General features: G+C 41.1%; 1 protein-coding gene across 3 annotated transcripts; it reads right to left on the reverse strand.

The window, feature by feature from the left end:
- Nucleotides 1–12,581: 12,581 nt before the first annotated feature.
- On the reverse strand, nucleotides 12,582–40,220 carry LOC124144925. Of its 3 annotated transcripts, none has more exons than XM_046514551.2 (15): nucleotides 40,059–40,220; nucleotides 38,469–38,591; nucleotides 35,745–35,847; nucleotides 34,656–34,787; nucleotides 33,696–33,836; nucleotides 32,967–33,051; nucleotides 30,500–30,588; nucleotides 29,075–29,129; nucleotides 26,327–26,454; nucleotides 25,748–25,789; nucleotides 24,391–24,450; nucleotides 23,898–23,951; nucleotides 20,318–20,476; nucleotides 14,023–14,163; nucleotides 12,582–13,017 (listed from the first exon to the last, which is right to left on the reverse strand). In XM_046514551.2, exons 2-15 carry the CDS (start codon nucleotides 38,556–38,558, stop codon nucleotides 12,923–12,925), a joined length of 1,374 nt encoding a protein of 457 aa, XP_046370507.2. In that variant the 5' UTR covers nucleotides 38,559–38,591; nucleotides 40,059–40,220; the 3' UTR covers nucleotides 12,582–12,922. The 3 variants fall into 3 exon arrangements, with proteins under 3 accessions (XP_046370507.2, XP_046370508.2, XP_046370509.2); XM_046514552.2 differs by lacking the exon at nucleotides 40,059–40,220 and adding an exon at nucleotides 39,925–40,052; XM_046514553.2 differs by lacking the exon at nucleotides 34,656–34,787.
- Between the last annotated feature and the right edge of the window lie 31,869 nt (nucleotides 40,221–72,089).

A 72,089-nucleotide genomic window follows, 5' to 3' on the forward strand; every position in this document is an offset into this window, starting at 1 on the left:
ACCGTGTCGCTAGCTCTCCGTTGGGCTTCGATGACAGCACGTGGAGCCGTACAACCAATGTAAACATAGGATAACTACGCAAAAACAAGTAGATTTTTACGTATTTGCATACTTTCTCAATGAAAGTTAACCATTCTTTGACATTTGTTTATGAAAATGTGTAGACTTAGCAAACGTGAAACGGATGAAAAGCATATGCAATATCTTGAATGGACTGTGAAAGATGTGACGAATCGTCACACAGTGTGCGAGCTTAGCCTCAATTTTGTAATTGATATCTTTTCCCGTAAAAACCAAGCCTCGTTCTCAAGTGCGACCTACAAACAGTAAATACAATTTGCTAGCAGATGACATATTCACTCTATAGTCTCTGTCAACTGGAGTTTTTAAACAGAGGCTTCTACTGAAACAACTTTTTTGTACTTTTATTAGCTTTCCATGTTACAAAATATATTCACTTGATATTAATGCTTTTCACCTGGATAATAAGGTTTATTCATTTCATGATGAGGATCATCTTTTTTTAAATTGTCCCAACTGTATGCATACCTGACAAGGACGACATTGGCTACCATTATGTAACGATGTCTTACATTTTTCTCAGGTGGAATGCCATTATTTTTTCTTTTGTTTCTATTTTTTCTGACTTGTTGGATGGCATAAAAGCACATATATTCACAAGATGCAAAATTCTACTAGCGTTTAAACTTCTATATAATATTAATGCATACACAAGCCTTATTGGTATAAATGTACTCTTGATATTTTCCACTTGAAAATTCATTAGTTATAGAGGTGCCAGAATTCCAATATGTTCATACCTTTCTTGACAAATCTCCAGTGGTGTCACTTGGAAGTCGCATCATGATAAATAGTTAGTAAGAGACTGGTATTCCAAGTGAGTTCCAAGAAAATAACAGTTGAAACACACAATTTAGCCATGACCGAGCATAAAAATGCAATAGCCAAGGTATAATCCAAAAGTAATCGTCCACCACAACAGTAAAAGAAGTATACTGCTACAGCAGACGATAGGTTTGAGCCAATCATTTTACTGATAGAGGTCACGTGACTAAAATCTTGACAACTTCCGGTGGTGTGAAGGGTTACTTTCCCTAATTAAAACTAACAAACCAATACATATTTGAGATTTAAGTTCTGATTTATTTAAGCGCAAATGTCTGTTCAGTGTGATAACACTGACAAACTATGTCCAGACAGCTTAAGACAGAAAGAACCAAATGTCAAACACCACAACCTGTAAACAGAGACCATATAATTATAATTATGTAAACCATCAGTTTAGACCCCTGACACACAAATTAGTCCCTCAATGACATATCAGTCAACTCAAATTTAAACAAACGGTGTTAAACTGCCCTAAAGTAACATATCTGTCACTAGAATGTGATGCTATCAGTAAGATGCCAGATTTATTTATGTTTCTGGCCGCTCTGTGTGGGACTTCTTGGTCACTTCGAGGGAGAAACTGGGGACTGTCTTTTATCCAATTAAAAACATGTTTACATTTGTAGCTCCTCCTGTTTTAAGTTGGATATAGTAAGCTTAGTGATCAGTGATTGCAGGAAACATAGGAATTGGCCCCTCCTCCCTTTAAAATAGATGGAACCCATATTTTTGTGAATGACTTCTACCCTGTGAGAGAATATTTTGAGGTCACGTGACTTCAATAAACATGTTCTCACAGCCTCTACAGTGCATGGATGGGTTATATTTAGGTATTATTTTGGTAAATTGACATATGTGGAAATGGGAAATATATGAAAACATTACATGTACATATAGGATTTGTAATAAAAGGTTTATATGAGGTAGGTGTAGAGCCCAGGATTTTTCACTTCCTGTGACAGGGGCTGTGACGTCACTATGGGGCCTTTAGCATTGAATCTATTTATAACCTGTGTGAAAGCGAGGCTTGGTTTTCATCTATAAGCGGTAACATAGCCTGAGCTCGCACACTGACATGGCGCTGGCCTGTGGCAGAGGTACCATGCTAGCTGGCTGCCGGCCGCATTGAACTCTGGGTAGGAGAGTGAGCGATGGCCCGTTCGCGGAGCTCTCTATACTATCTCATGTTACCGAGAGTGTAACGAAGGTGTCACGCGCTGGGAAGGAGCTTGAGGCATACCATGGTCAAGGGACGTATACTGACGCGACCCTCTTTCGCGCACTCTGTCGACTGGGTCCCAGACTCCGCACCGCGCCAGGCGGTCACAACCATGCATGGAGTTGAACTCGCAAAAGCCTGATCGTTTTTCTTTACAATATTTTCCCTATGCTAGGGCGTTTACTGACTATAAAAGTCCAGTTTCAAACAAATGGTGATTGTGATGACGCCGAATATGCGTCCCACAGCTAATTCTTATCTTTGTTTGTAAATTTGATCTTTTATTTCATTTCAACAATCATATCATTGGTACAACCACGGACCCTATATAACCGTTATACAAGTCCGTGGTACAAAAAGAATGCAATGGGGAAATTTTGTTGGCCAAACGAATGCATTGGAATCACTTTTATCTATCCTTCCAATGTATTTATCATTCTATATTCCGGTGAGTCTAGCAATTATGGCGATGTTGACACATGCTTACTTCAACTTGGGTTAATAAATGTATTTACTTTGGCATAATAATCATAACCTCTGTTAATGTCATAAAACATACTTTGCAGCAAAGTATTCCATGATATCAATTAAGGCAAAATATGTGAAAAACATAAACGATCCACATCGAATGCCATTACCACAACATGTCTGGTAATATATGAATTACTTCACCACAATCATGCATTCAGTCACGTTTAATCCTGGCACTCTAGATGGATTATTTATCTACTTCATCACAATCATGCATTCAGTCACGTTTAATCCTGGCACTCTAGATGGATTATTTATCTACTTCATCACAATCATGCATTCAGTCACGTTTAATCCTGGCACTCTAGATGGATTATTTATCTACTTCATCACAATCATGCATTCATTCACGTTTAATCCTGGCACTCTAGATGGATTATTTATCTACTTCATCACAATCATGCATTCAGTCACGTTTAATCCTGGCACTCTAGATGGATTATTTATCTACTTCATCACAATCAAGCATTCGGCCACATTTAATTCTGGCACTCAAGATAGATTATATATCTACTACATCACAATCATTCTTTCAGTCACGTTTAATCCTGGCACTCCAAATGGATTATTTATCTAATTCATCACAATCATTCATTCATACATGCAAGCGTACACTACTCTCAAGGCGCCTGTTCTTAGAGGCGGACACCAAGGATACATGCAAGCGTACACTACTCCCAAGGCGCCTTGTCTTAGAGGCGGACATCAAGGATACATGCAAGCGTACACTACTCTCAAGGCGCCTGGTCTTAGAGGCGGACATCAAGGATACATGCAAACGTACACTACTCCCCAGGCGCCTGTTCTTAGAGGCGGACATCAAGGATACATGCAAGCGTACACTACTCTCCAGGCGCCTGGTCTCAGAGGCGGACATCAAGGATACATGCAAACGTACACTACTCCCCAGGCGCCTGGTCTCAGAGGCGGACATCAAGGATACATGCAAGCGTACACTACTCCCCAGGCGCCTGTTCTCAGAGAGGGACACCAAGGATACATGCAAGTGTACACTACTCTCGAGGCACCTGATCTTAGAGGCGGACATCAAGGATACATGTAAGCGTACAGTACACTCGAGGCGCCTGATCTTAGAGGCGGACATCAAGGATACATGTAAGCATACACTACTCTCCAGGCGCCTGGTCTTAGAGGCGGACATCATTGATACATGTAAGCGTACACTACTCTCAAGGCGACTGGTCTTAGAGGCGGACACCAAGGATACATGCAAGCGTACACTACTCTCTAGGCGCCTGGTCTTAGAGGCGGACATCAAGGATACATGCAAGCGTACACTACTCTCTAGGCGCCTGGTCTTAGAGGCGGACATCAAGGATACATGCAAGCATACACTACTCTCGAGGCGCCTGTTCTTAGAGGCGGACATCAAGGATACATGCAAGCGTACACTACTCTCGAGGCACCTGGTCTTAGAGGCGGACATCAAGGATACATGCAAGCGTACACTACTCTCCAGGCGCCTGGTCTCAGAGGCGGACATCAAGGATACATGCAAGCGTACACTACTCCCCAGGCGCCTGTTCTTAGAGGCGGACACCAAGGACACATGCAAGCGTACACTACTCTCGAGGCGCCTGGTCTCAGAGGCGGACATCAAGGATACATGCAAGCGTACACTACTCTCGAGGCGCCTGGTCTTAGAGACGGACATCAAGGATACATGCAAGTGTACACTACTCTCGAGGCGCCTGGTCTCAGAGGCGGACATCAAGGATACATGCAAGCGTACACTACTCTCGAGGCGCCTGGTCTTAGAGGCGGACATCAAGGATACATGCAAGTGTACACTACTCTCGAGGCGCCTGGTCTTAGAGGCGGACATCAAGGATACATGCAAGCGTACACTACTCTCGAGGCGCCTGGTCTTAGAGGCGGACATCAAGGATACATGCAAGCGTACACTACTCCCCAGGCGCCTGGTCTCAGAGGCGGACATCAAGGATACATGCAAGCGTACACTACTCCCCAGGCGCCTGGTCTCAGAGGCGGGCATCAAGGATACATGCAAGCATACACTACTCTCGAGGCGCCTGGTCTCAGAGGCGGACATCAAGGATACATGCAAGCATACACTACTCTCGAGGCGCCTGGTCTCAGAGGCGGACATCAAGGATACATGCAAGCGTACACTACTCTCGAGGCGCCTGATCTTAGAGGTGAACATCAAGGATACATGCAAGCGTACACTACTCTCCAGGCGCCTGTTCTCAGAGGCGGACACCAAGGATACATGCAAGCGTAAACTACTCCCCAGGCGCCTGTTCTTAGAGGCGGACATCAAGGATACATGCAAGCGTACACTACTCTCCAGGCGCCTGGTCTCAGAGGCGGACATCAAGGATACATGTAAGCGTACAGTACACTCGAGGCGACTGGTCTTAGAGGCGAACATCAAGTATACATGCAAGCATACACTACTCTCGAGGCGCCTGTTCTTAGAGGCGGACACCAAGGATACATGCAAGCATACACTACTCTCGAGGCGCCTGGTCTTAGAGGTGAACATCAAGGATACATGCAAGCATACACTACTCTCGAGGCGCCTGGTCTTGGAAGCAGACATTTTTTAATCATTTTGAGACGGCAAACAGCAAAGTTGAAACTTCACATGTGCATTGTTGGATGCCTGCACTTTAGCATGAAATAGCTTGACTCAACTGAATGCACAGTACATTATGTCCCCGTACTGAGATTCAGGCAAAGTTGGTTCCCAGTGGACATTGCTTGTCATAAGAGGTGACCAACGGGATCGGGTGGTCATGCTTGCGGATTTGGTTGAGGCATGTCATCGTATCTCAGTTGATTGGATTAATGCTCATATCAATCAGTGTATTGTCTGGTCCAGACAACACTATTTACGGACCGCCATTATATGGCTGGAATATTGCTTAGTGCGGCGTTAAACGGCAAACAAACAAACACACAAAAAGGAGATCAGGTGGTCGGAAAATCGGCACAGACCACACAGGGATTATTGCTCACACAATCAACGTTCCAATCCGGTTCGCCCCGATTATGTTTCTTGTTTTGTCAGCACCCGGTTGGTTTCACAAATGCAGCGAAAGTCCATGCTGTGATATAACTGGAATATTTTCCAAAGTGGTGTTAAACCCAACTCACTCACTCATTGACACACTTTAAACAATGGTTTGCCTGGTTCCGACTAGTTTGGTAAATAAGCCGACTACAGTACTAAACAGTAATCACTCACTCACGGCAAATATGTAAATTCAGTATGTGTGATCATATGGAGTAGTGATGACATTAAGCTGTGATGTCAGTGAGCAGTGATGACAATAAGCAGTGATGCCATTGAGCAGTGATGACATTAAGCTGTGATGTCATTGTGCAGTGATCAGTACAATAAGCAGTGATGTCATAGATCAGTGATGACATAAGGCAGTGATGTCATTGAGCAGCGATGCCATTGAGCAGTGATGACATTAAGCAGTGATGTCATAGATCAGTGATGCCATTGAGCAGTGATGACATTAAGCAGTGATGACATTAAGCAGTGATGTCATAGATCAGTGATGACAGTAAGCAGTGATGCCATTGAGCAGTGATGTCATTGATCAGTGATGACATTGAGCAGTGATGACATTGAGCAGTGATGTAATTAAGCAGTGATGTAATTAAGCAGTTGTGACATTAAGCAGTGATGACATTAAGCAGTGAAGACATATAGCAGTGATGACATTGAACAATGATGCCATTGAGCAGTGATGACATTAAGCAGTGATGTCATAGATCAGTGATGCCATTGAGCAGTGATGATATTAAGCAGTGATGACATTAAGCAGTGATTACAATAAGCAGTGATGGCATAGATCAGTGATGTCATTGAGCAGTGATGAAATTAGGCAGTGATGACATTAAGCAGTGATGTCATTGAGCAGTGATTACAATAAGCAGTGATGTCATAGATCAGTGATGTCATTGAGCAGTGATGACATTAAGCATTGATGACATTAAGCATTGATGTCATTGAACAGTGATTACAATAAGCTGTGATGTCATAGATCAGTGATGACATTAAGCAGTGATTCCATTGAGCAGTGATGTCATAGATCAGTGATGACATTAATCAGTGATACCATTGACATTAAGCAATGATGTCATAGATCAGTGATGACATTAAGCAGTGATGCCATTGAGAAGTGATGTCATAGATCAGTGATGACATTAATCAGTGATACCATTGACATTAAGCAATGATGTCATAGATCAGTGATGACATTAAGCATTGATGCTATTGAGCAGTGATGACATTAAGCAGTGATGAAATGTAGCAGTGATGACATTGAACAATGATGCCATTGAGCAGTGATGACATTAAGCAGTGATGTCATAGATCAGTGATGCCATTGAGCAGTGATGACATTAAGCAGTGATGACATTAAGCAGTGATGTCATTAAGCAGTGATTACAATAAGCAGTGATGTCATAGATCAGTGATGTCATTTAGCAGTGATGACATTAAGCAGTGATGACTTTAAGCAGTGATGTCATTGAGCAGTGATTACAATAAGCAGTGATGTCATAGATCAGTGATGTCATTGAGCAGTGATGACTATAAGTAGTGATGTCATTGAGCAGTGATTACAATAAGCTGTGATGTCATAGATCAGTGATGACATTAAGCAGTGATGCCAATGAGCAGTGATGTCATAGATCAGTGATGACATTAAGCAGTGATACCATTGACATTAAGCAATGATTTCATAGATCAGTGATGACATTAAGCAGTGATGCCATTGAGCAGTGATGTCATAGATCAGTGATGACATTAAGCAGTGATGACATTAGGCAGTGATGACATTAAGCAGTGATCTCATTGAGCAGTCATTACAATAAGCAGTGATGTCATTGAGCAGTGATGACATGTAGCAGTGATGACATTAAACAGTGATGCCATTGAGCAGTGCTGACATTAAGCAGTGATGTCATAGACCAGTGATGACATTAAGCAGTGATGCCATTGAGCAGTGATGCCATTGAGCAGTGATGTCATAGATCAGTGATGACATAGATCAGTGATGCCATTGAGCAGTGATGACATTAAGCAGTGATGCCATTGAGCAGTGATGACAATAAGCAGTGATGTCATTGAGCAGTGATGACATAAAACACATGTCATTAAGGTCTCTTAATTGTTATGTTCAGGGCTCAGGTGATTCAGTTCTGTTTGGGAGGTCTGAAAGTGTTTGGTTTGAATGACAAAATTTATCAACAGCTTGACCTTTGGTCTTTCAGCAGCACTCCAACGTTTGTGGGTTTCATCAAGTCTAAAACACCTGGAACAAAACTCACTCACTCACAATCTGGGTAAATCTGTGTTTCAAACAACTAGGCAAGGCATGCCACTGAAAAACTGAAACTGGTACCGATAGTCACTGTACATATATATAAGATACAAAAGACCCTATATTATATGCAAACTATAACAGATATTACAAATACCTTAAAGGCAGACTAGGCTCAGGCTGATTGGCAGCAAATTTGATTCAAGTCCCTCAAATACCACTTTGCCAGCTATTTAAAAAGTTTCTGTATCCTGCATAAGTTCATATAATCATTTTTTAAATGTTTTCTTCATTACCAGCCATCCTATATTATTTTGGCTAGCCACAGGCCATAGAATCAGCAGATTACACTAGATTTGACCCTCCCTTAATGACATCCTCAATTACGTGATGGTTCGATTCCCCACGTGGGTTCAATGTGTGAAGCCCATTTTTGGTGTGCCCCACCATGATATTGCCGGAATATTGCTTAAAGCGGCATAAAGGCATATATTCATTAGCATCAAGTTGATTTTAACTGAAAATATTTGAAGTTGCTGATAAAAAATGTATCCTCTATTCCTGTATTGTGTTTTGTCGCACTGAAATAACACAGAAAGCTAGGGAGACTTCATCACATGCAAGGGGCGGTCGGGTAGCCTAGTGGTTAAAGAGTTCGCTCGTCACGCCGAAGACCCGGGTTCGATTCCCGACATGGGTACAATGTGTGAAGCCGATTTCTGGTGACCCCCGCCGTGATATTGCTGGAATATTGCTAAAAGCGGCGTAAAACCACACTCACTCACTCACTCACTCATCACATGCAAAACAAACCTTCATCCTTTATCTTGCATCTTTATGATGAGTGAGCTAACCTTAAGTTATACTATTCCAGCCGCATTGTGAGTGAGTGAGTGAGTATGGTTTTACGCCGCTTTTTGCAATATTCCAGCAATATCACGGCGGGGCACAACAGAAATGGGCTTCACACATTGTACCCATATCAGTTACATGTCCATGTCCATGTAACCATGTCGGGAATCGAACCCTGTCATACATCAAAATATGTTGACAAAGGGCAGTATCACCAGCAATATATCACAGATTTTCTGTAAACAAACTTGTTGAAGAATTAAAATGTCTTAACCATCAAGATGGCACATTTTAAGATTCAGACTTCGGACAGTCAGGAACCAAAGTTATGCCTCCATCCTCGTCGGAGGGTCGGGTAGCCTAGTGGTCATAGTGAAGACTAAGGTTAGCAATACGCAAAGTCCATTTCTGGTGTCCCCTTCATGATATGACTGGAATATTGCCCCAAATGGCGTAAAATCATACTCATTCACTCACTCCTATATAGGGACCATGTGGACTTCAGAACCTCTGCCACCTGCATAATACCCCAGAGGATTTACACCATCCGTTTCGTCACTGGAGATTGTTGACAAATTTACCCATAGATAATCAATCTGTATGCCCATTTCCTTAATACCGTATTCGACGTAATAAGCGCCCCGCTCTATAAAGCACCCACAAAGATAATTGCTCATATATTTGCTGGTGAAGGATCCCAATTAGCACCCCTTCCGATTGATCAATGTTTACAAGACTTATCTATTCATGTATAATACGCACTTGTGTGTTATATGCACCCTAAATTATGGGCAATTAAATTCTGGAAAAATATATCTGTCGTATATAACATTTCAGGCTGTCAGCATAAACCACGAAATTTATCTTTCAACTGTTTTTTCCAGCAAAATAATATTCTAATCAGAGCCCCCTATTTTGAGAGCGCTCTAGGCACTTATTACGTCGTATACGGTATTATTTTTTTTCAACCATGGGGTTCCGGCCTAGAATCGGTCTCCAGCAACATATGCTTGTCATATGAAGGCGATCAGACTCAGTGACTTGGATGATGTACAGTAAACTATGTTTATAACGAACACGCTTATAACGAACTGACCGATATAACAAACTTATTTTTTGGTCCCAGTCATTTGTTGTATATATGCTATATATATGCTTATAATGAACTTCGGTTATAACAACCTAAATTTGGTGGTCACTTTGAGTTCGTTATAAACATAGTTTACTTTATGTCATTGTACTCGAATGGCGTGGGATGTTGTTCAGGATGCAGAACACCTTCAGGTGCTATGTAAACACAAATAACACAAGGAAAAGATGTTTTGAAAAGTTAAGAATATATTATACAAACTGTTTCATTGTGTTTTGATGTCAACCATATATATATAACTTACAAACTATGTTTGGATAAAACTGGAGTATTTATTGGCAGCATGTTATCAAATATATATTAAATTCAAACAATTTCCCAAATATTCTACTATCATGCACTGCTCACACAACTCGCTCATACTGTTTCCAAATTTCTCAACTCCTTCTTCCCCATTGATGATCTATTACACCATACAAATACATAATAATCATAATGTAGCGACCATAAAATTTCCTAGTCCCGTGATGGTATTCTGATCAGAGGCCGGATACCTTGTCCACATGACCAAAGAGGTTAACCCCGTCAGCAAGCTGACAAGGTAAGGATGTCATCTGTGGGATGACTCCACGCCCTGCTACATACTCCCCCGTCAACAGAAGGCACGTCCCGGGCCGCATAGTAGGGTACTGAGGCTTATTTTGCTTAAATTTAATATGAACGTGCTCAGCCCCACGTTGGGCGCCAATGCAGCGGCCATAAAATTTCCAAGTCCCGTGATGGTATTCGAACCACGGACCTTCTGATCAGAGGCTGGACGCCTTGTCCACATGACCAAAGAGGTTAACCCCGTCAGCAATCTGACATGGTAAGGATGTCATCTGTGGTATGGCTCCACATCCTGCTACAATAACATGACAACATTCAAGCACAATGCAAATATATCAATGCAATTATATTCATCTGCTCATGATTTTGCTACGGAAGTGAATAAGTTCACATGTAGCTGTAGCAAATACCTCAACACATGTACAGTTCATGTATACACAAAGGTTCACTTGTCCCGAACCACAGTTCACCTCCAGACGTTACATATTACACGTGTCTCACTTGACACTGTCACACAGTGAGTGAGTGAGTGAGTCTGGTTCAATGCCGCTTTAAACAGTATTCCAGTTATATCACGGCGTGTCAGCTTAATGTGGGAGGGAAGCCCGAAGTGATGCAGGTCTCAGACGTTTACCACTTCAGTGAAACCCACGAGCACGGGTATGCTGCTGACAAACCTAGAACCGGGATTCGAACCCACAATCATAGGTTTCTGGCGTGCCCAAGGGACGCAGCTCTGCACAGAGAATCACGGCGCCTTAGACAACTGGGCCACCCTTGTCCCCCACTGTCACACAGACAACTTTCTCTGATGGTAAGCATCTTGTACGCCTTGACCCCGAGCTACGTCCTCACGTCTTGCTACGAGTTCCATGCCGGTCCCAGTTCCTGGACACTACACAACCAAAGACACATTACTTACAGTGTCTGATACCATCCATGTACCAAACAAGAATGGGTTTACATACATAATGGAGTAACTTTTAAAAAAAAAAGCAGAATTTCCAAGGCTGCAGTACAAGTCACTAATGGAATGTATATACATGTATTTCAAGCAGATGAGTAAGATCTGCTAGGACTGATGGAGTCAGGAAATGGCATACAAGATGAAGAAACACACAAGACAAAATACTGATGGTGAATCTGTGAGTGGTTCACAGAAAAGAGACATCCACATTTATGAAGGAGAGACAGAAGCAGCAGTGCAGAAAAAGAGGGGGTGAAATTGGGTTTAACGTCGCGTCCAAGATTATTGCACTTATATAGCGATGTGCATGCACGTGTGTGTGTGTGGCTGCTTGTATTAGTCCGGACTGATGCCGATTGATAGTGCTAGCCCACTGAGATACCATGCCGCAGTTTAACATGTATACCCCACTCAGACACAGTATACTGACTCCGAGCCGACCAGTCCTTATTTTAGCCCCTTTATGCCGAGCGCCAGACAACAAGTTCCATATTTTAACGTCTTTTGGTATGACGCGGCCGGGGATCGAACCCCGGACCTTCCGCTCTCCGGGTGGACTCTCTACCTCTAGACCACGGAGGCGGTCTGCAGAAAAAGAGGCACCAAGGAGAGAGTATGACAGTCAAGTTCATCAGGTTAAGTAAGAAGATAAGTAAGAAGATAAAAAAGTAAGTTTTGATGAGCAGTGAAATTTTGAAAAGTACTGTTCCCCAATTGATAATTTAAGAATTAATTTGTAACAATGAGATGAATAAAAATTCATACTATAAAAATATATATATTTTAATAAACACTGTAGATAAAGAATTGCACTACAATCAATAATTTGTAAAACCAATATGAGTATAAATGTCAAACAAATATATTTATATATATATCACAGAATGATGTTGCAAATGTGGTATCATATGAGTGAGTGAGTGAGTGAGTGAGAGGACGAGTGTGTGGCTGAGTTACAGAGCGTGAGTGAGTGAGTGAGACAGAGCGTGAGTGAGTGAGTGAGACAGAGCTTGAGTGAGTGAGTGAGACAGCTTGAGTGAGTGAGTGAGTGAGTGAGTGCAATACAGAATGTGAATCACATATAAATGTTTATTGTATTCAAGTTGTAACCGAAGTTAACACAAGCGACAGTTCTCTTTCATCAAGGGAGTTCAGTATCGATACGGAAGTTTTCCAAGAGCTCTCTGGCAGCAAACACTTATTCAATGTCCACAGAACTGTTCCAACATCCATGTCTTGACGTCTTTGAATCTATTCTTTGGTCACTGAATAGAATTCACAAAATGTTATGTTTCTCGAGCCACAAACAATTTGTGGACCTGCTTGTTCACAAGCACATTCTTGCTATAGACAAAAACATTTTCCTGTAAAACCAGGGTCTTCTTCCTCAAGGTAAGTCTTGTCTATTTCTCATGCTATGACTTGAAACTGTCTAATTTCAGAGATGGGGCTGATTCCAGCAAAGGAAGAGACTCCACGTTTTCTGCCTTTTCGTTTTCACTAGAGACCTCTGTAAAATGAAACAAGAAAACAGCGTCATCACTATACCCCGCCATGGACAACATTAGAATTTTGTTTGTTCATATTGTCGTGAATATAAACGACAGAAAGTGTCCTATAAAGCCTTAAGAAGGGCTAAGCACTGGGGTTGCTTTATGTCATCAGAAAAAAATAATTAAATGTGAAATTAATAAACACAAAAGGCCTGGAAAAAAGTATTTATGGCACCAATTCTCAACTCAGTCTTTATAAGTACATCTTAGATAAGCTAACTTCAGTACTTTCTGAGAAAACTTGTCCCCACTGCAGACACTACGCAATCAGTAAAATAACATGGATCAAAGGCCTTAACTGTGTTTGCTCAAAATCTAAAAACATAGCAAGGGAAGTAACTCTGGAAAAATACAATTACAGGACCAATTTTATAGGTATCTCATAGGTAAGCATGCAAAGTTTCATTCATCTAATGTCGGTAGTTTCTGAGAAAACTTGTCCCTATTGCAGACACTATGCACTCATTTGAAAACACGGAGCAAGGGCCATAACTCTGTAAAAGAAATAATTTACGGCTGCACTATTCGAACTCAGTCTTGACAAGTTTCTCATAGCTAAGCATGCAAACTTTCATTCATGTAACTTCAGTAGTTTCTGAGAAAACCTGTCCCCATTTCACGCAGTATGCACTAAGTGGAAAAGCACAGAGCAAGGGCCATAACTCTGTAAAAAAAGAATTGAAGACCACAATTCTCCCACTCGTTTCAGATCATGACCAGTAAGATCTGTACGAAAAATTTCATTCTCAAACTTATATGATCTTTTAGAAAGTTTGTCTTCTTTGAGAAGCGGATGAGTGGATGGACGAACTCCGTTCCACTTCGTAGTGGGGGATAAAAATGTTTTAATGGGTTAGATACTGAATCACTTTTTATTCATTAATTGACCATGTTGAGAAAAAAGGACATTTCAGATTTCAGACAAAATGCATTAAAGTCACAGAAATGTTGGACGGCTTTACCTTCCATGTTTGACGAGTACCTCTTCTTCACGGATGTGTGATCGGCATCCTTGCTGTGTTCAGACGCTACTGGGTCGGCCTGCTCTGCGGACTCTAGTGTTGGGAAAGATACATCAGGTGTCTCCGGTGGTAAAGGTGAGGCTGTGAATAGAAGAAATGCTTCCAACGTTAGGCTCAGTGTTGTCATTACTGATAACCATGGTTCAGGGTGGCCCAGTGGAAAGTGTTCCCATCATGCCTGGGGTTCTATTCTCCACGTGGGTACAATGTGTGGAGCCCATTTCTGTGGTCCCTGTGGTGATATTGCTGGAATACTGTAACAGCATATGTTTGTTTGTCTGTTTGTTGTTTAACGCTGCACTCAGCAATATTCAAATTATACGACGGCGGTCTGTAAATAATCGAGTCTGGACCAGACAATCCAGTGATTGACATCATGAGCATTGATCCACGGAATTGAGATCAATGACTTGCCTCAACCAAGTCAGCGAGTCTGACCACCTGATCCCGTTAGTCACCTCTTTAGACAAGCACAGTCGCCTGTTAGGGAAAGCATGGATTGCTAACAGCATTATGACACCATACAAAACTCATTATTGGGTCCAGTTTTCAAAAAGGGGGAGCGGGGAGAAGATTCTTCACAGGTTATATCCCCCAAAAATCTTCTTTGAGGAAATGCTGGATATCCTTAAAAAATAGAGCCACAAGACTTTGAAGATCAACTAAATAATGAAGAAATCATTTTGACACATCAACCTTATTTTGGTGCAAACATCTACAGTAACTTACAGAGAAATCTGTGCCAAAGATAAAATTCCAGGAGAAACAAGAAAGGGTTTATTTGGAACAGTGACGCCAACTGAAATCAGAAGTTACTATTTTCCGTTTCTAACCCTTTCCCTATGACACATTAACCAGATCCCAGACAGCTCCTCCAACTAGGGCAAGTTCAGCACTCAAAAACCTAATCTGGATTCAACAGTTACATCGAATATCGACATTTTGTCTTTTTCCTTAGTTAAAATCTCTGACACTCTACCATGTTTCTTCCATGTCTGCAACAGGAATGTTCAAGAAGTGAGCGTGAGTTATCTCCCCTGATCAGGTACTTCCCCAAGCTCCTCACAGCGATTATAAGCCCATTCTCCGAACTCTCAACACCATCACTACCACCAGTCGCAGCTCCACATTGTGCTAGGGGGCCACAGCCAAAATGGAGTTGAACTCACATGAATATTCTACCCAACAGTTTAATTCTTTTGTTTGTTTGTGACCGCCTCCGTGGTCCAGTGGTAGAGCGTCTGCCTGGAGAGCGGAAGGTCCGGGGTTCGATCCCCGACCACGTCATACCAAAAGACGTTTAAAGATGGTACTTGTTGTTACCCTGTCTGGCGCTAAGCATTAAGGGGCTAAAACAAGGACTGGTCGGCTCGGAGTCAGTATACTGTGTCTGAGTGGGGTGTTCATGTTAACTGCGGCATGGTATCTCAGTGAGCTAGCACTATAAATCGGCATCAGTCCGGACTAGTACAAGCAGTCACACAAACACACACACGTGCATGCACATCGCTATATAAGTGCAATAGTCTTGGAGGCGACATTAAACCCCATTTCACCTCACTTTGTTTGTTTGTCCATTTGAATTTCTATTTCATTTGAACTATCATGTAATTAGTTTTAGTTGGAATATATGCTTTTTCCATTAGTTTGTAATCTCGGAACCATTCTGATGAAACAAACAAACAAAATCTGGGAAATAGAGTAACCTACCCTTTCCCAATGAAACAATTATAACATTCCGCAGACATATACAAAAATATACACTTGGGGTTAGAGGTAAAATGTTCAAAATACTTGTAATGGCCGTTGACACATTGGTGGCAGCGATGATACCGGGAGAGTAACGAAGATGTCACACGCTGGTAGGGATTGTGGTTACTCCTTGACCACGACTCGGTCCAGTGAGTGAGTGAGTGAGTGAGTGAGTGAGTGAGTGAGTGAGTGAGTGAGTGAGTGAGTGAGTGAGTGAGTGAGTGAGTGAGTGAGTGAGGGAGGGAGGGAGTGAGTGAGGGAGGGAGTGAGGGAGCGAGGGAGTGAGGGAGCGAGCGAGCGAGCGAGCTGGGTTTAACGCCGATTTAAAAGTTATATCACGGCATGTCAGCTTAATGTGGGAGGAAAGCCCGAAGTGATGCAGATCTCTGACGTTTGCTACTTCGGTGAAACCCATGAGCACGGGTATGGTGCTGACAAACCTAGAAACATAATCGGGGCAACCATCATTGGTTTCAGGTGTGACCAAGGGACGCAACACTGCAAAGCGAATCGTGGCGTCTTAAGACTACTGGGCCACCCTTACCCCCCTTCGGGTCCAATGAACGGAACCCTAAGCCTCCTGGAGTACTCAGGTACCTGTCAGGGCCCTGGTTGCATCCCTTCATGGAAACACATGTGCATACTTGATCAAGAATCAAGAATCAAGAATATTTATTGTACAGAACACCCTTGCAGGGCAGGGTACAAACTATCTACATATGGGAATAAATATAACTATAAACATGAAAGGTAGATATATATAATGAACATAATATATATAAATATTACATATTATTTTCATTCATAGTGTATAAACATTTATATATACCGGTATATATCATGAGGTGGCTGGCAGCGTGTACTTTAATCATGCAGATACTGTATTGATAAGACATAATAATCATGAGGTCATATCTAGATGTTGTCTATAAGAGAGGTTCTTATAATAAACATGTCGGAGGTAATTTGTGAAACATATTTTTCTTTTTCAGGACAGGGGTTCAGGATGTTTGCTAAGATTTTATTATCATTTTGGCAGTTTTGTAAGTCTAGTGTTCGAAGAAGTATCTGACTTTCATTCTGATTATTTGGACAGTACGAAAGGAAGTGTTTTTCATCTTCTATCTTATTTAGGTTACATAATTTACATATTCTCTGGTCGACAGGCATGTTAGTGTATCGGCCTCTTTCAATCTCCAGATTATGGCAACTGAGTCTTAATTTGGTTAAAGCAGAGACTATATAATAGAGGGACGTCCCTCTAGCCTATGCGCGAAACCATCAGTGCTACGGCTTGTACTGCGCAGCCTGTTCGGAAGCGAGCAGAAACGCGTTCACTGCAGTCATCGTTGTCGCCTTTTTTTCCCATGCAAAAGATATATTTCACAATACATATTTACATTCATGTATTTCGGAACATTGTTAACATTACAACTGAGATTTGTTGGTGCCCTAAAGCATGTCAGTGTCACTGTATTTGATGACTGTGATCACGCTTTGTCTTTGTCCGAGAGAACAAAATGGCGCACATGTAAAATCGGCAAAAGTGCAGATTTTGATTTTCAATAATGGCCTCTAATTCGCAATGAAAGTCCTTGGTGTATAAAAAGGAGATATCTTAAAAATTGGCTTGGTGCCATTAACAAATTTAGGGCGGATGCGAAATTTTAGATTTTGACTCCAGAAATGGGACTAAATCTGAATTTTCCCGAAATAATTACACCCCAACTCTTAATTTTCGCATGCTTTCAGACGAATGTGTTCCTATTATTGGTCCTGAATTAAAACGTTTTACATTCATCACGATTTCCCCTTTGGCTTGGTACCAAAGTTACTAAGGTACGATCAGTAGGTTTTTTTGTATGATTTTTGGCGCAAGGCCATATTTTACGTCACATATTTTAAGTTAAATTACCATATAGCAGACGACATATTATGCATTTTGTCTGTGATTATCAACCACATATATCGTTTGAAACATTCTACAAAGTGACTTATATTGTATGATATTAGAATTGTTTTTGTAAGATGCGTATTTTTTTTACTTTTGACTTCGCCATTTCTTCGTAAGTTTAACTTTGTTTCAGTTAGGCTTCTATCACATATCGCGCATATACTACATACTACAATACTACATATTTGTTATCTTCTGTAGATTTTGTCTGTATTAATCATAACTACATTTGATCAATTATTTATTTTATGCCGTGTAAATATTGATTATGAGCTACATGATATGGGGCTAAACCCAATCATAATAATGTAAATATGATGAAGGTACTACTTACTTTGTGTATTTACACAACAATGAAAACATCATACAAAAATAAAAATCCGTTACATGAAATATTTGTATCATAAAATTATCATTTGCTTTGTAAATGCCAAGAAAGAAAAAGGATTATATCGGCAGTAAAAATAAATACCGTATTCGACGTAATAAGCGCCCAGGGCACTCTCAAAATTAGAAATAGGGGGCTGTTATTAGAATATTATTTTGGTGAAATAAAACAGAGTTAAAGGATAAATTTCGTGGTTTATGCTGACAGCCTGAAATGTTTATATACGACAGATATATTTTTCCAGAATTTAATTGCCCATAATTAAGGGTGCATGTAAGGCACGAGTGCGTATTATACGCGAATAAATAAGTTTTGTGTACATTGATCAATCGGAAGGGGTGCTAATTGGGATTGTTCACTAGGCAATATGTTAGCAAATATCGCCGTGGGCGCTTATTACGTCGAATACGGTAGTCTATTGTCCTTTTCAATTAAAAATACATTTACATATGTCCGAGTTTGTGATGTCCTGTTTTGTTTTAATAGTAAAGTTGCATGCCTCGTTCAAGGTTAGAGTTTAAAGTTTGTTTTTCATTGATTAGATATAAATAGAAAACTATTATGAAACAATTTTGAAAACTACAAACGTTACTACAGTTTACGATATACTAGTATATATCTGGTACCATGCTCGTTGAAGCTATATTGTTAGCTGAAATAACTTTTATTTTTTGTATGCTGAAATATCAAAATAATCGGTTAATATTAAATAACGATTGTAAAATTACAATCGTCCTCTTTGCTTTGGAATTTAACAGTAGCCTCCCTTTGAAAAAACACTTATCTCGCTCCGGCAAACCCCAATATCACTGCTAGCCCCAAACTGGCATTAACCAATAACGTTTGATTCCTTCGAAGCACAGTGTCGGACACATCAAAAATTCATTGAACAACGCTCGTAGTTTAATGTGTATTTTTAATTCATTGGAACTATTAGCATTACAAAATAGTAGCGAATTTACATGAAATAAAAACATTAATATGGCGTCATTTGTTTCTGGCTAATAGTAAAGCATTTACACCAGTCGGTGACCATGCATTTTTGCAAGTAAATCTAGTCTGGACTTATTATAAGATATAAAGTTAATCTGGAGATATATTTTGTGAACATCGGGAATATGGTGATATGTTACAAGTGTCTTCCTTGCTTCTGGATGAGTTTTATTTACACTTCCTGAGTTCCTGTGCAATTTACCGGACAGAGTTTTCTGTGGCGTTCGTAGTAGATTTGGTATATTTGTTTATTTATAATAGTTAGCAATTGCAGCATAAAATGAGATATATTACCTGATTTTTAAAACAAATAGAATACATTATAAAATACTTTTGATTTCGGAACGGCTTTTCCTTCACACGCCCCCGAAAACTTACGCTTGTGGACAGACGTCATATTTTCATTTCCTATCTTTTTCTTTGAGTGAAACCTTTTGGGAGGTATTTACCAACGGCTTGGTAGCGGTAACATCACTGTCATTCTATTTGGACCAAGAGTCATCCGAAACCAACCCCTGGTCGAAAAGAGGGAATTCTTCAAGTGGCATATCTAGGTCCAAGACGAAATCGTCCCAGTGAATGAAGTCGTCCATGGCTGTGGCGAATGTAAATTGAAATAAATGTCCCGGAAGACACACATGTTCAGCAACCAATTTGCAGCCAACTGACATGTGCTGATGAGAGATATCATAAAAAATCTTTGTAATCCGCTAAGAGACGTCCTTTTATTGGATTGTCGCTGGTCGTAGTCGGAGAAATCTCGGCTAAGGGAATTAACTCTTACCCCGGATATTATGTAATATTGTTTACGTGGTTACCAGAATGGTCAGTCGTGAATGTCTGCGCATCTATTGCGCATCTGCAGCGGTACAGAGAGGTTAACAGCAGGGTGTCAGGGTGTATCAGTTACATGCCAGACCGTAGCGCTGATGGTTTATGATAAACTGTTGGGGAGGGCCTTCCCTCTATTATATGGTCTCTGGTTAAAGCTAATCTATGATCTTTACATTTTACAGCTGAAACATACTTCTTAAGTTCAAAATAATCTTTAATAAGTCCTAGATGCCTTAGTTGATTGAAGCCTGAATAAAGTACTATCACAAATGAACCATAAACACACTGTTCGGAATCAATGTTGTTTGACATACTTTCATACTCCTTTCTGACAGTCTCATGACTATCCTGTCTGTGGGAAGAGACCACTGCAGGGGTCGTGGCCACCCCTTCTGGTTCCGGTGGAGAGACGCTGCTGGCCTTGTTGCCACCACTGGCCTGGTCTGTGGAAAAGTCCCCTGTAAAAGGTCGGGCTGGAACACAGATTTTGAATAATTTATAAAAAGTATTCGTGATCATAGGATGGTGAGCGAAATTAAAGAAAAATCTAGAAAAGAAACAATCATAAAATACTCATATCCCCTACCAACATAATAATGTCACGGTAACTATGTCACTGGAACTTTTTGTAAATGGCCTAACTGCAAGCACTAAAAATATATGAAACCCACTGCATGGAAGTTGGCTTGTTCGAGTGCTGCTAGCAAATTTATTTATTTTTAACTATAATCCACCATAAACCTTGAACAAAATCCTTTGTCAAGCGGTATCTCAATTAGGTAATTATTGTAATGGTTCTCACACAATCCTGTGTATTCCACCTTTTTTTCAGAAAATCCAAAATAGCATGATAAGTTCATAGATTAAGTTCAACTATTGCCATAGAAACAGCAAAAGGCACCAGTTCAGCATGTGTTTGATACAAATGCAAAGTTTCGTAATAAAATATCAAACAATTTCCGAGTTATGCTCCGGAATTAAAGCATAAGTACAGAAGAATGAAACAGACGGACGGACAGCACTCATTCCTACAAATGGTGCTTTTAATGACACATCAAAAGAGTTGTGCTTCTTATCCCACGTTGACCTTAACTCATTTCCTTATTTGCTTCCCAGAGTTGCTTCCCTGTGTCAGAAACCTATGATCATGGGTTCGAATTCCATATTTGTCCTGATTATTTTTCTAAGTTTGTTAACACCACACTTTGCTCGTGGGTTTCACTAAAGTGGTAAACATCAGACCTGCATCACTTCAGGCTTTTCTCCAACATTAAGTTGACATTTAACTGTAATACTGTTCAAAGCGGTGTTAAACACAACTCACTCACTCTAGATGTAAGCTATGAGTGGAACAAGTCACTGATATATGGTTGGTTGATGGGGGCGTTGTTTAACGCCCCCATCAGCAATATTCCAGCTATATGACGGCGGTCTGTAAATAATCGAGTCTGGACCAGACAATCCAGTGAATGATATCATGAGCATCGATCCACGCAATTGGGATCGATGACATGCATCAACCAAGTCAGCAAGCCTGACCACCCGATCCCGTTAGTCGCCTTGTACGACAAGCATAGTCGCCTTTTATGGCAAGCATAATCCTGATGTATGGAAGCATCATGAAAAACAACCATTAAATTGTAGAGCCCTCATTTATACAACACAATACACTACAAGTATAGTGTTAAACTTAATATTTATATGTTACTGGTCGTGTGGCTATTGTGAGTGAGTGAGTTTTATTTTTACGCCGTTTTGAGCAATATTCCAGCAATATCACATCAGGGGACACCAGAAATGGGTTTCACACATTGTATTCATGTCTGGAATCGAACCTGGGGCCTCAGCATGACGAGCGAATCCTTTTACCACTCGGCTACCTGACAGCCCCAACAGTGATCGTAACTGCGTTACATTGTTTCTGTTAAGATTCGGTAGATGCTCATTGCATTGTATTTGAGCAGTGATTAGTCAATAGGAATGTAGTACTAGTTAATGTAAGCAGTCGTCAGTAAGTTACTATATTTAGATGCTAGAGTGGTGTGGTTACTCCAGCATTGTACAGAGCCTTATAGCACTGTCAGGAAAGTTCTGGAAGTTAGTTGGACGGTACATAAGGGGACACTAGTGTGTTTTACATGGCAGACACACACATTTTCATTATGTCAAGACCAGCTTTAATGTGAGGATCGCTCATCATCCCTGATTCCCTGCTGAGTCCATCATGGAAGCTTGACCACTGTCATCGCTGGGTGAATATATTTTATTATCATTAGCTATCACCACTGTATTTTTGCATTTCATACTGACCACTGCCATTACATTATTTATTGCCATTGAATATTGTACTATCACTCTATTGTTTTTGTTTGTTTGTTGTTTAACGCCGCACTCAGCAATATTCCAGTTATATGACGGCGGTCTGTAAAATAATCAAGTCTTGACCAGACAATCCAGTGATTGACATCATGAGCATCGATCTACGCAATTGGGATCGATGACATGTATCAACCAAGTCAGCCTGACAATTTGATCCCGTTAGTTGCCTTTTACGGCAAGAATTGGTTGCTGAAGACCTATTCTATCCCGGAATCTTTACGGGTGCACTCTATTGTGTACTGCCAATGTAATTGCAGTGTAGTAATTTGTAGTAATTTGTAGTAATTTGTAAACCTAGTTAATTTTGTAATACAATTAAAGATTGTATAACATTTGTTGGCTACACACTAAGTTCTTTAACCTACTGAGTTCTAGGTTAACATATTGTTTCGATTTGGGAATTGACTTGTAACACTGTGCACAGTTAATCAATATATTTCATCAGATCTTTCCACTATTCAGTGTTTGTTAAATTTCTGACTGTGGATCAAATAGAGTTTTCACCCTTCATGACCATCAGTTAGTGTTCTTCACATTTCATGACCTTGACCTTGTGGCATGTATCAGGACTGTGTGTATTGTCCCAGCGACAAATCAGCCTAGATCTGGATTAATTATCACAAATTTAGGTAATTGGACCAGCTGAAAGATTAGAATCAGACCCTGGGACTAACTGTGAGTGAGTTTGGTTTTACACAGCTTTTAGAAATATTCATGCAATATCATGGCGGGGAACACCAGAAATGGGCTTCACACATTGTGCCCATGGTCAATCGAACTCGGCACTTTGGTGTGACGAGCAGTCACTTTTAATCACCGAAACTGTGTTAAAGATTACCTGTTCCATATGGGACAAATATTGCCAGTGTAAATGTATCATTCCATTGGATTAATTCCCCTAAAAAAAAGACCCATGAAGATCAAGGGGAGAAGTAGGTCTTCAGCAAACAATGCTTGCCATACAAAGCGACAATGCTTGTCGTAAGAGGCGACTAATAGGATCGGGTGCTCTCTGACTTGCTTGATGCATGTTATCGTATCCCAATTGCATGGATTGATGCTCATAATATCAATCAGTGGATTGTCTGGTCCCAACCAAATTATTTACGGAGCGCCATCATATAGATTGAATATTGCTGAGTGGGTGTTAAGTATCAAACAAACAAAGAAAGAAAGAAAGAGAGAAAGCAAGAAAGAAAGAAAGAGAAAGAAAGCAAGAAAGAGAGAAAGAAAGAAAGCAAGAAAGAGAAAGAAAGAAGCAAACAAAGAAAAAAAGAAAGGAAGAGAGAAAGCAAGAAAGAAAGAGAGAAAGAAAGAGAGAAAGCAAGAAAGAAAGAAAGAAGGCAAGAAAGAAAGAAAGAAAGAACGAGAGAAAGAAAGAAAGAGAAATTATAAGTACCATGAAAATGTAACTACAGAAGGAGATACTCTTGGATAACTTTCCACAATTCTCAAGTCAAGACACACTGCACATTTAACCCAGTCCCATCTGGAATCACGAGAAACATGTCTTACCCATGCCCTGTCCTTCTTCGTCCTCCATAGTGACCCGGATTGGGGAAGTTGCATCTGAAAAAAACCCATACCAATTAAAACTCCTTTCAAACAACCCTCATATTCAGTTATCAAATATATCTTCTTCCTTTTGTGTTAAATGTGTAGTTTGCGTCTCGCAAAGTACTGAGAGTAATAACTTTACATCTGTAGATTTTCAACGGTTTTGAAACAAAACGAGCAAGACCCTCATGTTCAGTATAAGTCGAACTTGTCATGAAAACTAAAAAATAAATAAATCTCAAATCATCAAATCACCAAATCTATCTGTATAGTGAGTTTCAACAAGAAATATTCAACGGTTTAGGAGTTCTGCTCTGGAAACAGAAAACCATTTTTTTTAGAACAGGGATTACAAATCCTACCATCCGACCCAATCAGTTCTGTGAAAGGGACAGTACTTTTTAGCTGGTCTGAAACATCTTTTTTAACATAAAAAAAGCGAATGCCTAACCTAGTGAAGAATACGGAGGTGGATTATCATCGTTGTGCGCATCACCCCCATTTCCAGGTGCTGAAATATGCAAGAGACAAAATACTTTACAATCTATTAATTCAGCCACATTGCAAATAAACCAGTGGCATATACATTCAGGATACTCCAGAAACTGGGGACCTATATTCTGGCCCTGAATCCCCATGGGGAGACAAGCATAGGTTGATGTGGACCTATATTCTGACCCTGAATCCCCACGGGGAGACAAGCATAGGTTGATGTGGACCCATATTCTGACTCACAATCCCCACAGGGAGACAAGCCTGGGTTGCTGGGGGCCTATATTCTGACCCTGAATCCCCACGGGGAGACAAGCATGGGTTGCTGGGGACCTATATTCTGACCTGGAATCCCCACAGAGAGACAAGCATGGGTTGCAGGGTACCTATATTCTGACCTGGAATCCCCACAGGGAGACAAGCATGGGTTGCTGGGGACCTATATTCTAACCTGGAATCCCCACAGAGAGACAAGCATGGGTTGCAGGGTACCTATATTCTGACCTGGAATCCCCACAGGGAGACAAGCCTGGGTTGCTGGGGACCTATATTCTGACCTGGAATCCCCACGGGGAGACAAGCCTGGGTTGCTGGGTACCTATATTCTGACCTGGAATCCCCACAGGGAGACAAGCATGGGTTGCTGGGGACCTATATTCTGACCTGGAATCCCCACAGGGAGACAAGCATGGGTTGCAGGGTACCTATATTCTGACCTGGAATCCCCACAGGGAGACAAGCATGGGTTGCTGGGGACCTATATTCTGACCTGGAATCCCCACAGGGAGACAAGCATGGGTTGCAGGGGACCTATATTCTGACCTGGAATCCCCACAGGGAGACAAGCATGGGTTGCAGAATACCTATATTCTGACCTGGAATCCCCACAGGGAGACAAGCCTGGGTTGCTGGGGACCTATATTCTGACCCTGAATCCCCACAGGGAGACAAGCCTGGGTTGCTGGGTACCTATATTCTGACCTGGAATCCCCACAGGGAGACAAGCCTGGGTTGCTGGGGACCTATATTCTGACCTGGAATCCCCACAGGGAGACAAGCCTGGGTTGCTGGGGACCTATATTCTGACCTGGAATCCCCACGGGGAAACAAGCCTGGGTTGCTGGGGACCTATATTCTGACCTGGAATCCCCACAGGGAGACAAGCATGGGTTGCTGGGGACCTATATTCTGACTCACAATCCCCACAGAGAGATAAGCATAGGTTGCTGGGGACCTATATTCTAACACGGAATCCCCATGGGGAAACAAGCATGGGTTTATATCTGTATTAATGAGGTTCCACTACTTTCATTTACCTTGATCCTGCATAAGAGATTCATTGCTGTCGCTTGGTTGAGCTGAATCAAAACACAAATGAAACTGTCATTCAATGGAAGTTAAAATGCAAGATTTACTGTACACACATCAGGTGAGATAATAAGATATTGTCAATTTGTTGAGAATGTTGAGAACAGGAGAATCAAACGGTTTATTTCTGGAAATGACAGATTCAGGAGTATTTGAGAATCACGGTATCAATGAGAGAAGATGACGTTTGCCACATTAAATAAAATGGGCCCAAAGTCTGTCACTTGAACAAAATCATGATTATTAATTAACGAAGAGAGCTGCATGTGTGCTAATAGTTATATCATGAAAACAATCCATTCCGGGGATAAAGAATATAACTTATAGTAATATAACTTATTGTGGAAATTGGAGTTTTAGTCAGTCAACTCCCTTGCCTTGCAAAGATGGCCAATTGGAGTATAGTCAGCTAATTGTTGTCAAGTCAGACAATTTGTCTTCAGTCATCCACTTGGTGTATTGTCAACCAATATGTGTATAGTCAGCCAAATTGTGTAAAAGGGGGGAGTTGGTGGTACCCTACTTACCTGTATTTTGACAAGACAATTTCCTTTTCCGAAGCTTGTACATGTATATGACTGCAGCTAATAATGCCAAGACAATTATAACTAATGTAGATATGCATATAGCCAGTATATTTTGGTTGATAGACGATCTGAAAAAAACAAAAAAAACATCTTCTGTAAGTCAACTGGTATTAGGGCTGGGACAAGTCCAAATTTACTTCCCTATTACCCAACCCTACCCGGGTAATAGATATTTAGAGATAGGTACAAACTGTCTGATTTGGAAAAGTTTGACCGTAGCCGTGGCAAAATGTATTTAGATACACGTGTAAACCGATCTGGTCAAGCATACACTGAAGTTTACAGCATGAAGTTTATCCTTATTCAAACATATAAAAGTCAGAAGGAATGGGTGCATAGTCAGAAAGAAATGGGAACATTAGTGACTTGTAGTGTTACCATAGAGTTTGAGATATATTTTGTCATTAAACAATACATCACGTGACTTACTACGGATCCGGGTAGTCCTGTGAGTACCTGAGTTACCCGTCCCAGACCTACCTGGTATATGAATATTCAAAGTCATACACCTATGTTAGCAGTTCACATACCGTATTCGACGTAATAAGCGCCCCGCTCTAATAAGCGCCCACAGCGATATTTGCTAATATATTGGCAAGTGAACAATCCCAATTGGCACCCTACCGATTGATAAATGTACACAAGACTTTTTTTTTCACGTATAATACGCACCCGTGTGTTATATGCACCCTTAATTATGGGCAATTAAATTCTGGAAAAATATATCTGGCGACCATAAACATTTCAGGCTGTCAGCAAAAACCACGAAATTTATCTTTCAACCCTGTTTTTTTTCACCAAAGTAATATTCTAATAAGAGCCCCCTATTTCTAATTTTGAGAACGCCCTGAGCGCTTATTACGTCGAATACAGTATTTGCTAATGGTAACAAATGACTTCTTCAGCTATGTATTGTGATAAAATGACCACATTCTGTATCCAACTTTAGTTCTCAATACTATAACATGGTTCATACAGATATGGAACACTAAAAATTCAAGGCCTTTTCAAGGCTTTCAACTGTCATTTTCAAGGCAAAATATTTCATTTTACTTTTTGAAATGAATGTTGATGAGAGTGAGTTTGTGGCTTGATGGGAAGTGCTTTAGTGAGACTTGGTGGGTAATCAAATTTACCGTTTGACACTGGGCATATGCAAAGACTATGTTATGTCAAGTCAAAGTGAGTGAGTGTGAGATGGGTTTAATGCCGCTTTTAACAGTATTACAGTTGTGTGATGGTGTGGGAGGACAGATTGAGTTGATGTTTGTCTCACCACTCTGGTGAAACCCACAAGCTGACAACCTAGAAACATAATCAGAGATTCCAACCCACAGATATCATAAGTTTCTGGCATGCTTAAGGGATGCAACTCGACACAGCAAATTGTGGCACCATAGACTGGGCTAGCAGTGACACCTGTCAGGTAAACCGGAAAGGAGATGTGGCAGGCTCAATAACTTTTAGTTAAGATTTATTAGTTAGTAGTAAGGTTATATGGCCTTGTTACCATTTTAACTAATTAGTTTATTACGATATTTAAATTATAAGAATATATTATTAGTTATAATATTAGTTATGTTTTATACCTTAGTATTTAATACCTCAAACATTCATTCCATAGCTCTGTCACATGAAGTAAGCTTACTCTCAGTCTAACTTCCACTAATTGTCACAGTACATGCTTTTGACTAACAGCACTCTTTGCCCCAGCGCGCCCAGTATATTGTCTTGTTGATAGGCCAAGCTGGCCATTGCTACAGAAATGTTTAGTTGCTACTTTCATCTCACGAGGAAAGACCACATACTCAGCAAGATTTATTGTCGCATTCATTTCTTATCATGTGAGGATTTGGATATGTGAAGGAATATATTCATACTTAAGATTTGTCAGTGGCAATGTTCACCGTGCAATCATTGTTACCGGTATTACCAGTACAGGTTTCACCTATCTGGCTGAATTTAGTACGTACGTACATTCGTACCTACCAATAAAATAAACGTCATCAGCCTCACCCCCCACAGCTGTTTGTGATTATTTGGCAAGTAGATCGCCTACTCTACTATCGGCCAACACAACCACGGTTACAGAGATATCTGTTTAAAGATTGAGAGGTCAAAACAAGGTCAGTAATATAACTACTACTTGGTTGCAGAAGCATTCAAATTTCTAGATAAAGACATTCACACATTTTGAATGAGACATAAAGCACCGTGTCCCATCACAGAGAGACAATGTCTCAGTTACACTGAAAGCACTAACTACAATATCGAGACACATATTGACAAGAGTCATCACGTGATACCATATCCCCCCCCTGGTCTGATGCTACACTGAAAAGGAGCTTCCCTACTTATACCCCACTTTTGGTACATTGCCATGGAAACCTTCATTTCAGTGAAGAAAAAAATGATGCTGTTCAGTATTTTTCAATATCCCAAATCACCAAAAGGCACCAGTTCACCATAAGACTGATTTATAAAGCAAATTTCATTCAGTAATCTTCAACGGTTTTGGAGTTCTTTTCCAGAAACGGGCATTACCCTCATTTTCAGTATAAGTCCAACTAGTCTTGAAAACAAATAATAAAATCTCAAATTATCAAAAGGCAGACAGATGGATGGACAGAAGGATGGATGCAATAATCCCCTGTTTTTCAAACCGGAGAGATAAAAATTGACACCAACCCATTTTTTGGAGGCTTCTCTTCTGCCTCAATGCCACCATCAGTCATATTTGTTCCTGCAAAAGAAAACAAGAGTCAGAAGATGACAAATCCCCCTGGCCCTACAAATTCTGAAGAACAAATCATCTGACTGCTACTTTAAGTCCAATTGAGGAAATTTCTATTTAATCTACAAGCATAGTAATTGAGCTATTAAAAAAATACCATGGAATTGGGGATTCAGACTATGTCAAGTACACACCAATATGTACAGAGTTAAAGTCAAACTTGTGGCCATGGAAATGAAAACAATATCAATTCTAAAAATCCCTAAATAGCAAAGGGCACCAGTTGACAACCTGGTCTTTGTGAGTGCACAGTTTCAAGAAAGAGTACCTGTTAGTTTTAGAGATATGGTCAGGACAAACATACCACTGTGAACAGAGGCAAAGTTAAAGTTGTTGCCATGGAAACAGGAAATTAAATTATTTTTTTGCAAAATTCCTGAATAGCAAAAGGCACTTAGGCCCCTGATTAATATATGTACCATGTTTGGATGAATAATGTAAAATAGTTTTAAAGTTCTGCTCAGGAAAAGACTCCGTTTCAGCTGGGAAAAATCAAATTCAGAAACATTCTTTAATAGCAAAAGGCACCAGCACAGGTTGCTTGGGACCTATTCTAATCCAGAATCCCCACGGGGAGACACGCATAGGTAACTGGGGACCTATTCTAACCTGGAATCCCCACAGGGAGACAAGCATAGGTAACTGGGGACCTATTCTAACCTGGAATCCCCACTGGGAGACAAGCATAGGTAACTGGGGACCTATTCTAACCTGGAATCCCCATGGGGAGACAAGCACAGGTTAGTGGAGACCTATTCTAACCTGGAATCCCCACAGGGAGACAAGCACAGGTTAGTGGAGACCTATTCTAACCTGGAATCCCCACAGGGAGACAAGCATAGGTTAGTGGAGACCTATTCTAACCCGGAATCCCCAAAGGGAGACAAGCACAGGTTAGTGGAGACCTATTCTAACCTGGAATCCCCATGGGGAAACCAGCACAGGTTGCTGGGGACATGTTCTAACACAGAATCCCCACTGGGAGTTCCCTCTGCAGACCATGAGCCACCTTGAGCTGTTGATATATCGTCTGCTAAGCTAGTCCCACTGCGCATGTCGGAAGTGGGGCTGCTGGGAAAATCTCGTGTTGTGAGAAAGTGAGTGAGCATGTGCCGGCCAGGGTGACAGGTTGTTTTTGTGTGAATGGTGTTAAGCTAAGGAAGAATAAAAGAAGCAAGTGTCTACAGCGGTTGGTTTTGGTTATTGGACTGGCATTTACAGTTGCCAGCCAAGCCCCATGCCAGTTGCCTGCTATGACTTGATTGTTATACTGGGGATTTAATCCCTACAATAATATCCATATGGTAAAAATGACTAACCTGTGACTTTCCTTGTCAGATTCCCTTTTGCACCAAGTGTAGTATTTATTTGAGATGCTGGCGATGTTGTGGGATGGTGCATTGGGGGTCTGCAATGTCAACAAGAAACATTGTATGTACAGAGTATAACTGTATTATTCCTCTGAAATTTGCACAAATCACATTAACATATTCATTCTATACCCTGCACAAAAAGAGTGAGTGAGTGAGTGAGTGAGTGAGTGAGTGAGTGAGTGAGTGAGTATGGTTTTACACTGCTTTTTGCAATATTCCAGCAATATCACGGCAGGGGACACCAGGAATGGGCTTCACACATTGTACCCATGTCGTGAATCGAACCTGGGTCTTCGGCGTGACAAGCGAACGCTTTAACCACTAGGCTACCCGACCGCCCCTGCACAAAAAAAAAAAGCAAAAGTAGTAAAATTTTAAATATCTGACAGACTCAAGACTTTGAAAGGCATTTAGAAGTGATGCACATAAGGAAGAGAATTTAAGGATGTCATAATGAGGAACACAACACTTCGGAATATAATGGAATGGTGATGAAGGAGTAAGTATGTACTCCATAACGTTGTGATCCTCATAATTACAAAGGTGACATCCATAAATTCTCTTCCTTATCGAACAGTGAATAAAACCAAAATGAACTGGTCATTTCTGCATGGATTGGGATTGATTTGTGTGGAAAAAGATGGAGAAATCACAAAAACACAACCCCGTGAGGGTCAGGCGCCAAAACACACCAACATGACATGCACCAGCAACATCAGGTTATGTTCTGTCTACTGCTCTATGCACTGGTATGACACAACAACAGTTGATTGCCATTCATGATTACTCGCCATGATGGTGATCGCTGACAAGATATTCATACGCGCAGTGATAGGGCTAATTACAAAACTAGGATCGCGATACGAATTGAGTATTATATATCATAAGAGGTTTTCATTTGCATGCTTACAGCAAGGGAACAGTGAAAACATACCACGACTGACGGAATGCAACAATGCCACTGGCCGACTGCATATAGGAGAATCATCTTTGGCCGCAGCCAGGTTTTTCCACGTAGCACTCAGCACGATTACAAGACTGTGCAACCATTATCAAACACATGGGACATTTGACCTTTCCATGATACATCGACCACATATCACAACTAGAGCACAGGACAGATTCGTATAGCTTTGTCACTTCCGTGATAGAACAGTGTCAACAGTGTCAATACCAGGATTGCGAAGGAAATAAGCTCAAACAGTGAGGAATTGTTTACGTGCTGAAGGTAGACCAGATTGAGGTGTCATCTTGACAGACCTACATAATCGACTGCAATGTCAATAGTGTCAAGGTCACAGAGTATGACCCCAAATGCGATGGAGCCAAGTTTGGTTCAGTGAGTCACGTTTTATTCTTCGCCCTGCGGATAGTAGACATCATTTTTACAGGCGTTGCCCGGAATGTCATGCACGAATCTGCATACAGGATGTAGACAGATTTGGTGGTGGTAGCGTGGTGATGTGGGCAACATTCTCCTACACTGGTAGAACAGACCTTGTGGAAATCTAACGGCACAACGTTACATGGATGAGATTCTTTCGGGTACATGTCCTTTCCATTATGCAACAAGTGAACGTCATTTTCCAATAAGACAATGCCCAACCTCAAACGGCAAGGATGGAAACAGCCTTTTTTGAAGAGCGCAATAGCGAGCGATCACTGTAACAACATCCAGGTCTCCGGATTTAAACCCAATCTAACATTAATGGGATGCACTGGATCAATGACTGCAAGGACGTCAGCAACAACCACAGAACCTCTGACAGTTGGCACAAGCACTGCAGGAAGAGTGGGTCAATATTCCTAGGCCACCATTCGGGATCTGATTGCTTCCATTTTTTTTTCACAAATTCAGAGGTATTGTAACTTTGCATTTTAACATTGCATTCAATGATATAGTGTATAACTAATCATTGAAGCCTCTTCCTGTATATTCATCCTGTTATCAATGAAATACAAGAGAACTCTACTTAGCCATAACATTAACTGGGAAATGCTTAATTCCAGTTTTGGAATATTTACTGATATCTGCTGCAGTCTTTTGCCGAATATCGGCCTCTGAGCAGGTCTAGATAAATCCATGTGTTGCAGTCACCATGTGAAGAGCTCTGTCACAGCTATGTAAAATGTGGACCAGACAAAACAGTGGTGATAGCATGAGCAGTCATTGTCACATCCGGGTACAATGACAGATAATCAGCCAGCTGACATATTGCAACTGTTCGATGGGCATATATGCAGAATAAACTGAAACAGAACAAAAAAACATCCCCTTTCAGATATGGATGAACTATTTGCCTTGATGTTAGTAAATATTTAATGGATAATTACAAAGAGAATTAGTCAGCATGGTCAGTAGACAACATCTGATAAACTTGGGTGCAGACTACAACACTACACAACAACTCACTGGGTGGAGGGAGACATCTTGCTGATACAGGGGCCAGTGCCATGCCCAGGTTTGTAGGTCCCTGCCGGACATGGTAAACAGACACCTGAAAGTAAATTGTGAAATGTGTCACAAGTTGATTGGTTAAGGACAATGTTACCGGTAAATGGGATTCAAACCCACAGAAATCAGGTCTGTATTCCCATAATTATACATGTTGACAGTTTTGTTAGGGTCAAGAACAAATTTTGAGGCCATTTTTCTTTAGACACTGCACAGCCTTGGAGCAATGGTATAATTAAGGGAGGTAACCCTGCACAGCCTTGGAACAATAATATGACCAAGGGAGGTTACCCTGCACAGCCTAGGAGCACTGGTATGACTTAGGGAGGCAACCCTGAACAGCCTTGGAGCACTGGTATGACTAAGGGAGGCAACCCTGAACAGCCTAGGAGCACTGTTATGACTAAGGGAGGTAACCCTCCACAGCCTAGGAGCACTGGTATGACTAAGGGAGGTAACCCTGCACAGCCTAGGAACACTGGTATGACTAAGGGAGGTAAACCTGCACAGCCTAGGAGCACTGGTATGACTAAGGGAGGTAACCCTGCACAGCCTAGGTACACTGGTATGACTAAGGGAGGTAACCCTGCACAGCCTAGGAACACTGGTAAGAATAAGGGAGGTAAACCTGCACAGCCTTACCACACTGGGCATCCTTGTCACCTTCAGCATTTACAACAGACTTACCATCTTTGAGGTAGGTGTTCTTTCCACACTGGACCTTGACATCCTGGCAGCTGCAGAGTTCGTTCATCACCATCCTCTCACTCTCACACCTACATGGCCAGTTGCAGCCTGATACTGGGTTCCGCTTGGCCGGGATGGTACCTGAAATATCAGAGTGAGTGAGTCAGAATGGTTTTATGCCAGTGATAGCAACGTTCCAGCAATATCACAGCAGGGGACACTAGAAATGGGCTTCACACATTGTACCCATATCGAGAAACAACCAAGGGACCTCAGTAAGCCAGTCAACGCTTTAACCATTAGGCTACCCCATCGACCCTTGAGCAAGTGAGTAAGGTTTTTATGCCACTTTTAGCAATATTCCAGCAATATCATGGCAGGGGACACAATAAATGGGTTTCACACATTGTACCCACGTTGGGAATCAAACCAGGGTCTTCGGCATGAAGAGCGAACGTTATAACCACCAGGCTACCCCACCGCCCCCCATCAACCCTTGAAATATTTGAATGTTTAAAACCTACACAAACTAAAATGTGTAGATCTTAATGTTTAATGAAAAATTGTGCTAGTACATTTTTTAAAAAGATTTTCAACATTACAACTGAGAGACATTTCTTCCAGATACTGATGCAGATATATTCCTTTCTCTCACCAAGGAGCAGTGAAGGTTCTTGTCTCACTAAATATTGTCAAGCACATTTGTATAACTGTGATATGAGAATGATATATAATGAGCTATCTGTTTTGTCACTGTAATTTGTCGATTTTTCCTGGAGACTAAATCTTTAGTGTTCTTGTGAAGTGTTCTTTTGTTCTGCATCCAGGGCTGCATGATGGGATGGATGGATGGAAAGTCAGGATGGAAGGACGGACAGACAGCATCCATTTCTACATCCCCATTGCACTTCCTGGTGGGGGATAATAAATTTCAAGATTAGAGAACATATCAATTCTTACCCTCTGGGCAGTGGATGATATAACATGCAGACCGGAAGTCGGAGTGTGTTCTGTCTAATTGTTCCTCCCCTTTTCTACAAGGCACACAACGATCTTTGTCGTTGTCATGGAAACAAGGCTCTATCTGGTTGTCTGTATGATGAAGGTAAGAAATATCTGAATAACGACATATCCATGGCAAAGACGGTAGTGGTAGCGAGAACTAAATTCTGATTTTAGGTGAAGTGAAATGGGGTTTAACGTCGCGTCCAAGATTATTGCACTTACATAGCGACATGCATGCACGTGTTTGTGTGGATGCTTGTACTAGTCCGGACTGATGCCGATTTATAGTGCTGGCACACTGAGATACCATGCCGCAGTTTAACATGAATACCCCACTCAGACACAGTATACTGACTCCGAGCCGACCAGTCCTTGTTTTAGCCCCTTAATGCCAAGCGCCAGACAGGGTAACAACAAGTACCATCTTTAAACGTCTTTTGGCATGACGCAGCCGGGGATCGAACCCTGGTCCTTCCGTAAAATCTGATTTTAATGAGATTGTGGCAAAGAAGAATTCACATTCAGGGGAACCCCAAAAATAATTTTTTAAGCGTCAATCTCCTTGCAGGCAATATGAGGGTCCTGTAAAATAATGAGAGTGAGTGAGTGAGTATGGTTTTACGCCGCTTTTAGCAATATTCCAGCAATATCACGGCGGGGGACACCAGAAATGGGCTTCACACATTGTACCCATGTCGGGAATCGAACCCGGGTCTTCGGCGTGACGAGCGAACGCTTTAACCACTAGGCTACCCGACCGCCCCCTGTAAAATAATGAACTGGATAGTGAACTGTATGTCTAGATAATTAGTTGAGAGTCTGGAATGAATCAATGATCATGTGGACTGTGGTCATGATTGATGGATGAAATGACAGACGCCCGTAACTGCTCATGATGCGCTGTCGGTCCAAAGAATATTATTGTGCATCCCTCGGGATGTAGCATATTCTTTTTCGTGTGTCCATTCTCAACATTTATGTGTCGCATAAACCTCGGTAGAAAGAATCGGTGTTATCAAGTCTGAACTATAAAATTGTACAAACCTTCAGCACAGTATTCAGGTGGTAAGATCGGCATGCAATTACGACGTGTTCCATTTTGAAAAATGTACTTGCTCACGCCATTACGCACCTCATGGTGAGTTATCTATTGCAAAATGAAAAAATAGTGTTTATTGAATAAACACAACTATGACAATGAGGCACAACTGGGAGATAAACCTACTTTGTTTTCTACATTGAATATGAAACATACACAATTCTGATTGGTCATTCAGAGGTTTCAAATCACAAAAACCACCTCTGACAGATACTGTCGATCACTGCAGAACCTATTATTAATAAAAGAACTTCATTCTCAATCAAAGTCAGAAGGCGTTTTGAAATAATTATATCTACAATCATTGGTTACAAAATGCTGAATGAATTTCAGTCACTACCATAGTCAATGTTGGTTGGTTGGTTTGTTATTTAATGCCGCACTCAGCAATATTCCAGCTATATGACGACGGGCTGTAAATAATCAAGCCTGGACCAGACAATCCAGTGATTGATATGAGCATTGATCCATGCAATTGGGATCGATGACATGCATCAACCAAGTCAGCAAAGCCTGACCATCCGATCCCGTTAGTCACCTTTTACGACAAGCAGAGTCACCTTTTACAGCAAGCATGGATTGCTGAAGACCTATTCTACCCCGAAATCCCATAGTCAAAGTACGTGTGGCAATAGATGTTGGAAAGAAAACAGATATTGACTGAAAGAGTATTTTTAGTCTTGGACAACAGTGAGCTTGGAATTTGGCAATTATCACCTTCCATATCCGACTGTGACGTCATATCATCTGCGTCATAATGAGCAGTTTGACGTCAATATTGTGGTGTGAGGTATGCAACAGTCTTGCAAGACTTGCTTAACATCTTCCCTAACACCAAAGACCGTTGTGTTTCATGGCAGAATTATCGCAATAAACTTAACATTTGAACCTTAGCTGATTCTTTGGTTCCAAATTCAATTTAGTACGGTTAAATCTACAGAACATAGCTCTACATTTTAACACCATCTTCAAATTCTACTAAATGCTACAGAAGAATGCTGTGGTGTTAAGACAGAGATATGTCTTTATGTCTGGCCGTGACAGGTGTTCGATCTCAGCAGCTTGCTAACAAGAGTTATCGCCCCTATACTGCCTTTGGCTGAGGCCCCTTTTGGGTTTAGCCAATAGACCAATCCTTAAAGTACCTTAAATCTAACAAGCCGTTTCACACAAAAACTTGCGCCTGAATACATCGCTCCACCTACAACCTGCATATATCGGTGCATAATAACTGCCGAATAATACTGTACACGTTCGGTATTGGAACATTATCAGATGTCTTTTTCAATCAGAACACATAATTAGTAAAACATACACCCAACACTGTGTCACAAAACTGACCAGTCTCTCCTGTCGCTCGTCTTCAGCTAAACAAACGACGGTGTTCTCACATACTTGTCTTCAGGGCAGTTCCATTGGCAAGGGTTGTGCCCACTGGCTCATTTCCTCTGGACAATCATAAGGTTATTTTGGAACATAGAACTACATTTCGGGAATGTCCTCTGGTTTCAAAAATACGGTGGCCCATACTCGCCACTGGTGAGATCATTTTTCACTGTATGCCTCTATATTTTATCTGGCGGCCGCCAGAAACTTCCACTGATGAGATCATTTTTCACTGTATGCCTCTATATTTTATCTGGCGGCCGCCAGAAACTTCGACTGATGAGATCATTTTTCACTGTATGCCTCTATATTTTATCTGGCGGCCGCCAGAAACTTCCACTGATGAGATCTAATTATCTGCTAATGGCTCATGAAGCAGGTGATACCTACTTTAGAATCAAAGCTCAATCTTACGGATACAATCTCCAACCTGTCGATTGCCAGGGCACTGATCTGGAAGTAATTCTGGTCACACGTGGTATGCCAATTTGAAACTAAAACTATCTGGCAAAATATAGAGGCATACAGTGAAAAAGTGATCTAACCAGTGGCACTGCGTTCGAGAACAATTATTATGGCATCCATGGTCAGTGAAGATGAACGGAAATAGAACAGGGACAGTGTATCGAAGTTCGGGGTGGAGAGATAGTCATTCCGAATAAATAGAAGTGTCCTGGGGCGTTATTTTAAACCAATTGGACCATAAGTACAGACTAACCCCAAAACGGCGATTTTATACGTTATTTGAGTAATATACGAGATCAGCATTTTGTTTGCCGTCACGATTTCTACAACCTATCACCCCTGGAAGAAGTCTCGTTGATTTCCAAGGAACGACTTGGAAGAGTCCATGCAGTGCAAATGTGTAACAGGTTGCGATGCGATGCGAATTCTTTTAGCAATTGTTTTTTTATTTTGTTTATTTTGTGAAGACTATTATAACCTTTGGGAGGAATCTTATCTAAAGTTCAGTGTTTGACTACCTTAAATTTCAAAACAGAAGGTTTATATCTCGATTCGATACCGCCGGCGGACGAATCAGAATGCAGGATTCTAAAATGTCATGGTCGAATACATACATGATGGATAAATGTTTCGCAGGATTAAGAAAACGAATTAAGAGTTATAATATTGACCATACCCGTACTTCTAGGTTTCGCCTGGTTGTTAGGGCCAACGACCTGCTCCACATGAGGGTCAAACAGTGGATTATTATATGGTCTCTGACATGTATAACTCTTGCACCTTTAAGATAAGTTACATCAGACCATCCATGAACTTACCTCGGTACCCGCTGCAACAAGGGCTGCTGTGAACACCACGAACACGCCATTGTGTAGGAGACGATGTACTGACATATAAACATCACTCATCTTGGACTAACTCATGCACCACTATCATAAAACCTACGAAAAAAAACAAACAAATATTCAGTTGACGCCAAATGGAGATAATAAGTTAGAGAAAAGGTTTAAAAGAAGATTAGATTAACTATTGTTTCCACGTCGGGCTGGGGGTACTGTTCGTGTTGAATCCCCGTTGATCTGGACGGTACCGGTCAAAGTGGAGTATGTGTGTGTGTTTGTGTGTGTGTGTGTGTGTGTGTGTGTGTGTGTGTGTGTGTGTGTGTGTGTGTGTGTGTGTGCGTGCGTGCGTGCGTGCGTGCGTGCGTGTGAGCGCGCGCGCGTGTGAATGTGTCTGTGTTGTGTGAATGTGTGCGTGGGTGTCCTTGTATCTGTGTGTGCGCGTGTGTGTGTCGTGTGTCTGTGGTGTGTGTGTGTGTGTGTCTACGTGTGTGGGTCGGGGGTGGGGGTGGGGGCGGTTTGTGTCTGTTTGTGGTGCCCGTGTGTCTCTGTGTGGCGTGTGCCTCTGTGTGGGTATATGTGTGTTGTGTGTGTCTTAGTGGTGTGAGTGTGTCTGTGTGTGGTATGTGTGGTGTGAGTGTGTCTACGTGTGCGTGCATCGGGGGTGTTTGTCTATCTTGTGGTGTGTGTGTCTACGTGTGTGGTCTGTGGTGTGTGTGTATGTGTGTGGTGTGAGCGTGTGTGTGTGGTCTGTGTGGTGTGAGTGTGGCTGTGTGTGTATGTGTGTGGTGTGAGTGTCTACTCTACGTGCGCGCGTGTGTATCGGGGGTTTGGGCTGTTTGTTGTGTGTGTGTCTACGTGGTTGAGAATGTGACTGTGTGTCTGTGTTGTGTTTGCGTCTGTGTGGTGTGTGTTTCTGTGATATGTGTGGTGTGTCTCTGTGTGCTTGGTGTGTGCACGTCTGTGCTGTGTGTCTGTGATGATGTGTGGGTGTCTGAGTGTCTGTCTGAGTGGTGTGCGCGGGTATGTGTGTGTGTGAGTGCGTATGTGGGAGTAACACACACAGACACATACCCATCACGCACACACCCCACAGACACACTCACTCACACAGACACACACACACCACAGAAAGACACGGAAGACCCACCACCACCCCTGCACCTGCACTACTTTAGGCTTTCCTCCTGACACGCCGTAGTAGGATATTGTTCAAAACGACGTTCAACTCAACTCCCTAACTTGCTCAAGGGGATTAACGAGCCCCCGGACGACATCGAAGGGGAAATTATACCACGACGAATGAGGACACTATCCGTGTGGATTTCAACATGTTTCTATAAATGTACAAAATGAAACTTTGGCTAAAATTACAAGCAGTTTGTTTTACATTCTAAACATAAAAGCAATCGAGCATCTCTAAATGACAACATACCAATGGTTTCCTTGAAAGGAGACTCGGGTCTTTTTGTATTTCTTTACCTAAAGCACCTGTCATGCAGGGGCGGCCATTATTAAAAATGTCATTCATTTGATGTCTCATATCGACTGACTCACATAACACTCTACCTTATCTTATCTAATGCAGCTGAAATCCACGATCACATCGGCATATCGTTTGAGACTCCACTGTGATAATTCGTAGCCCTAAACTTTCACACACTGAAACAAAACAGTATACATCCGAAATAAAATCACGACGCAGTGAGGGTTGCCTGGCCCAAACCTAACCTAAATGTTTATATATAGATCTTACGTCACAGTCGTAGATAAAAGAAACAGATTCTGAAGCAACTGTTCCAATAGTTTAAAAAATACACCGACGAATATATTTTGAAATATATTTCATACATAATGTATTAATTTCAAGAAGCAAAAAGAAAAAAGAACACTAAGTAACAAACATTACGTTTATTCATATATATATATATAGACATTACCTTTGCCCTCTCGAAATGTCGCCACACCTGTGCACTTTAAGATATGCAGTATGACTCAGTCTGTTATTTGTATAGCATGTAAACGGGTGCAAATAAGATTCATAACAGAGTCGTGTGTGTTCTCCTGTGCGATTCTAAGTAACATTGTAAAGCATGCACGTTGAGTCGTAAGAACATCTTAATTGTAACGATTATAGACAGCATAAGCAACTTGTTGCAGCTGTGATAGGGAAAGGCTTTGCTGCTGTACATGCGGTTGAAAAACTTTACTTGTTAAACCGGTTTCGTGAACTAATTATGAACACATTCGCAGGCGTTCTGGGAAGACGTGTGCAACGGTCTCGCTGTCAGTCTCGCTTTGTCATTGCTAGTCTCGAGCTGTTTGTTGGAATTAGTCGCACAATAACACCTATAAAGTATCAAGTGTTTGATAACAATATTGATAATGTTCACTCCAGGCCAGCCAGGTATGACAACACACACATTGATCAGCGGGGTCACGCTCTGAACAGTTAGTGAGGAGAGGTGAGGTGAGGTGAGGTGAGGTGAGGTGAGGTGAGGTGAGGTGAGGTGAAATTGGGTTTAACGTCGCGTCCAAGATTATTGCACTTATATAGCAACGTGCATGTGTTTGTGTGGCTGCTTGTACTAGTCCGGACTGATGCCGATTTATAGTGCTAGCTCACTGAGATACCATGCCGCAGTTTAACATGAATACCCCACTCAGACACAGTATACTGACTCCGAGCCGACCAGTCCTTGCTTTAGCCCCTTAATGCCGAGCCCCAGACAGGGTAACAACAAGTACCATCTTTTAACGTCTTTTGGTATGACGCGGCCGGGCGGACGCTCTACCACTAGACCACGGAGGCGGTCTGAACAGTGAGTGTGTGAGTTGGGTTTAACGCCGCTTTGAACAATGTTCCAGTTATATCAAGGCGTGTCAGCTTGATGTGGGAGGAAATCCCGGAGTAATGCGGGTCTCAGACGTGTACCACTTTGGTGAAACCCACGAGGACGTTTGGTGCTGACAGACCAGGGATCATGATCAAAGCAAACCTGGGATTCGAACCCACCACTAGCTATTATAGTGGATCATACACGGCGGACTGCTGCGACAGGGCCGGCCGCGACCCCGACACCCCTATAACTACCCAGTCCCCTTCCCTTTTGTTTGATTGACTGAGATCTATTCTGTCCCGGATTGGCATGCTCCCTGTCGCATCGATCACGTTCCACAAAGTTACCTCCGCTAGGTTGAGGGCACTGGTCTTATATTTATGTCACATTTCTTTTCCCTGATCCCCCTTCCCTCCCCTAACATATTTTCATGACCCCCAAATACTTGTAACATATTTTCATGACCCCCAAACACATGTACCATATCTTCATTACCCCCAAATACATGCAACATTTTTACATGACCATCGAAGTAATACGTGTAAAATATATCATGACCCCCAAATACATGGAACGCCCTTAATCTCACCGCTCGCGCGCACAAACACACACGCACGCACGCGCACACGCACGCACACACAAACTAATAAATGACCAGTCCCTTATCTTGTAAAAAAATCCGCCCGGATATCTTATTTTTTGATCGCTGTGCTTGACCCAAAATATTTGTTATGTGTAGGTCCAAGTGTAGCTACACAAATGATATCGAAGTGCGTGTTATGTACATACATAGCAGGTGGCTGTATTTGCACAGTGGAGCAATCCTTTGCCCCCTGTGCTCAAGGAGATGTGAGGGAATAATGTTGTACACTGTAAGAATGATGACGTATTCGCAGTATTGTTTCCGACACATTGTAATAGAAGGCTGTTAGCACGTCGTAGAGTGTATTGAATATAAAACTATCAATGTGTGTTTGTTTTGTGTAATATGTTTGAGTGTTAACGTCGCGGTATGTTAATAATCTGGCAAATAATAACATGTATAACGGCATGACCACTGACAAAACACAGAATATGAAATAGGTATGTATCAGTTAGCATAGCGACATGAAGCAGTTCGTATTGACCATTCTGTTACTAGCCAGTGTTCAACAGTTAGATGGTGAGTAGGGCCTTAGTCTTACATTTATATGAAAGAATATGGAATATCGGTTTTTCTAAAATGGTTTATTATTAAAACCAATGGATGTCTGTGATGAATTTGAAAATTAATGAATTGTTTGAATTTCTTAGAAGTTGACGGATGACGAAGTAGACACAATTTATGGATAACAACTTCTTTACTATACTTAAAGAGGAACTAAATTTATTAAAGAAGTTACTGTCCAGAGGTGTACACTGAAATTGAAATAGATTCAGTTCCCGTTTAGGTCCAGTTTGCGTTCGAACCAAGCAGCAAGCGGATCCTGACGAGAGACACAACTTTTTACAAACGGATGATATTTGTCTTTGCAATACAGAAACACAAAAATCCAAACTAATTTTGTTTCAAAATGCATTATTCTGTAGGCGGTTATGTGGGGAGCGCAGGGACGCGGTTCGTGTTCCCCAACATGGGGGTGTTCGACGACGCCGTGAACACAACGTTGACACTCACGACAACTTCGTCAACATTGGTCAACGTCAACATCAGCGTCCATGGAGAAATAATACAGGTTATACTATCTCCAGTTAGCTGGAAAAAAATATTACCGACTGCGTCGTCAACAACAAACAAGGAAAACAAACAAACAATTTAGACTAAAATCAGATGGAAAGTGAAGCGACATGACTGTTAGGATTAAATATGAATAAGAGCTGGTGCACAAAATACTGCACCCTAGTGTTTTGTTCTTAATGTTATTCCACATATTAAAATATATTAAACATCACTGTTTCAATAATTATTGAAAGTGACAGGTCAGTTCTTCACGACACACCTCTAGTGAAATATTAGAAAGTGGCAAAAAAAGTGTGTTTTTTTCTCTTGTTGTAGGAAACTGTTGTGTTCAGAACACCTTCAACAGTTGTCTTGCCCAAAACAAATTCGACAAGTTCAAGCGAAGGTTTGGTTGAAGTGACAAGTACAGGGGAGGTAACTCTTACCGCCCTATTTGAAGGACCGGCTGCGCGCACGGAATGCATTCTTCTGTTCCCAGTCAAGGCACTGAGTACAATCTACTATATGCCGGAGAGGAACAACCTCACTATAGGTACTTTTATCTACATCTTTACACGTTGACTTTTATAAAATTAATTGATTGGATAAGGAGAGATAATTATAGTGTTTTTTTAATTTCTGAAATGGAGAAAGCATAACAATTTGGTGATTTAGGGAGTAGGAATAACGTGCCCGACGGTGCAAAATGACTTTGCTTCTGGAATCAACAGATTAGAATAACTTCTCTGACTTAAAACCATGTTATACTTGAAACATGATTTCTCTATAATTTTGCAAACTATATACTGATGGAAATGAATATAAAAATACGCGTTGGAAACAATGCACACAAACACATCTCAACATTTGATTCTGACATGTGAATTTGTATGCGCGGTGCTTCAAATCTATTGACAGTAAAGCTTATTACCCTGTATGCTTCATTGTTCCCTTATTCGTGTCAATCAGTAGAGTTGCTAAAATGAGCATTCAGAATGGACAGTTTCGTTTGTTCGTTGTTTAACGCCGCACTCAGCAATATTCCAGCTATATGACGGCGGTCTGTAAATAACCGAGTCTGGACAGGACACTCCAGTGATTGACATCATGAGCATCCATCCACACAATTGTGATACCTACATCCGGGGTAGAATAGGTCTTCAGCGACCCATGCTTACCGTAAGAGGCGACTATGCTTGTCATAAGAGGCGACTTATGGGATCGGGTGGCCAGGCTCGCTGACTTGGTAGATGCATGTTATCGTATCCCAATTGGGTGGACCCGTGAAGATCCGAGGTAGAATAGGTCTTCAGCGACCCATGTTTACCGTAAGAGGCGACTATGCTTGTCGTAGAGGCGACTAATGGGATCGGGTGGTCAGGCTCGCTGACTTGACTAATACATGTCATCGTATCCCAGTTGCGTGGACCCGTGAAGATCCGGGGTAGAATAGGTCTTCAGCGACCCATGCTTACCGTAAAAGGCGACTATGCTTGTCGTAAGAGGCGACTAATGGGATCGGGTGGTCAGGCTCGCTGACTTGGTTGATGCATGTCATCGTATCCCAACAAACAAAACTGACTTAAGACAGAATTTCTTCGCTCCTGGGTGTTGTTTGATTGGATAGCTATTTTAGAATCGTGTCATTCGAATAGGGGTCCAAACGAAGCTATGGTAGCAAAATGAATACAGGATATCTATCGTCATTTAATGGAGGTACAGTACACTGGAAATACAAGGATAATTGTCGCCCCTGCTGCTCGAGATGAAAAAGTCGGAATCAGGTACAAAATCGAAATTTGATTAGAATTATTTTGTTTGAGAACAGTGTTTGAAAAAAATAAAAAAATATGGCGGGGATAGTTAGAAACAATAAATGTATTTGAACAAGCTTCATCATCTGCACCCACCCCCATGTACACTATTGCAGGGGTTACTTCCTCGACAAACGAGACGACAACATTCGCAATGGCGCTTCCCTCCTCCAGTGGCACAGTGGACTATAATGGAATAACCTACGGGCCGGACACGATAGTATCTGCTGCGGTCGAGCCTTACCAAACTGTCCGGTTATACAGTACAGGCGCTATAACGGGGATAATCGTAATAGCGTCTCAGCCAGTCGTTGTGTTTCTGACAGGCCAAAGTGACATCATTTCCAACCAGAATTCCTCATCTGGGGAGACGGAAATGCTTCTTCCGTTCGACGGATGGGATACAAGCTTTGTTGGGGTACCGCTGGGCAGTAATTCGACGTGCGTCGATGATCAGTATGAAATATTGGGTAAGGCTATGAGACGTTAAATGTTGATTTATTTGAATGTTTGTTTAAATCTGAGGATCATCGGAAAAGGACGGAAAATTCGTCAACACTATTTAAGCGAAACCATTTCTCTAGTTGATTGGTTGATCTAAGGCACAGCTTATCTATTACAAGATAATATTCAATCCATCCTCTTGGGTCCGGGGTATGATTCTAGATGATCGTGCTAACTACCCTGGGTTGACTGATGTCAATTTAGTGAGTTGATGCATGAGTTTTTGAGTGAGTGAGGTTTTTGTCATCGGGATCCATATTTCTTTTTTTAAATGTCATTAAAATCAGATCTTTTGCTCCGATACGTCTCTACTTTAAGCTGTGACATCCACTTCGTGGGAGGTTGCGTCACTTTCGGCTTGTCCGGCATGACAATGATTCCAACGTTCCCAACGGTAATCGTCCTGAAGGCGAGATTTTCAGACCAACGGGGCCCTGACCAACGATGTTTCAATGATTTGTCATGATGTGTTAACATTTGAAACTCCCTGCATATTTCAGCCAACCTCATTAAAATCAGATCTTAGTTCTCGCTACAGCTTTGTTTGTCGGTAGCGAGAACAAGGGTCTGATTTTAATGAGATTGTGTTTCAGCCAGTTTATTGGGAGCTACTGTCATCATCAACGGTTCCCCGCACAACACGTACCTGCTAGCAGAGCGGGAGCTGATCACCGTGAACAACACAGACGGGGAGCCTGTCTACATCAAGTCTTCCCAGCCTGTGTATGTGACCCACCACTGCGGTAGGTGTATCAGGCCAGTCCATGGGATATAGCAGTATAGTCTCCAATTTTGAGTCGTAAACAGTGGTTGGGACTGATGCAAGACGTTCACCTTCCCTTGAAGATCCGGGGTAGAATAGGCCTTCAGCAACCCATGCTTGTCATAAGAGGCGACTAACGGGGTCGGGTGGTCAGGCTCGCTGACTTGGTTGATGCATATCATCCTATCCCAATTGCGTGGATCGATTATTTACAGACCGCCGTCACAGAGGTGGAATGTTGTGCGGCGTTAAGCAACAAACAAACAAACTTAGACGTTTGCCACTTTGGTGAAACCTACGAGCACAGGTGCTTATGAGCCTTGAAATCTAATCAGAGTGTATGGGTAGAATCTGTTCCCGATATTGCTGGAAAATATCAATTGTTCTCAGGATTTACGAACCAAAAAAAATGTTTGCTGCACATGCTTGATGTTATGAAATAGAACATGTAGTGGGTAAACAAATATTTGTTTGGCTCATGAATTTGTATCTTTTGAAGCACTGACTGAAAAAAATATTTTGTCTCAAGCATAAAGCCGTCCATGTGTATTAATTGATGGGTCTAAAAGTGGCGTCACATTTGACGTTTCGACCGTTACAGTCTTAAGATCGTTTTGAGATTCGTGGTTAGGGAACTTAATTGATCGGGTGGTCAGGCTCGGTGACGTGGTTAACAGCGTGGAGCTTCGCTCATGATATCGATCAGTGGTTTGTCTGGTCCAGACTCGATTATTTACAGGCTTTCGTCATATAGCTGTATAATTGCCGGATGTGGTGTTGAACAAACAAAACAGACACCATATCTTTGTACAACTTCAGGACTGCCTCCGTGGTCTAGTGGTATAGCGTTCACCCGGAGAGCGGAAGGTCCGGGGTTCGATCTCCGGCCGCGCCATCCCAAAAGACGTTAAACGATGGTAATTGTTGTAAAAATAAGGACTGGTCGGCTCGGAGTCAGTATACTGTGTCTGAGTGGGGTATTCATGATAACGTGGGATATTACAATATAACCGGCATCAGTCCGGACTAGTACAAGCAGTCACACACACATACGCGCGCTCACGTTTCTATATATATTAAGTGCAATAATCTTTGACGCGACCTGACGACCAAGAACAACTTCATTGTCGTAGTCTTGAATCAAATTCTTATTTACAGGAGCAGAACAACCCTCTCACTTTGTCCTGGGAACATCTCACTGGACAACAACCTACACCATCTCGCCACCCTCAGGAACGTCAACAAGCTACATCACAATCATAGCAGCAACAACATCTACAGCAGGGGTCGTTGTCAACCCGCCTCCGCGAGCTCGAGTTGACTGGACATCTGTTCCAGGGACGGATTTCTCCTACACGACAATCCTGTTCACCGGTGCCTTCGTATCCGTGAGACACGCCAACTGCACTGAACGTTTCGGCGTCTACTTCTACGGCAACGGTGTGGATGTATCCGACACTTGGTCCTACGCTCACCCTGCTGGTCTGAGAGTGTATACCAAATTTGAAGAAGATGCCAATTTGACATCATGTGATCTCCCTGTTTGGGATGATGAAGATGAGGAGCCTGACAACAGTATGGGTACATTACTTGCAACATCACAGTACGATTCATCTATTCTTCTCAAGACGTCGACTTCGGTCATAGCAACAGATTCGTTATCATATTATTTTCAACCGATTTTCTCCACGGCGGCGTCAAACAATGACATTTCACTTTTGACGGCGTCTATTGAAACAGATATACCACATGAAACGGAAATCGTGTCAACGTCGTCAAGCGCAACGCTGTCACCGGACTCAGCTTTACGGTCAGCGTCTGTACATCAGACACAGACTTTAGAAGAATCGCTTCAGATTCTGCCAACATCGTCCCTTCAAACCCTGCCAACTGACACGTGGAATGGAGCGTCACCAACGTCGGCTTCTCACGTCATCGTCACTACTTCGTTTGGATCGTCGGCCACTTCTGATTCTGCATCGACAACCGCCATTGTTGGAGCTACGACCATCCCATTAATTGACACTCTCGAGTCGGCCACCGTGATGAATATTCTCATTGGTGCTGCAGTAGCTGTTCCGGTGTGTGTGACGTTGGTGTCCCTGGCGTTGTGGAAAGGTATAACCAAGGCTCGAACCTCTTCTAATTTCACCCTCGACAAATCAGGACACAAGACAAACGTCAAGTCCAACGTCAAGCAGATCACTGTGCAGTCGACCAATGAACGCTTGCCACGTGTTCAGCTCGTGCGGAAGCAGACGACAATGACGTCATTACGATCCCATGCTGGACTTGACTTTTAAGGACAGACCCGTGAAGTAATGCCAAGAGCATTGGTTCATGAATGGTCAACTGATGTGTATTATGAGATAGATCTAGCGTTCGAAATAAGCCTTCCTGAAATACTTATGTATACTTTCGCCCCCGTTATATTGTGGGGAGTATTTCGAGATATGAATGTGTCCAAACTATATTCGTTAAAAAAAGAATCTCACCCGAGTGTCTTTTGATAGCAAATTTATCAACGAGTGTTGATATATTTGATATCAAAACTTAAAGACACAAGGGTGGGATTCTATTTGTCATCCAACATCATTCTTTCCAACAGTTTGTAGACAGAAATAAGCAGTCTTAGTGTAAACATTACTGCTAACAGCATCAGTGGTAGAGCCGTTAGTGATGTCATTTGATTGTGACGTCATGGTAATGTAATGGTCTGCAAAGCATTGTGATGCAATTTCATTGCAGCGATATCTACAATGTAGATATCGCTTGTTATTACCCACGTGGTGAAGATACAGGTGCACTCTCCTACCCAGAGTTCCATGCGGCCGGCAGCCAGCTAGCATAGTACCTCTGCCACAGGCCAGCGCCATGTGACGATTCGTCACATCTTTCACTGTCCATTCAAGATATTGCATATGCTTTTCATCCGTTTCATGTTTGACAAGTCTACACATTTTCATAAACAAATGTCAAAGAATGGTTAACTTTCATTGAGAAAGTATGCAAATACGTAAAAATCTACTTGTTTTTGCGTAGTTATCCTATGTTTACATTGGTTGTACGGCTCCACGTGCTGTCATCGAAGCCCAACGGAGAGCTAGCGACACGGTCACTTTGATGCATAAATATATATTGTCATGCAACTCACTGTCGCAGTTGTAGTAGCATGTCTATATAGTTATGCAAAACAATATGTAAAGCGCCCCCAAATACTTGCATTAGTCCGTTCGATACTGATTTCTGAAAAAGCGCGTTTGTTTACAAACAAGAGAAAAGTCCGGTCACGTGATATGCAAATTAGCCTGTGGCAGTGGTGTTATGCTGAGTCACCACTGCGACGGAGTGTGGATACAGGTGGTAAGATACTTAATCCGTACGTCACACGTGTGTCGTACAAGGTTGACCTTGTTATATTCGTTTTGATTGGATAACCGTGACCACTGTCACACCGGGACTACTTTTTTCATTCATAAAAAAATCGCGAGACGTCATTCATTTTGCGATTACAAGGCAGAACTGAAGAAACTCATGAGAACGAGAGATATTTACAAACACTTTAATAAACCAAACAAGATAGTCACACGCATCAAATTCGGTTTGCATTCTATATAAGTTATGCATAGAGCTTCTACAGACATATAATCGAGCTAGATCTATAAATCGATTTACAATGTACGACTGCCGATCGAGCGCGTCCCTTTAGCGTGACGCACCCGACCACTTTCGCAACTTTCATTTTGATTTAACGTAAAAGGATAAGCGTGGTGAAATGAAGTCTGTTTAAACTATCTGGACAGATATCGTGACTTACTTGGGATGATCCGGTTGTGCCATCGGTGTCCCCTTTGAAGCGTATTTTGTTTCGGGAGGTGTTGTTCATGAATGAACGAAAACGACAGCACGACCAGATGACTTAAAGTTCACAGTTCCGATACAAATCATTCGAAAACTCCGTGGAAGTGTGCCTGACTTCTGATTTTGTGGCCCTAAACATCCCAAATGAGAACAATAACATTCCCTATCTCTAGCGTAAAACGCTGTGGGTGGATCGCGGTTGTCTTTTCTAATTCCGGTGGCGACCTTGCCCTTCGATCGTTCGAAGCTGTCACTGACATGCAAGCAGATTTGAGTTTGTTGATTTTCACGTCTTCAGTATATATAGGGTGGTACAGTTAACATGAATGTCTTTGGCGAACAGTCTGATTTCCCTCTTCCAAAATGGTACGGACATGAAATAAATTCAGCTGATAGATCAAGGAAACCGAACCAATTTAAATTGATTGCACAGACGGGACCCCGGCAGTGTGACCGACTGTTGGTCCGATATTCTAAGCGCGGCGCTAATGTGACATTTCAAATGTTCTTATCGGTGTCCTGCGTACTAACAACATGGCGCTTGAATTACTATAACTTGAAGACTTTCTTCCAAAAGCATCTTGAGCGTCGGTGCTGGTTTGTTTGCAAACAGAACAGCAGGCGCATGCTGTAAATGCGTATGCATTAACATGTCAACAATGCCCATATTTGGTCATATAACAATATTCATGCGCAACCAGATTTTGCAACCGGTTTCAGTTTGGTCTGTCAACGAACGAAAGTTGTTATGTATTTACACTTATATATCGTGAACTTTCTATGGTATCTGACCTCGCTTTCGCTCGGTCAGATACAATAGAAAGTCCACTCGTTTCGTAAAAATGGTATCTAACGAGAATGAGTGTAGTATTCTCTATATCTCACCCAAGCGATATCTCCTGTGGGAGCCAGTTTTGGATGATAGTAACATATAAATACCTCGTTAATAACATTAAAATACTTCGTTGATAACATTAAAATACTTCGTTGATAACACAAATACCTCGTTGATGACATCTAAATACCTCGTTGATAACATAAATACCTCGTTTATAACATATAAATTATATACCTCGTTGATAAAATAAACACCTCGTTTAAGACAGGTATATACCTCGTTGATGACATCTAAATATCTCGTTTATAACATAAATACCTCGTTATTAACCGATAAACACCATGAATCTCAATCATCCACAGTTTCGACATCCATGTATGTAATATAATCACATTTTTAACGAATCCTATTTTCCCGAATGCATCTTTTTTCATGTGACATGTTTTTGTTTGTTTCAGAACAACTTCATGTTAACAAACTATGTGGGAACTTTAGGAAAGACGATATTCTGATGTGATACGGTATGAATAAAACGATGTCTATCCTTGAGTCGTGGTGCTTTTGCTCATCATTTTTATCCCCCCGGCATATAATGCGGGGGGATATAGCGATCAGCCAGTCTGTCTGTCCGTCCGTCCGTCCGTAATCATTTCCTTTTCCGGGGCAGAACTCGAAAACAATTAAGTGTATTTGATCGAAACTTGGCATATCTATCAGTCACATACTGAAGTTGTGCCTTTTGCTATTTAGGAATTTTAGAAATTTATATTTTTTACGTTTCCATGGCAACATGTTGGCCTTAGGTTTTAATGGGTGGTGTTCGTTTCCGAAGCGTAACTTAAAAACTGTTAAATACTTTCTTACAAAACTTTGCATGTGTACCAGGCACATACTGAACTGGTGCCTTTTGCTATTTAGGAATTTTATAAATTTTTATTTTTTACGTTTCCATGGCAACAAGTTGGATTTATGTTTACATATAGGGTGGGTTGACTTTTGGAGTATAACAAATAATCTGTTAAATATTTCCTTGCCAAACATTGAATGTCTATATATAAAGTACATATTGAACTGGTGCCATTTGATATTATGGAGTTTTAGAAATGTTTATTTTAGAATTTCCATTGCAGCTATTTTGACATGGGCTAAGAGAAATGTTGGGTCAGTTACCTGGTTTGGGACCATAACGTGTTAAAATGGGCAGGGGATATAGATGACTTCGTTGACGATACACTTGTTTAGTTATTGTTTCTTGTAATTGTCATTTGTTTGCATAGAAAAAACCCACAGAAACACACGTTTTACTTTCCATTTCATATTGATGCGACCATGGTGGATCTTTTGTTGGTAAACAATGTATGCTTCTTAACGAACTTTCAACTCTTGACTCATTACATACAGAATTGCACATTTACTTGTGGTTACTTTACAGTCAGCTGCCGGGGGATATGTCATCTTACCTTGTAAAATTATATATTGTATTATTTGTGACAAATACGCAGTTGTACTCGGGGAAACGAGAGGCACAGTTGTCTACTATTCGCTCTGCAGAGTTGCTTCCCTTGAGCGCGCCAGGAACCTGTGATCGTGGGTTCGATTCCCTGTTCGCCCCGACTGTTTTGAGGTTTGTCAGGACCCGTGCTCGTGGCATGAGAACTGGTATACTGTTTAATGCGGCGTAAAACCCAACTCACTCACTCAGTCAGTTGTACGTGTGTGTATCTCTGCACTGTATGACATTTTGTCAACCTAAACGCGAGAGTTATACAAGTGACACAGCTATCGTGACACCAGAAATGAAAATTGCGATTATATCAGTATTCATGTTCACCTTTGACTTTTAACGCTGAGATATCACGGTGACCACATGTGGGGATGCTACATAGATTGTGCTAAATATGGCATATGTGATTGCAAGGTTTGGAAACCTACTCAAGTATTACTGTTTGACTTTAACCCTGACGGCACACTGACTACACAAGGGTATGATATAGATTGTGCTAAACATGACAATACGATTATGAAGTAATGTTGTGTTGTTTGTAGCAGTCGCCATTATTCCAGCTGTAACTGCGCCCTTTCAGAAATTGAGTCTTAGATCGGAGTGGTTAACAACGTGAGCAACGGTGCACTCCGTCGGGGTACGATGGCGGCGCCTAGTCAACATGATCGGATAGATAAAATCAAGCTCTACATGTATATTGCAATAAAATCTCGCGACGAGCATCAAATCATTTTAGCACCTTGATTAGAAACATGAAAAGATTTGGAAAATATCTGTCGACGCATGCTTTGCAAATCCTGCAGTCGGTGGGAAATCTGCACGTTGAAATCCTTGTTGTTTTCGATCTGGATGTCTAGTTTGCTGCGCGGTATTGATTTGACTATGCATAGACTCAAGAATTCCAAGCCCAGTTCGGCAAGGGTGGAAACTTGACTTTTACAGTCAATCAACTCCCTTGCCTCTGAAAGATGGTTGCTGGGCCACTGGGTCGCCTAGTTGTTAAAAATTCGTTCGTGACGCCGATTCACCACATGGGTACAATGTGTGAAGCTCTTGATGAAATATTGCTAAAAGCGTCCTGAAACCATACTCATTCGGTTGCAAATTTGCTAAACATGACGAAAACGTTTATTCCGAGGCCTTCTCCGGATCTCCGGTCGGTGCCCGTTGGGATTCCGGGACAGAATAGGTCCCCAATACCTTCGTTTCACTCTCGGTAACATCGCTGCCACCAGTGTGGGCGCGGCCATTACAAGAATCTTGAAATTTGCCCTCTCGACCCAAATGTAGAAACGTTTATACTTTTGTATCTGTCTTTGGGAATGCCATCACAGTTAATTTTGAAAGGTTTACGACTGACCATATTTCCCAGATGAATTTACTTTTTTGTTTGTTTGATCGGATTGGTTCGAGATTGCAGACTAACGGAAAATCAACCAACTTCTCCCTTACATTCTTACTATATCAATGACATGATAGATTTAATGAAATAGAAATTCAAATTGACAAACAAAGAAAGTAATTTAGCAGGGGGAAGTGTATTCGGCGTCATGACAGTCGTCACTTGTTTTTAAACATTCTCATTCGGTTGCGAGTTCAACTCCAAGCATGGTTGTAGCCACCTGTTACAGTGGGGGTTTGTTTGTTTGTTTGTTTAACGCCACACTCAGCAATATGCCAGCTATATGACGGCGGTCTGTAAATAATCGAGTCTGAACCAGACAACACAGTGATTGATATTATGAGCATCGATCCACGCAATTGGGATCGATGACATCAACCAAGTCAGCGAGCCTGACCACCCGATTCCGGGGAGTCCGAAGTAGGCGTTGCCTCAAGTAACCTGTGCTTGTCGTAAGAGGCATGCAACGTTCTTGGATTGGGTGGGTGGTCGGACTCGGTGGCTTGGTTGATTGCGTGTCACAGTACCAGAGTGTGTTAATATTTGCTGGTGCCGTGTACACAAAACACCTTTTTAATTATAATGGATATATTATATGTGTTTATTATTCTGTTATCAAATAAATGTCTTTGTTATTATGTACCCCATAGTTTGAGTTCTGTGTGTACACTAAATGCATGGGTATGGTGTTATACGCTTCGCGGCCAAGGAATTGGCTTCATACGAAACATTAGCTAGATGTAAGGAATTGAACTCGGACGTTTCGGCGTGACGTGCCAAAACGTAATTGAGACACTGGGCTACCTTATTGCTATTATGGACATATTTCCTTCGCACATAAAATATTACCGTGCACAGTGGAATCTGTCGAGACTGGACTTTGACTAATCAGCATTTGTAATACAAGGCGATATCAATTGTGCCGAATATACTATGATTCATAATAATACTTCTTTGAATTTTGTTTCTATTTACATTTGTTATCCTCTATTATAATATTCCTAATACAGGCCTCTGTAAAAATTAGACTCACTTTCGGCCCCACAAGTAAAACGTTCAGTTCGACTGCATGGATGTCAAAACAATGACGCAATGAAGTGCCGTACTACACTGTACACATTGAATGCCTAAAGCCCCTTGCATGAATGGTGATGCGGATGCGATGGGGTAATTCTCTTAAATGTTGGAGGAATTTCAAAGCTTTTTACACATGGGTTGTTGTGTTCTCAAGATCCAAGTTAATGGTTCGGCGCTGGCCCTTACTCTAGACGGGCTAGAGACGACACCAAATGCATGGCGACAAATGATGATTAATGATCAATATTTGTTTGTTGTTTAACGCCGCACTCAGCAGTATTCTAGCTATAGGAGACTTGCAGACAGTCTATGTAACCTGGGTTCACGCTGACTGACACTTTCTTGTGGCTCCCGGCACACAGGAGCCTCCCCCTGACCCTCTCCAACAGACTTATTGAGTGTACCAAGTTGTAGAGAATATTCCCCTAAAATATAAAGGCTGAACAGAATGATGAACCCATGGATGTATAGCAATTCTATCCTTATTAGAGAGCAATTCATTATATGAAGCGGCACATCACAACAGGAACTGAAACATTAGAGACCAACTCATCATACAAAGTGGCTCGTCACAACTGGAGCGGAAACATTACAGACCTATATGAAGTGGCGCGTCACAACTGGAGCTATAGTTAGAGGTCAACTGATTATATGAAGTGGCGCGTCACAACTGGAGCTAATACGTTAGAGACCAACTCATTGTATGAAGTGACGCATCACAACTGTAGCTGAAACATTAGAGACCAAGTCATATGAAGTGGCGCGTCACAACTGGAGCTAAAACATTGAAAGTACAAAGTCACTATGACTATATCAAAACTATAAGGAGTTAAAGGTGCCCCAGGTTTAACAAACATAAAATATCACAAGTGGAGCTGAAAAAATCGAGACCAACTCATGAAGTGGCGCATCACAATCGGAGCTAAAACACTAGAGACCAACTCATTTTATGAAGTGGTGAAGCATTGAAAGACAAACTCATTAAAATTGGATTTTGAACCTCTGAACTGGATCTGAAATATCAAAAGACAAAACCATCGTTACTGGAGGTGGTACATTTCAAAATAGGGTCTTAATTTTGTTTTCTCAATTATCCTTTAGTAGTGATACGCAGATCATTATAAACCTGTACAAACTGTAATTGCCGGAACGGGTATGCACAACAGAGGTCCAAAACACAAAATCATCACACTGACTATTGTGCTAAATAAGGGCCAAACGGACACAGTGTATCTCCAAACCTGAAGCGGAGGGCTTTTTAATGTCTATCACTATATTTGCTATAGAGAGCAGTCTTCCAGACGACCTCAGCTGACACTGCCTTTCTCCACTACTCGGAATATTCGGACCCTTATCTACTGACCAAATAATTCACAGAGAAAGTCCAGCATAACATGGCTTTCTCAGAATGGAGCCCACGTGACCAACTCAATATATGAAGTGGTGCTCATAACTGGACCTGAAACATTAGAGACCAACTGAAATGAAATGGCGCATCACAACTGGAGCTGAAACATTAGAGACCAACTCATTATATGAAGTGGTGCTCACAACTGGACCTGAAACATAAAAGACCAACTAAAATGAAGTGGCGCATCACAACTGGAGCTGAAACATTAGAGACCAACTCATTATATGAAGTGGTGCTCACAACTGGACCTGAAACATAAGAGACCAACTAAAGTGAAGTGGCGCATCACAACTGGAGCTGAAACATAATAGAACAACTAATTAAATGAAGTGGTGCATCACTACTACAGCTGAAACACTAGACACCAACTCATTATTTGAAGTGATGCATCGCAACAGCTGATGAAACATATGAGAACAACTCAATACATGAATTGGCACATCAAAGTCGGAGCAACAACACTAGAGACCAACTCATCATATGAAGTGGCATATCACAACTGGACCTGAAACATGAGAGATCAACTCATAACATGAAGAGGCGCATCACAACTGGAGCAACAAGACTAGAGACCAGCTCATTATATCAGGAAGTGGCGCTATTCAAATTGTTTGGAAACATTGAAAGACCAACTCGTTCAAATAGGATTTTTGCACGTCTGAACTGGATCTAAAACATTAAAAATCATCGTTACTGGAGGTGGTACATTTCAGTATAGACCATAGTCCTGACGCAAATCATTATAAAACTCTACAAAAGTTACTTGCCGGAACGGGTATGCACAACAGAGGTCCATAACACGAAATCTATGCATTTACTATTGTGCTAAATACTGGCCAAACGGAGTCAATGTATCTGTTCATTCGAACCTGAAGCTGAGAGCTTTTTATTATCTATCATTATATGTGCTCTTAAGATCAGACTTCCAGACGACCTCAGCTGACACTACAACTGCCTTTCTACGGTAACTGGGGTATCATTGGGTGTGGACAGCACCCGCAACTCATTCTTACACTTCACCATGAATGCGGAAGGTTATACTTTCCCCACTACTCGGAACATTCGGACCAGCAAAATACACCCCTATATCTACTGACCACATTCTTCACAGGGAAAGTCCAGCATAACATGGCTTTCTCAGAATGGAGCCCACGTGACCACGGACAGTTGCAATGTGTAACCCATGTCCAGGCACCTTGGTCGTCTAGGTATAACCTACAATTGTAGAAGGACATGCTTACATTCAATAAAATTCACTGTGACCATGGAAACTATTTGGAGTTAAAGTAGCGCCGAGTTTAAACCATAATATTGAAATAATGATTCTGTCTGGAAAAATAATCTGCTTCGTCTATGTGATGCGTCTCAACTTGATATGAATCATTAAAAAATCAGCTCATACTGGTAGGAAGTGGCGCGTAACAACTAGAGCTGAAAAGGTAGAAACCAATTCATAAAATAAAGTGGTTCGTCACAACTGCAGCTTCATCACCAGAGACCAACTCATTTGTTCATATGTAAAAGGTGCGTCACAACTGGAGCTGAAACATTAGAGACCAACTCAATATATGAAGTGGTGCTCATAACTGGAGCTGAAACATAAGACACCAACTAATATGAAGTTGAGCATCACAACTGGAGCTGAAACATAAGAGACCAACTAATATGAAGTTGAGCATCACAACTGGAGCTGAAACATAAGAGATCAACTCATTATATGAAGTGGTGCTCACAACTGGAGCTGAAACATAAGACACCAACTAATATGAAGTTGAGCATCACAACTGCAGTGACATCATTAGAGACCAATGCATTTGTTCATATGTTCTGGTGCATCATAACTGGAGCTGAAACATTAGAGACCAACTCAATATATGAAGTGGTGCTCATAACTGGAGCTGAAACATAAGACACCAACTAATATGAAGTTGAGCATCACAACTGGAGCTGAAACATAAGAGACCAACTAATATGAAGTTGAGCATCACAACTGGAGCTGAAACATAAGAGATCAACTCATTATATGAAGTGGCGCGTCACAACTCGAGCTCAACATTAGAGACCAACTAATATAAAGTGGAGCATCACAACTGCAGTGACATCATTAGAGACCAATGCATTTGTTCATATGTTCTGGTGCATCATAACTGGAGCTGAAACATTGGAGACCAACTCATTATATGAAGTGGTGCGTCACAACTGGAGCTGAAACATAAGAGACCAACTGATTATATGAAGTGGTGCGTCACAACTGGAGCTGAAACATAAGAGACCAACTGATTATATGAAGTGGTGCGTCACAACTGGAGCTGAAACATAAGAGACCAACTGATTATATGAAGTGGCGCGTCACAACTCGAGCTCAACATTAGAGAACAACTGATTATATGAAGTGGTGCGTCACAACTGGAGCTGAAACATAAGAGACCAACTGATTATATGAAGTGGTGCGTCACAACTGGAGCTGAAACATAAGAAACCAACTGATTATATGAAGTTGCGCGTCACAACTCGAGCTGAACATTAGAGACAAACTAATATAAAGTGGAGCATCACAACTGGAGCTGAAACATTGGAGAACAACTCATTGTATGAAGTGGTGCATCACAACTGGAGCTGAAACATTGGAGACCAACTCATTATATGAAGGGGTGCTCACAACTGGACCTGAAACATAAGAGACCAACTAAAATGAAGTGGCGCATCGCAACTGGAGCTGAAACATTAGAGACCAACTTATTATATGAAGTGGTGTTCACAACTGCAGCTGAAACATTAGAGACCAACTCATTTTATGAAGTGGTTCATCACAACTGCAGCGACATCAACTCATTTATTCATATGTAAAGGTGCATCACAACTGGAGCTCAAACATTGGAGACCAACTAATATGAACTGGAGCATCAAATCTGGACCTGAAATATTAGACACCAACTCATTATACGAAGGGGTGCACACAATTGGAGCTCAAACATTGGAGACCAACCAATATGAAGTGGTGCTCACAATTGGAGCTCAAACATTGGAGATCAACTAATATGAAGTGGTGCTCAAAACTGGACCTGAAACATTAGAGACAAACTAATATGAAGTGGAGCATCACAACTGGACCTGAAACATTAGAGACCAACTAATATATAGTAGAGCATCACAACTGGAGCTGAAACATAAGAGAGCAACTGATTATATGAAGTGGTGGTCACAACTGGAGCTGAAACATTAGAGACCAACTCATTTTATGAAGTGGTTCATCATAACTGCAGCGACATCAACTCATTTATTCATATGTAAAGGTGCATCACAACTGGAGTTCAAACATTGGAGACCAACTAATATGAACTGGAGCATCAAAACTGGACCTGAAATATTAGACACCAACTCATTATACGAAGTGGTGCACACAACTGGAGCTCAAACATTGGAGACCAACCAATATGAAGTGGTGCTCACAATTGGAGCTCAAACATTGGAGACCAACTAATATTAATTGGTGCTCACAACTGGACCTGAAACATTAGAGACCAACTAATATGAAGTGGAGCATCACAACTGGACCTGAAACATTAGAGACAAACTAATATGAAGAAGGGCATCACAACTGGACCTGAAACATTAGAGACCAACTAATATGAAGTGGAGCATCACAACTGAAGCTGAAACATTAGACACCAAATCATTATATGACGTGGTGTTCACGACTGGGGCTCAAACATTGGAGACCAACTAATATGAAGCGGTGCTCATAACTGGACCTGAAACATTGGAGACCAACGAATATGAAGTAGAGCATCACAACTGGACCTGAAACATTAGAGACCAACTAATATGAAGTAGAGCATCAAAACTGGACCTGAAACATTAGAGACCAACTCATTATATGAAGTGGCATGTCACAACTGGAGCTGAAACATTGGAGACCAACTAAAATGAAGTGGTGCGTCACAACTCGAGATGAAACAATCGAGACGAACTCAGGGAGTGTCTTCACATCACAATCAGAGTTGAAACATTAGAGACCAACTCATTATATGAAGTGTTTGTTTGTTTGTTTGTTTGTTGTTAATCGCCACACTAAGCAATATTCCAGCTGTATGACGGCGGTCTGTAAATCATCGAGTCTGGACAAGACAATCCCAGGTGATTGACATCATGACCATCTATCCACGCAGTTGGGATCGATGACATTCATTAACCAAGTCAGTGAGCCTGACCATTAGATCCCGTTAGTCGCCTTTTACGACAAACATAGTTGCCTTTTATGGCAAGTATGGGTTGCTAAAGGCCTATTCTACCCCCGGATCTTCACGGGTGTTATGAAGTGGTGCGTCACAACTCGAGATGAAATATTAGACAGCAACTAATTAAATGAAGTTGCGCATCACAACCGGAGCTGAAACATATGAGAACAAGTCATTATATTAAGTGCCGTGTCACAACCGGAGCTGAAACTTCAGAGACCAACTCATTATACCAGGAAGTGGCGCTTCTCAAATTGATCTAAAACATTAAAAGACTAAATCTTCGTTACTGGAGGTGGTACATTTCAATATAGACTATAGAGCCTTGATTTTGTTTTCACGATGATCCTTTGGTAGTGATACGCAAATCATTATAAGCCTCTACCAAAGTTACTTGCCGGAACGGGTACACACCACAGAGGTCCTAAACTCCAATTCTTTGCACTGACTTTTGTGCTAAATTAATGGTCAATCGGAGACAGCGTATCTGTTCATTTTAACCTGAAGCTGGGAGCTTTTTGTTATCTATCAGTATATGTGCTCTTAAGATCAGACTTCCAGACGACCTCAGCTGACACTACAACTGCCTTTCTACGGTAACTGGGGTATCATTGGGTGTGGACAGCACCCGCAACTCATTCTTACACTTCACCATGAATGCGGAAGGTTATACTTTCCCCACTACTCGGAACATTCGGACCAGCAAAATACACCCCTATATCTACTGACCACATTCTTCACAGGGAAAGTCCAGCATAGCATGGCTTTCTCAGAATGGAGCCCACATGACCACGGACAGTTGCAATGTGTAACCCATGTCCAGGCACCTTGGTCGTCTGGGTATAACCTACAATTGTAGAAGGACATGCTTACATTCCGTCAAAGTCACCGTGACTGTGGAAACTTCATGGAGTTAAAGTAGCACCGAGTTTACACCATAATATTGAAAAAAATGATTCTGTCTGGAAAAATAATCTGCTTCGTCTATGTGATGCGTCTCAACTGGACATAAATCATTAAAAAACAGCTCATACCAGTAGGAAGTGGTACGTCAAAACTGGAGCGGAAAGGTGAGAGAACAACCAATTACATGAAGCGGCACATCACAACTGGAGCTGAACCTGGACTGGACTGGATTTTGGGGGTTTAACGTCTACTTCACAGTTAATGTTTTTCGTAGACGGGGTAGGTGGGGAATGATAAATATGAATAATATTATAACTATAGATAAATCACCATACCCAAAACATTATCACTGAAGGGGAAAAAACTATCTAATAACACCCATGTCTATAATGTTTTCATATAATGTATTAATAATTATGTATTATATCTTAAGTTATTATTACAAGAGAGGGTTTAAATGGTTTAATGAATTTGGAAGAGCCTTCAAACGCTAAATTATAATATGACAATATAATGGCAACAGCTCCTACTACCCTAATATAGAATTAACGATATATATTTATAAAGTATAGCATAATGGGTTATAAATGGATTAAATATAAGCTGTAATTAGATATTGGGCCTACTAAAGCAAGAAAAAGAGAATAAGACCCTAGCCTAAGTCTATAATCGCTGGGGTGGGGAATCGTGGTGGCGAGGTAGGGAGGCGATTGGTGGCACTGAGCAGTGTTATTGTGTCCTTGACATTGACAGTTAGCTGGGTAATTGATGTTCTACGCAAGTGTTATTGAAAAGTGGAATTTCGAGCGCGGACGTCGTAGAAGACAGGTCGCGTTGGATATTTCGATCCCGATCCTAAATGGGAAAATGTTTGCTTACATTATGAGATTTTGAAGCAGGGTTGGTTATTTTTTTTTTCGTTCGTTCGCTCAATCGGCTTGTCACTGCTTGTCTAGCGAGTCCAGTACGGCTGGAAGCATTAACAAATCTTTACCACTCCTGGCATACAGAGTATGTAATTATACCCTTAACGCCGATCTCACCTCTGGCACTAAGGCCATCACCATCGTGTTTGACACACATCAGCCTAAAAGATCAAGACCCAAGATCAAACAAGACCAAGACGCCGACCACCCTTCCACCCAAGCTCAAATTTCCCAAGTTACCATGGACCATGGACACCCCGATCAGCCTCAAGGATAGCCTAGTGGTTAAAGCGTTAGCTCGTCACGCCGAACACCCGGGTTCGATTCCCGACATTGGTACAATGTGTGAAGCCCATTTGTGGTGTCCCCCGCCGTGATATTGCTGGAATATTGCTAAAAGCGGCGTAAAACCATACTCACTCACTCATTCACTCAAGGATACCATGAGAAAAAGCCCAGTTTCAAGCCCAGCTCCCACTCCAAGCTCGGTTATCTCCCCACCAACCCCACCCATACCGACCCGATTGAGAACAAACCCATAGCCACGGAGAGTCAACTCATTAAAAACATAATCCTAACAGCAGACCAAATCCTCACTAATCACTTCGTTCTTCCTTCTCCGCTAACGCTCCAAGCCCCTGGCATTCGAATTTATAAAAGTACCCATGACCGCCCCATCTTCATCATGGTCCAGGGGCAGTGGGGTAGCCTAGTGGTTAAAGCGTTCGCTCGTCACGCGGAAGACCCGGGTTCGATTCCCGACATGGGAACAATGTGTGAAGTCCATTTCTGGTGTCCCCCGCCGTGATATTGCTGGAATATTGCTAAAAGCGGCGTAAAACCACACTCACTCACTAACTCACTCATCATGGACCAGTACCTGGGAAGAGAACGATTTCACTATGAAATCAATTCACTTCAAGATATCAATTCATTTTTCACCGAAACTCAATACTAAGACATTCAATTAACACCTCAATTCACAATGAACTGCACGGCACACCTTGTAAAGAAAAATTATCACCCCCTCAATGACCAAGATTTCCAACTTGCTGATACTCTATTATCCGGCTCTCTTGTTTATTGCACCTAAACCTAAATCTGTCATGCCCAAAACCACAAACCCGTCTTTATGACTCACTAACATCTGTCAGTAAATATGAATACGTATATTACCACGTTTCAGAACCTCCCAAACAAATTCTGATCACTACTTACTAATTAGATGAAAATCTCTGAAATCTTATATTACACAATATCCTTCTTGAATGTAAAAAAAAAAAAAATCCCTATGCTGAGTTCATGGAAATAGAGTTAGCTTGAGATGGATAGACTTGCTTTTGTATGCCTTTCTAGATTTATTTTTTTCATAAGATAAATATATCCCACTGTCATGGTGCAGGAGTACTTACTAATGTAAACAAACTTTTACCCATTTCGGATCGGGATGAAAATTACAAGCGCCGACTGTCAATTCACTTCACTATTACCATTAACAATAACACCGTTCAACCAGCCAATGTCATAAAAACCTCAGCTTATCACTCACGGCTAACGCGCGACCCCCTGAATCGCTCGCCCTTCCCCAGCCAGTCAAGACTTACGCTAGGCGCTTATCCCCCTTTTCTTTCTTGGTTTGTTGGTTGGTTGGTTGGTTTCTTGTTTAACGCCGCGCTCAGCAATATTCCAGCTATATGACGGCGGTCTGTAAATAATCGAGTCTGGACCAGACAATCCAGTGATTAATATCATGAGCATCGATCCACGCAATTGGGATCGATGACATGCATCAACCAAGTCAGTGAGCCTGACCACCCGATCCCGTTTGTCGCCTTTCACGACAAGCAGAGTCACCTGTTACGGCAAGCATGGGATGCTGGAGACCTATTCTACCCTGGAATCTTCACGGGTCTCTTTATTAGGTTCCCACATCTGCAGCTTAACTGCATCCATTACCACTCCCAAATAAATGTGACATTACATCTAGATTACTACCCCACTAGGATAGTTTAGACTGCTTCTTTCCCACTTCAGGCCATCCTTTTCTATAAACAACATCTCTCTCTTTAAATGTATACACTATGTCTTAATCTTTTCTTTATATTAAATATACTTAAATACACTAGCTGTGTACATTATAGTAATAGCTGTCTAGTCATAGGATTATGTCCCGCCAGTTAGTTTTTTTTGGTATGGTGATCTATTCTTATTCAACTATTATTTATATTTATTATTCCCCACCTACCCCGTCCACGACATACAATAACTGCGAAGTGGGCGTTAAACCCCTTAAATGCATCCAGCTTGTTTGGGATGTCCTAAAATTTGTCCCTGCGTTTAGCATTAAGAATGAAATTGATAATGGGGTTGTATATCGCTGGATGGTTGAATGGACTGAATAGTTAGGAAATATTGTGCTGATAGTGAGATGGGATAGAGTGATATAGTTGAGGGTGGAAAGTGCTGTTAAGTGGACAGTGGTTAAACATGGGATCTAGATCTTCGGGAATGAGGCAGTTTGTACAGTTACCATTTAGATGTCTTTTTTGATTAAATAAATTATAGTTAAGATTTGTATTGCCACTGATAATACGGGATATTTTTATCAAAAAAGGTCGAATTGTTATATTTGTGGCATTTATAGATAGGTTTATGAAATATAGTCTTGATCCAGGTTAGTTTAGCAGAAATTTTGAATTTTGATGGATTGTTTATTTTAGATTTCAGCTCGACTTTGGAAGTGTGAAAATCAATGGATGGGCAAGGATGAGTTATGGCTATTTTAGCTGCTATGTCTGCAATGTTGTATCCAGGTGTGTTGGATTGCCAGGTACTTTGAGTTGACTTATAGATTTATTTTCTGACTTTTAGTCTGAAATGAGATGGATGAAGTCGGGTCGGGTTTTGGAATATTTGTTTTGAATTTGTTTTAACGAGCCAAGCGAGTCTGAAATAATTAGAAAGTTGTTTTGTTTGAGGGTTTTTACTAGATGGAGGGCTGTAAGTATGGCTAATAGTTCAGCAGTAGGAGTATAAGTGTAAATTTTATAATGATAATTAGGGGTTATTGGTTTGGCCTGGTCTACGTGGATACCAAGTCCTGTGATATTGTTCTTGTCTTGTGAGGCGTCAGAGTATATGTGTGTGGGGGATGGCCAGTTGGTAAGTATGTGGATAAGTATTAATGATGGTTTTGGTGGAGCTGCTGGTTTTGACAAAAATGGGCAGAAATAACATCAGCATATTTGTGGATAGGTCTTTAATGTTTTTGGGTTTTTTAAGTACCTTTTATGGCTTCAATTTTTCCCCACAATTTCCTAGTATTATTATTGCCAATTTTCAAGGGATTACAAAAAGATTGCCAGTGCCTTTTTTTAATGCCTTGGTGAGTTGTTTTGCATTGTTTCTAAGATTTATGAATAAAAGTAATTTTGAACGGTACACCTTTGAATTAGTGAGGGCCTTTTTTCTTAATTTTCTGGATTTCTTTTAATTTCAGAGCTCCACCAGGGGACTGGGTTATGTTTATGGGTGTAGTTTGTGGAGCTAGTGCATTTTAAGGCTATTTCATGTAATTTATTAGTTATATTTCTCTTCAACGTGTCTTTGTTTGTGTCATTAGTCTATGTCTATTTGGTTGCATAGTTTTGTAAATAGTTGCCAGTTAGCTATTTTTTTAAATTAAATTTTATTTGCTAGGGAGAGTCCGAGGGGGGGGGGGGGGGGGGGGGGGTTCAGTTGGGGTGGGTGGGTGGGTGCGTGGCTTATATTAAATGAAATTTTTATGGGGCAGTGGTCGCCCCAGGTGTGATTATGAACTTTCTCAGTTAGTTTTTAAGAAAAGAAAGATTCCCACTAGTTACTGAGTTATTGGGTACCGGGTGGGCTGGTTGTCATGTAATGGGTGGCTAGGTTATAGTGTGTTTAGGTGATTGTGTTGGTTTGTGGTGTTGGGAGATCTCCCCCCATGTCTCAAGTGTGGGTCCAAAAATCATGCCACACAAGAATGCACTTGGGTCCCCTACTGCATAAATTGCCAAGCTGAAGGTCACACATCCGACCAAAACACATGTCCCATCAAACAACAACATATCCTAAAACTCAACAACAATATTAAACAACCAGACCTGCCCAAACCAGCAACCATCCCCCATACAATTACACAACTGATGTTCAAGAGGACAACTTTTCCCACTCACGGACCAAACCCTAGACTCATCGTTCAGCTCATTTCACCCCTCCTACCCTACCCTACCCCACACCCAACTACAATGCACACACACACACACACACATTACAGACCAACTCATTATATGAAGTGGTGCATCGCAACTGCAGCTGAAACATTAGAGATCAAATTAGTGTATGAAGTGGGGCGTCACAACTGGTGCTGAAACATATGAGACCAACTCATTATATGAAGTGTTTGTTTGTTGTTTAACGCCGCACTCAGCAATATTCCAGCTATATGGCGGCGGTCTGAAAATAATCGAACCTGGACCAGACAATCCAGTGATTGACATCATGAGCATCGATCCACGCAATTGGGATCGATGACATGCATCAACCAAATCAGCGAGCCTGATCACCCGATCCCGTTAATCAGTTTTGGGTGAGAAAAAGAGTAATGCTTGAGCCAAGGTAAGATATTTCCAAACTTAATTAGAATGTCTGCTAGCGTTCTTACCTGGCGTTGCATTGTTTCCTCTGCTGCCACTTACTTGGCTGTCTGTTGACTGTCTTGGACGAAAGGAACTGTTGATGTCAACGTGTTCTGACGCTGTAACACTTTTAGAACGCATGTAAAGCGTTCTAGACCGAGATTCAGAACTCTACAGGTTCTCAGACAATCAAAGGGTAGAATTCAAGCCATACCCACACACCCATGCACATTCTCTGGCATAAAACCACACGGACGAAACTCAGAACTGTAACCATGAATTCTTTATTATCTTTAAGTCAAATAAATATGTGTGAGTTCTTGCAATCAGCAATATTCCAGCTGTATGACGGCAGTGTGTAAAAAATCGAGTTTGGACCAGACAACCCAGTGACTAATATCATGAGCATCGATCCACGCAACTTGGATCGATGACATGCATCAACCAAGTCAGCGAGCCTGACCACCCGATCCCGTTAGTCGCTTCTTACGACAAGCATAGTCGCCTTTTATGGCAAGCATGGGTTGCTGAAGACCTATTCTACCCCGGATCTTCACGGGTCGATTTAGCACGGGGCAAGAGACAGTGCGGATTGTCTTTCTGTTAATGATGCTGATTTACAGAAAATATTCAAACCTAAGATGTGGAATAATATCGGTCGTATAGTGTAAATTTATTGGCAGCAAGTCCATGATCAAAACGTAAACATTGAACGGACAATGCAGAAATGATCGACAGGGCACGTTCGCATACATCGACATAACTTCTAAAATGATGTTTGTTTGTTTGCTGTTTAACGCCGTACGCCGCAATATTCAAGCTATATGACGGTGGTCTGTAAATAATCAAGCCTGGACCAGACAATCTAGTGATTGACATCATGAGCATCGATCCAATCAATTGGGAATACGATGACATGCATCAACCAAGTCAGCGAGCCTGACCACCCGATCCCGTTAGTCGCCTCTTACGACAAGCATAGTCACCTTTTACGGCAAGCATGCCATGGGTTTCTGAAGATCTTTTCTACCCCGGATCTTCACGGGTTCTAAAATGATTACATTTTTCATTTGGGTTAACCGTTTATGGATACGATGTGCTGTAAGGTTTGACTTCGATTTGTTTTTCCTTTCATTGAAACTGTGATAATGGCGCTTTGATTCGTTTGCTGAAATAGTATTTTCCTCGAGTCATGGTACATGTTGTGATTGTACAGGATAATTGATTATCAATTATGTATGTATATACATCATCAAATACACATTATAAATCTTCTCAGAAAATGGAATATATTGTCATAGGACGACTGCTCGTATTTCAAACATTCTGCCATGGATATTAGATCCAATTGATATTAAATTTACAAATTATTGATGTAGATTCAACTCTCGATTAACGTATGATAATCTACTGCAAGTGTTCAGCAGTAAGTAAACGCTTTGTTTTTTAGTTCAATGACGTTACAATCTTCAATTTTATTTGTGTAGGCTAAATAGACGGTCGGTTATTTTCCGCCGCTGTGATTTTGACGTCTGGACATGCAGGTGCGTGTGATTTAACCCTGAGTGTTGTGACGTGGATGACGTCACGTCAAACAGCTGATCTAATATTGTGGTCGAAATTGGATACACGTTGTTTCAGTTTCCAAATAATAATATATTCTCTTTGACAGAACTAGAAAGTAGACTAGTACATCACGAATGGGAAGATTACCACGGCAACCGACGAGTGAATGAGACCGTTTATCACTAGACTGACACTGTTAGAATATTTGTAGCCGTTTTCTATTTTTGGTATGTTGACGAATGTGCTTTTCATATCTGTTTAAAGGTTTGATATTCCAAGAAAATAATGTGCATTTAGTTGATTAAGTGCATTACAGTGAGAAAACTGTCAAAATGGACCCAATATTAAACAACCTTTTTAATTTTTTAGCCGCATGTATTAGAATCTCGCATGGTTCGATTTATAACATAAACAGTATATATAACATAAGATCTACACGAAAATTAATATGTAGGTAAATTCATAATCGATTTCCGAATGACAAAATGATTTCAGTGTAGACTAACTGTGATTTCGTTTTGACGTTTTAAATAGTTTTCATTTTGTTTTTTTCACAGTGCATTTCACAGTTCTTTTTCACATTTTTTTCAAATTGTGTATGTTCCCTCCAAGCTGTAATTGAGCGAGGCCAAAAGAAAATATAAGACATAATAACTGAAAACCATTAATTTTGTAGATTGTGTTAGTTATATTTTCGAAGTTCAACACCAAGAATATATTACAAATAATTCCATTACTTTCATTCACCAAAACTGTACTGGAAATAAACCATCACGAATGTCTTTGAATGCTGAAACATTAGAGACCAGGGTCTAGATTTTCGAAGCGATCTTAGATAGATTAATCTTAACAACTTACGTTCAAATATATGATGTCTCAAGTTTAAGATCAAATACATTTTCGAAACTATCTTAAATATGTCGCAGATCGTATAAAGTTACGATCCCTATCAGAGAACTCATTTGTGTTAGAGATTGAAAAAGCGGGCTGTTTTCCAGTGATGTCACGGGTATGTCCCAGACAATAACAACATCGAGAAGTGACACGGAATGCATAATCACACTGTCAGGTCACACTGTTTAACACGCAACCTTTTGAGTGACATATAATATCTACATTGACAATGTGTAACATCTAACCCAGAACGTAGTTCGATGACGCTTGTCTTGTCTGAAAGCATTGCTGTGGGTCAATTAATAGAACTTGTCCGGTTACCCTATCCTTTACAATTATATTATTGTTTGAATGGTCTCATGTGTCTATATTTTGTGAATATAAAACGGGTAAATGTACACATAAATTTTAAAAAACCCATCAATTTTTATTTTAAAATCGGTCCATTGAATGCAAAATTCAAAGATTATTGTGGTGAAAATGTCTATTTTATATTGATCAGTAAATTTCATTCAATAAACATTTTCTGCGAAAATATATTGGAAAGTGAATTTGGACAATGTTCAAAATATGTTACTTCTTTACGACATTTTAAACCGAAATGAGCATGGGAACCCATTTTTTACTTGATTTTTCAAATCGCCATTATCGATAATACGATACGAAAATATGTGCTCTCAAAATATCTATAAATTGCAATATATAATGGAGTACATCTATGTCGTTAATCACCCGTTCTTAAAGAATGCGATTATTCAATAGAAAATATGTAATCACTTGTATCACAAATATTTGTCTTTCAGTAATATAGATAACCTAGGTGTTGTTTTGAAAACGAAACCAAACACAATTACTTTTGCTAGAAAAACATTAAATATACTCTTTACACAAATATACTATACGCATATTTGATCACATGTATTTCCTTCTTAATCAGTTAGATTAGCTGCCCTTGACATATCAGTAAGGTCACGGTCATAACTTAGAGCCTGCCGACACCTTCCATTTTAATCCTTCCCAAATTATCGAAAAGCATGTTGTTTCACACTTCTTCAGCATGGATAGAAATGTATTGTAAGCTATCGACTCCATATTTATGAGGATCGCTGTCGCGATTAATAACATTTCTAACGTGATATCTTCGATGCGTTCTTCGTGTTTTTTCGAAGTGTCAATTTGAATCACACAGTTTCACAAAATGAAATGTCAATCTTTGAACGTAAAGCAGATTATTTGTTTGAAAAATATCTGTGGCAAAGTATGCCGCCATCTTGGATGAAGATAACATAAATTTACGACAGGTATGGGGCTATCTCAGATTTGTGACAATCTTACGATATCTTAGGGCTACGATAGTTTCGAATATAGGCAACGATAGCCTACGATTTCCTTACGATAACTTTACGATAATTTTAGGGCTGCGGTCGTTTCGCCAAAAAAATCTAGCTCATTATTACAGAAGTTATGCGTCTTGGGTGGAGCTAGAAAAAGATACACTTATCTTAATAAAACATGGTGCGCCTCAACTGAAACTGACACATTAAAAGACCATCTGCATCGTCTAAGAGACCTAGTTGGATCTCAACTCATTTAATAGGAATGGGTATAGGTACTAATACATTAAAAGACGTTATTGTAGGAAGTGGGATGTCACAACTGAAGCTAAAACATACGACACGAACTGATCATGATAGAGTTTCACGCAACTGAGCTGGATCCAAAACATTAAAAGTCGAACTTATGATTCGTTAATTGTTTCACCTGAAACAACACGGGAATACACCCCATGCAGCCACCATTGCTGGCGCCAGTCAAACCAAAAGTTTGGACCACACGATGTGAAGGTTCATTCTTCAATGAACTCACACAAACTAAAAGTCCATTCTTAAGTAATCCCTACAGGGCAAGAACTAGAACCTCCTCAACACATTACTTATATTGTCTGACCTATTATCTACCCCTGCCAACTCTAAAACTCTTAAACTTAGCAAGGGGATCAAAACATTAATATAAACTAGCATCTGATTTCAAAATTTCAAAATTTATATTCCAAATTGTAAATCAATATGGACATTAATCCCTTCACACTGAAAGTATTAGTAAATGGCACATTTCTTTCTTACTAGACCCATTTAGACCAAATAAGTTCAAGAATTCACAGATCCATTGCAGATCTAAACTCTGCAACTTAACACCACAGTGATCAATGTACAAACTGCAAAACAACCGATGACCTTGACAACTGATCTTTATATCACGATCAGTAACAAACTTCCGTTCGAGCTCTATACATCAAAACATAAAAAAAACAATCTAGCTTTACTCTTCAAGCCATTTAATGCATCGACAGTATTCTCGGCAATTTCAAATTTCATTATAATATACAGCAAATATTTTAGATTAATCTTTGACAAAACAAAATTCAAAACAAACCAATTCCCACAAATATTGAATCTATTTTAAAAAAAATCTGTGTATGCATGTAGATGTCGGTCAATGGGTGCAGGGGTTTAGCAAAGTCTCACTTTGTGAAGATTTGTTGATAAAAATTCCGATGGAAAAAGTGACACCTAACCTCACCCCACCCTATTTAGACACTGGTACCAAGTTTCCGGTTGCTTACAGCAGACCAAACAACTACCCCCGTCGGAGTAAGACTGCTGAATTGACGGACCAAAACTCGTTTCAAGTTTTAT

The sequence above is a fragment of the Haliotis rufescens genome, unplaced genomic scaffold (assembly GCF_023055435.1).
Source record: "Haliotis rufescens isolate VD_foot unplaced genomic scaffold, xgHalRufe1.0.p SCAF_55, whole genome shotgun sequence".
Classification (NCBI taxonomy): domain Eukaryota; kingdom Metazoa; phylum Mollusca; class Gastropoda; order Lepetellida; family Haliotidae; genus Haliotis; species Haliotis rufescens.

Coding starts and splice junctions, on each gene's coding strand:
- LOC124144925 (XM_046514551.2), bottom strand. CDS start 38,558: ATGAGTGATGTTTATATGTCAGTACATCGTCTCCTACACAATGGCGTG. Junction 30,589..32,966: donor AAGATGTCTCCCTCCACCCA/GTGAGTTGTTGT, acceptor TTGACATTGCAG/ACCCCCAATGCACCATCCCA. Junction 26,455..29,074: donor GAGAAGCCTCCAAAAAATGG/GTTGGTGTCAAT, acceptor TGTTTTTTTCAG/ATCGTCTATCAACCAAAATA.